General features: G+C 37.7%; 2 protein-coding genes across 18 annotated transcripts in view; one reads left to right on the top strand and one right to left on the bottom strand.

Moving 5' to 3' along the window:
• The first annotated feature begins 18,790 nt into the window (after positions 1-18,790).
• Positions 18,791-53,412, top strand: LOC127882100 (von Willebrand factor D and EGF domain-containing protein-like). 2 transcript variants are annotated; one of them, XM_052430530.1, is made up of 25 exons: positions 18,791-18,923; positions 19,564-19,704; positions 19,911-20,089; positions 21,342-21,414; positions 21,797-21,859; positions 21,950-22,212; positions 22,380-22,469; positions 22,775-22,916; positions 33,257-33,465; positions 34,718-34,815; positions 34,923-34,986; positions 36,362-36,562; positions 36,701-36,921; positions 38,098-38,245; positions 40,861-41,011; positions 41,977-42,149; positions 42,296-42,555; positions 45,521-45,644; positions 45,926-46,034; positions 47,160-47,290; positions 47,911-48,016; positions 48,178-48,286; positions 48,657-48,793; positions 52,057-52,164; positions 53,227-53,412. In XM_052430530.1, exons 1-25 carry the CDS (start codon positions 18,881-18,883, stop codon positions 53,340-53,342), a joined length of 3,459 nt encoding a protein of 1,152 aa, XP_052286490.1. In that variant the 5' UTR covers positions 18,791-18,880; the 3' UTR covers positions 53,343-53,412. The 2 variants fall into 2 exon arrangements, with proteins under 2 accessions (XP_052286490.1, XP_052286491.1); XM_052430531.1 differs by having other exon boundaries at positions 18,865-18,961.
• Positions 53,413-61,580: 8,168 nt separating this feature from the next.
• LOC127882103 (arylsulfatase I-like) overlaps positions 61,581-72,089 on the bottom strand; it is a 147,414-nt gene continuing 136,905 nt past the window's right edge. For all 16 annotated transcript variants that reach the window (XM_052430543.1, XM_052430547.1, XM_052430549.1 and 13 more), the window contains 5 exons: positions 72,049-72,089; positions 70,798-70,921; positions 69,904-70,055; positions 67,372-67,460; positions 61,581-64,019 (listed from right to left, as the gene is read on the bottom strand). The exon at positions 72,049-72,089 is cut by the window's right edge and continues 18 nt beyond it. In XM_052430543.1, coding sequence (XP_052286503.1) covers positions 63,921-64,019; positions 67,372-67,460; positions 69,904-70,055; positions 70,798-70,921; positions 72,049-72,089 — 505 coding nt within the window. In that variant the 3' untranslated portion in view covers positions 61,581-63,920. The remainder of the gene's footprint in view (positions 64,020-67,371; positions 67,461-69,903; positions 70,056-70,797; positions 70,922-72,048) is intronic.

The raw sequence follows: 72,089 nt of genomic DNA, 5'->3' as shown, positions 1-72,089 counted from the left end.
TAAAAACAGATTAAAAAAGGTTATTGATATGTAGGCTCAATAAGTTGACCGATGGTGATTGTTCTGTTTAAGCTCTTAAATGGCTTAAAGCAATACATTACTCAAACATACATATCAAGTTAGGCTTATCACAAGCAATACATTACTCAAACAAACATATCAAGTAAGGCTTATCACATAAACACGCTTCAAACTTGATATTATGAAAAAATTTGTTTTGCAATGTTATTGCCATTAGTCTTATTGGTGACAATTGTATAGTGTTAACGTGGTTTTCATACTAAATGCACCTATAGACATTTTACTGATAATAAAGTAAGAACACCTATATACAGGGTTCAGAGGATTACGCAAATTATATACATATTGAGTTAAAACAATGCAACTTTTATTGTTTATGATTTAAACGATATCTTTAAAAATTCAACAATTGTTTTAATAAAGGGCATTCCCAAATTTGTGTAACATATTGATATGTTTACCCGAAATTAAACGTTCACAGCGAAATCCGCTTTGTTAAAAAAGTGACAAGATCGCTGACCTGCACCAGTCCTATGACTATCTACGTGTCACTTTTGGCGACAGCAGGCACCGATGACCGCCTTGGATTTAGTATAGACCGTGTCAACGTTGGAAGCAATATGCATTGGGCGCAAAAGTTATTATCAAATAATAAGGTACTTTTGTTTATGAAACTTTTATAAAACAAATAGAAAATAAGATGATGTAACGTTTATTATATAGAAAGTTGTAATTCAGATTAAACAAAACTGCAAAAATCTTTCATGCTTTTATCGATCGAACAATTAAGAATGCATATACATGTGGACGAAGTTATTCCTTGTTGTAGTTACTTATTGGTTTAATTCCTACTCTGAATGTTTAATTTCAAAACATACAAAATACTGTTATTAAGTGTCAAATGTATGCACACATTTGATTTTATAATGATTTTTTCGTATATTACGTTTTTAATGAAGATACATTACCAATCCATAATGAAATACATTCTCGTTTGTCTCATTTTTTTATATGTCGTTCTTTTGACCCTAGTGGCATATAGAGAATTTTACATTATAATTATGGCCTCCTGTTAAAATGTATGACCATCGTTGTATGGCTTGAATATTTGAAATCCAGGTTATAACATAAACAACAGTATGTACATTTCATTAAGTAATACACATGCATTCTTCTACATTTCGATGTGTTTTTTGATAGAAAAATAGACTATATAGAAACATATATAGGACCATGAATTAGGGTATTTGGAAGCTACTATGGTCGCATTCAGTATAAGATCCGTGTTTAAATGGCGAGGTTTATCTCATAATGGCATCCATGATAAAAAATGAGAGTCTTAACATAGGAATAAGCGTACTAAATGTTAATGAAATACAATCAGGATGCGCATTAATTTATTGGAAGAAACGACCCTCAATACTATTTATGATTACAAGCACACATTGATATACACATACCTGATATTAATTGCAGCAAGAAACGTTAGCCTTAATTCAAAGACTTTCATCCCTTAAAGCCGTGTACACAACGTGAATGTTTAGTGTACTGGATAATCAAAAATTGATCCATGTTATGTGCAGTATATTCGTGTTTGCGTGTAAAGGTAAGTTCACTCGACTGACAGCATCTTGCTAGATTAGATAGGTTGTAGCGTAGTTTGATGGAAAAACAGCGTACACTAAATTCGAAGAACTTGTTATTGAATTATTTTAATTGCTATCAAACACAAACGCTGTCGAAGGCCATAAAATATTCTAATCAGCTAAATACATGCGATACCCTATAGGGTTCTTGCCCGCGACAACATGAATTTTGAATCCTATATCTTGCGCTGTCCAGCGTCTACTAGCGTAACTAATTAAATAGGAAAAGTGACATACCCAAGAAACACTAGACAGTATTATGTAATTAACAGGAAGAGATGAGCCAATTTACCAGGATAGTATACACAGAATTACTTTAAGTTTAAGTCTATGGCATTGACAGTATATCGGGGAATCGTCTGGGTAAATGAATATATAACAATCTATCATTCGCCCTTCCACTGCCTCTTTTCTGCCATCCTGCATCGACACTGACATCAATCCCATTGTTAGGCCTGTCAAGATATATTAAAATCATAACACAAAACCAAACATCTACACAGCAAAGTGTTAAACAGTGAGTCATAGAAACATTACAGATACCTGTTCATCTTCATTCATCTAACTTCAAATCAGTTAAAGTTATTTGCATAATATTATCAAAATTGCCGTTGGTTTCACCAGATTACATTATTCTGATTGGCTAGAGTATATAACTTGACTGGGGTTTGTTTTTCGATGAAGCGAATCGCCTCAACAAGGCGCACAAGGGACTAATTAGATATATTATGCCATGTAAGACATGTACACGGTGAATATTGCGTATTGAAAAAGGAGGCGCTTTTTAAACTCTTACGCGAAATGATCCCTAAAATTTTGGGCATCTATTTTATTCATAAAGACTTCGACTTTATGCAAATTAGATGCCAAAACTTCCCTTCATACATCAATGAAGATAAGAAAAGAGTGTTTCAATTCTTAAGTACATAACTTAACTTAATTATAGACTATGGACACTGTATAATACTGAATATTTCAGGTCAACTGTGTATTATGTATTGTAATACATTAAATAATAGATAGATATAAAATGAAACTTTTAAGTAAACACTATACATACATTTCTTTCAAATGCACCTCTTCTTGCAAGAACATATCAGCACTTGATTTTGCCACCTCTTCGAAAGCCTGTCCAGCCTCGTTTTGTCTAATGGTAACAATTAATAGAAATGCATGTACAACTTGCAGTAGCTGACACACAAAGCAAATTTTAACAAAACAATTGTGTAAATATTTAAATTTAGAAAACAAAGAGCATTATTTGTGAAATAATAAGCATCGATTATTAAATTAAGATATTCATCAAATAGACACACCTTCTGATGAGCATCGTGTGGTTGACAGCGGGTATGTTTAAAGTTGACAGAATACTGTTGATTTGTCTGACCCCGACACCAGCATGAACCATGGCTAAAAAGATTAATTTCATATAAATAAACATAAAAAAAACAAAAAACATCTTGAGGTTTACTAGCGATATGTTGTGTGATGAATATTTAACTGAAGAGATATCGAATATAAGGGACACAAGGAGAACACATAAAATGTATTTTTTCTATAACAATTATTAAAAAAAAACAATTAAATCATTATATTATTCCATTCACACAAATAAAACATAATTGTATAAGGCCTAGTGATCTACATAAACACAAATAGTTTAAGCCCTTTTTTTCCAAAACCAAAACGTATTTGATAAATTGAGAACATTTATGTTTTGTAAAATTGTTAAATTTCATATGTATTAATAATACACAGGGCTGCAGGAAGAAAATTAATTTGTCACTTTCAAATATAACTAAGGACAACCATTCACATTCAACTGTAAGTGTAATTGTGTTTACTTGCAGTAAATCAGACACAATATGAAGGAAATTAATTGCAAGTAGAATATAAATAAAATGTAGACAGCACAGCAATTAATTATTCAGCATTAAATCCAAATTAGACATTTTAAATGAAAATAATTAAGCAAAATTAAATATGAAAATCACGTTTCTCATTGTTGACAAATTTTCGTTTGGTTATTAATAGACGCCTTTTATTCGCACTGAAAATAGGATCTACAGCGGTATCAAGCGTTTCATCGATGTAGATCATAAAGTGACGTCAAGCAATCGAATATTTGTTTTCATTGTCGTAAATCTCGAAAATATGTTAATGCCGAAAATTTATAGGCGCATAAGCAAAACAGTCAAACTAGAATTTTCACTCGTTAATTTCAACCTTATCTTTTGAAACCGTTATAATACATAAAGGTTTTTAAATATTACGATATAGTGAATCAATTACCGTAAAGTGGAAAGATCGAACATCCTGAACATAAGGCCACACTATGGCATCGTTGTTTGTAAACACAAGGCCGCACCATGAATTTTTTTTGTTTGAATATGAGATTCTATCAAATGTTAATTAGATTAGGTACTTTCGTAACAACGCATTGAAGAAAGTAAAAGTGATTGTATGAATCGTTTACTTTTTTTATTCCAAACTTATGCTTCCGGTACATTTTGCTAAATAGGTGTGTCAGGGTTGAAATTTAGACTTATCTTTAACAGTTTGATAGGCCCTATCAAAGACTCTCCCCTTGTTTTGTGAACCTGCGCCGACCCAAAAGTGTCTTAAAGTAGAGCATGAAGCGGAAAGTCAGCAGCTGAGATTGAATCAGTTCTTAATCAGCTGACAGAAAGATGGCAAAAAAAGATGAGATTATTTAAATTGGACCAAAACAAGGAGCGGAAACCATAGGGCGAAGCCTTATATTCTATAAAAAATACCCTCAATACACACACACGCACGTACACACGCACGCACGCACGCACGCACGCACACACACACATATATATTTACACATATAACGATCGAAGAGCTACAGAACTCGAGACTCGACGTCTTTAGGCGAAAAATTGTGTGCAATAAAGCCAGGCACGAGGTCAGCAGCTGACTTTCTACTGCACGAAGCCCGGATGTGAGACTTCAATCTGTACCGCGTGCACCGTCTGTGACCATGAGAGGTCCAAGGGTCATAAGATCATTAACGTTTAGGACCTGTATCTGCTGGAAAAAAATGAGCTGGAACAGTTTTTTTAAACATGGGATACAGACATGTCTTCAGTAAAGTTTGTACTCCAGCAAACAGAACAGGAATTGTTAAATATTGATATTAAAGAACTTGAAGTTGAAAAAGATATCGACGATGCGTTTGAAAGATGTCAGAAGATTTTATCTCAGCGGCAGCGGCAGTTGAAGGACCAGCTGGCGACTTTGTGCGAGCAGAAGAAAGGCCGGATCCAAGCGTACGTCGAGTCACTCGAGGGGTACCTGGACAGCGCCGCCAGCGCCAGGGACTTTTCTAACCATGTGATCAACCACACCGACCTCACGAAGTTCGTACCGCTACACTCTACTCTCATGCAGCGCCTCAAGAAAATGTCCGCTTTGAAGGTAGAATAAATGTTTCTTCTTACATTTTTAGTTTAATCCGTTTAAAATGGAGATCCATTTCTCTTCATAAGATGGATGAGATATTTAAGGAACAATTGGATACTATTCACGATGATTCACATGCATGTATGGTCTTGTTGTTTAAATAAAGGGAGATATATAGAATGTTATGTGAGTTTTGGATAAAGATCGATCAAGTTTAGCATGCAAGGCTTGCTACCATGGTTCGAGCCGAGCATGATAAACTTGATCTTTATCCCAAAACTCACATACTATTATATTTATCCTATTATTTCCTTCCATTTTTCATTTATAAACATCAAATATCGCAGTTTTTGACAATTTTGTTATTCCGCAGTTAGCAAACCCGAATGAGTCATTCCGCGTAGATTTTATAACAAAGTAGTCCATGAAATAACAGACGTTTTATTGAACAAACAACCTTTGAAACCTATGCCACTCATATTTTTGGTGCTGAAAACGAGACAACGCTCATTTATATCAATAACAATAAAACAATAACGATAGCTCTATATTATTATCGGGGCACTGGAATTCACGCGCAAGGTTCATCGTAGTCAGTCGGTTAGCGAAATTTTGACACGTGCTCGTGAGAGAATTTGAAATTAAATACTTATTTATTTAGAACTGTGAGTGATTCTGTACTCGAGGAGTTAATGATATTGAAGTTTTGGATGTTAAAGGTTGCCCCATAAAACTGTGATGTTAAAAGCCTTGCTGTTGAAACATTGAATTCCGTGTTTACAGTGGAAGTTGTGTGGTGGGTGGGGAACAAGAAATCTGAATTCAAAGTATATTCCGGAATTGTGACAGACACGAGATTTGTTTGGAAGGTTAGTGTTGCTGTACATGTTGTGTTTGTTTTCTGATGGTGTGTTCAGACTTCGACTGTGCTTTTGTGGAAGTTGACAAAATGGCTGAATATCTTTGAAGTTGCTTTTCAGTCACTGAAGAATAGTTAAAGCTGGACTGAACATTCTTATGACCAGTAATAGCCATAATTTTTGTAGGAGGAACATCATGGCCTCGCAGCTTCTGGACAATATGTTTTCGCGCAGAGTGATTATTGTAACGTTTGCCCTCTTGACGATTTGCTGCCACCGCCATGGTTTTAAGCATCTTTCCTAATTTGACCTCTTTAAGGCGTTGTCTCAAAAACCACTGACTGGAGCAACCCTCTCTGGTGCGCGGCGCTATGTAAAATGGATCATCATCGTTTGAGAATCCATCTGGTCGCTTTGCCGAATAAGCCTTGTACATGGCGATTGGGTCACGAGGAGAATTTACACCAAACATCTTGGGGTTGACCTTCCTGTAGTCACCCAGATTCTCACCAGTGCGTGTTTGTGTCTGCCTCTCATGAAACTCTCAGAATTCATCACCCTCGTCAGTTGTTCGCAGCTTAAGATCTCCCCATCTAAATAAAAAGGTATGCTATGTTTTTGTTTTGTTTGTTTTTTATGATATTTTTTTTCTACTATTGCTTTTTTTTACACCAATACAATTAATAAATAAATACACAAAAAAACACAAACAAATGAAAAAATAAAAAGGCTTTTTTCCTGTTTTGTGAAGCGGTCTTGGCCACCCCAATTTTTGAAAAAATGAGTCGCGAACTGTTCAAAATTGTGAAAAATGAGTAGAGAATTTTCTAATATTGTGAAACTTTGAGTCGCAAACTTTCTATAATCGTGAAAATTGGAATTGCGAATTTCTTGACATTGTGAAAATTTGAGTAGCGATTTTCCCAAATTTGTGAAAAACGGCCATTCTCAAAGACGGAAAAAAGCCCTGAACAGTGCAATTTGAATAGTTATGGCTTCCATAACTTAAAATGGTGCTTTTTATTATTTTGAATGGCGCGCCTTTTAACAAGTCTGTCAGTACTATATCAACTGTTTGCTAAGCTACCATTTTAATACTGTATTGATAATATTTGTAATACATTTAGATGTTGTCTTCAAAAATGAATTAAAAAAGTGTTGCCACTTACACAATTTTGTCAAATTTGGTGACATTGGACTCTGGCAGTGGATAGCGAAACCCCTGTAAATCATTTGTCACACTAACAGTATCATTCATCAATAATTTTATTTGAAACAAGCTTTTCTGCATTAAATGTGGTATTAAAAATTGTAGTAGTTTAAACAAAATTTGTTTAAGTTGGTTTTCAATAAAAACAACCCATGTAATTTGAGCTATCACTAATGATTGAAAGAATTCATTTTGATAAAACAGAGTTAACCACCTCATATTGCGTTGTTCAGTTGTCCTTCTTAAGCCAAAGTGGAGAGCCACATTGTGTTTAACAGGGAACATGGAGTGTGTGGACAAAGGACAGCAGTTTCCCACATCTGATCTATGTCCTCATCAGTTAGAGGTTCAGCATCCCTTGGCGGTTGACTTGGCCCTGTATAGAGCAATGTTCAACTGTTCGATAATGTCAAGGTATGCATTTTAGTGGATGTGTTCTGCTTTACATGACAGACATCCATCGGACAACTCAAATAGCTTAAATTGTTTGTATTAAAGCGAGATTATACGATTTTTCATATGTGTTTACTTGGAATATATTGATAAAATATGTTACAATAACACACAATAGACAAGAAAAAAAATTCGTTGACGACGAATTTTATAAAAATCGGCAAATACAAATTAGCGTCCCGAGCCGATTGGGACGAAGATATATCGTACATATTTTCCTACAATAACCGAAGCAATCGTCTTTTTATAAGGATCAGAGTTAATGTTCGTGTGTCGTATGAATATATATCGTTGCAGGAATTTCAAATGAACCGTCAAACTTAATTTAGATTCACATCGTACATGCATGATACATGTATACATGCTGGCGAATTCGACTGTACAGACATTTTCGATTTCAGAATTAAATATCTGGCTAATTTCGCATTGTTCAACATATGTTCTTCTTAACTTTTATTTTAATTTATATTGAAATATATGTCAATTAAGTTTTTTACACATTTTATATAAATTTATAAATATTTGACAAAATCGTATAATCTCAATTAAACATTTTAATTAAATAATCCAGTCAAATGTACTTACTTGTGTTATTTACATTAAAAACAACACAACTACAAGTGCAGATTATATACTAGTTATACGAAATGCTATGAATAATTTCAATAATTTATGCATTTATTTCGATATTGATATACTATGCATTTATTTGGATAGACTTCTTTTCATTTTTTATATATATGAAGAACAGAAATAAACCTTTTTCTTTAGGCTCTTGTTTTTTGCATTGAAAGTTTCACTTCACGAGTCAACGCAAAGTCTGTTCCGGAACCGGACATAATTCGGTGTGGAAAACGATGACGACGGAAATACCGATCCAACGAAGTTAAAATCATCTCGATGAACTTGGTTCATAGTCCGACCCATCCGGTATAGTTAGAGAGTGGATGATTCATGCCACATAGTGGTCTTATTGATCAACGGGAATTTCATGTATTTGCTTTGTTTCGCCTTGTTGTGCAAGATATCTGCAAAATTTATTGATATCAGCAAATGTTTTTTTGCTGTATTTTTATTTTCTTGGTCAGTGATAAATTAATTGAGATGTTCAATGTTAAAGTCCTTAAACTCATTGCTTTTTTAAGTTTCTTGCCTGATTGAATCCTTATTTTGATCATTTATAGGAATGTTCTCAGAAGCTAGATTGTTAGTAGCAGATTGTTCCAGTTATTTGTCAAAATCAAACAACACTCTGGCATCAAACCCAAACTTTATCTGAAAGTCTTCATATGATTGTTCAACAACATCTTGTGTATTTGCAATTTGCTCATTGAGTTCAGTTTTAAAGTCACTATCCTCTAGTATTAAATTAAAATATGGATATTCAATAAGATAAGACATTTTTGTAGAATTTTGTTCTGTTGCATACAGCAATTTTAGTGCAAAATATTTACAGCATAAATAAATGAAAATAAATATATAACAAGAAAACAAATGTTTTGTTTTATTATTTATTTCTTTATTTTATATAATTTAATATAAATAACAAATCCTTTATTTATTTAGGCTTTTGAGATCGTTTAAAAGATTAGTTTCACATGAACTTAATGACTGAGGTCAAAAAGGGAGTTCCGTTTATAAATAGCAATTGGAAAAAACCCTTATATTAAAAAAGCTTTAGTGTAAAGGTCATGTTTATACGATCGTTGTTATTCTTTCGATGTTCATCTGGTAATAGGATAAAACACGCTCTGTGCTAATAATTATTGATTTGCTTGTATATGCTCATCTTGATATGCGTTCGTAGGTCATACACATATTTGTTATGTATATGGATCAAGATGTGTTTGCAATGCACGCATTAATTCATTAATGCAATAATTCATTGTGAGCCAGATAATTTGTTATACATCGTAACATGCATGAAATACATTTCATAAACGTTTACTGAAACGCGTTTGATTGCCATCGATTTATACCCACGTCTTCTGCTATTATGGACGGCGGCCGCAGCAACCACCACTAAAGACACTTTCTAAATAAATACGGGTTGACCGGGAAACAATGCATATCGAGAGTCCAGTGTTCGACAACACACGACTGGAGGCCGAGTTGCAGGTTTAATTTAGTTTATTTTACATCGAATAAATGTAATAGTAGTACATGTGCATCCTATATGAATATAAACTCATATGTTCTATCCACGTTGTCCCGTGCACGTGCAGGTGTTCTGTCGCTCCATGAGGGACATCTCTACGGTGATGCAGAAGAAGTGATCGTCCTTCTCACGAGGTCACACCTAGATTGGCCTCTCCTCCGCCTCAACCAACCGTCGCCATGACAATGACAGGGGATACGGGGAGATCTTCTCTACGTTGAATATTATGCCAGCTTTGACCGCGTGTGTTCTTTTTGTGTTTTTTTAGATTTGATGGAGAAATTCGTTTAATATATATTTTTTCTTTTAAACAATATGTAATGAAATGTTTTACAACCGAAAGATATGAATAATATATGTTTACCATGAATGTGTTCTCTATTTTAGGCCCATAATTTACGCTCGACAAGAACACGGTTCGCCAGTACCGCGAGATCAGCGAGAACGATCAGGTACTCCGCAACTAATCCACGATCCAGAAGCAGGGCGTGGTACCGGGGCAGCGCCGTCTCAAGAAGTACCGCGGCGTCATTGGAAACAGGGCGTTCCATGCTCCGGGAAAATTTAACTTTGAAGTTCAGATGAAGTTAAATATTGTTCGACCTCTAGACAATATAAACTTTGTGTTCGAGGTTGTTGTAAGTCGTCGCGGCGACATTGGCCATTATTATTATGTGTACGATCAGCCGAACGCCTGGCAATTTTGCGGCCAGCACTGTGACGACAAAAAACAGGTATGCGTGTGGTGTCGTCAAAACGGATACAATTACGCGCACTTGCCACTGTCATTACACACTCCCTGGACTGTACTAGATCGGACTTTCGGATTTTTGCTCGACGCGGACCGACATGCCTTCAGCACGTCTGATGTCACACGTTACCGCGCCCTGCACACGGTCACCGAAGTGAACTACAGTGCGGGTCTGTGGCCGGTGTTCGGGTGTCACAAGCCGAGCAAGGTGAAACTGGAAAAGGCACTTCTCACCGGATAGGACATCAGCCAGCTGAGAGAGGTGGTTCAGCAGAACGGTGCGTGACCATAGTGGTCCAGCAAAACACAACGTTACCAGAGTGGTCCAGCAAAACACAACGTTACCAGAGTGGTCCAGCAAAACACAACGCTACCAGAGGTGGTCCAGCAGAACGGTGCTTTACCAGAGTGGTCCAGCAGAACACAACGTTATAAGAGTGGTCCAGCAAAACACAATGTTACCAGAGTGGTCCAGCAGAACACAACGTTACCAGAGTGGTCCAGCAAAACACAACGTTACCAGCGTGGTCCAACAAAACACAATGTTACCAGAGTGGTCAAGCAAAACACAACGTTACCAGAGTGGTCCAGCAAAACACAACGTTATCAGAGTGGTCCAGCAAAACACAACTTTATCGGAGTGGTCCAGCAAAACATAACGTTACCAGAGTGGTCCAGCAAAACACAACGTTATCAGAGTGGTCCAGCAAAACACAACGTTATCAGAGTGGTCCAGCAAAACACAACGTTACCAGAGTGGTCCAGCAAAACACAACGTTATCAGAGTGGTCCAGCAAAACACAACGTTATCGGAGTGGTCCAGCAAAACACAACGTTATCGGAGTGGTCCAGCAAAACACAACGTTATCGGAGTGGTCCAGCAAAACACAACGTTATCGGAGTATTCCAGCAAAACACAACGTTATCGGAGTGGTCCAGCAAAACACAACGTTACCAGAGTGGTCCAGCAAAACACAATGTTACCAGAGTGGTCCAGCAAAACACAACGTTACCAGAGTGGTCCAGCAAAACACAACGTTACCAGAGTTTTCCAGCAAAACACAATGTTACCAGAGTATTCCAGCAAAACACAACGTTACCAGAGTGGTCCAGCAAAACACAACGTTACCAGAGTATTCCAGCAAAACACAACGTTACCAGAGTGGTCCATCAAAACACAATGTTACCAGAGTGGTCCAGCAAAACACAATGCTACCAGAGTGGTCAAGCAAAACACAACGTTACCAGAGTGGTCCAGCAAAACACAATTTTACCAGAGTGGTCCAGCAAAACACAATGCTACCGGAGTGGTCCAGCAAAACACAATGTTACCAGAGTGGTCCAGCAAAACACAACGTTACCAGAGTGGTCCAGCAGAACGGTGCTTTACCAGAGTGGTCCAGCAGAACACAACGTTATAAGAGTGGTCCAGCAAAACACAATGTTACCAGAGTGGTCCAGCAAAACACAACGTTACCAGAGTGGTCCAACAAAACACAACGTTACCAACGTGGTCCAGCAAAACACAATGCTACCAGAGTGGTCAAGCAAAACACAACGTTGCCAGAGTGGTCCAGCAAAACACAACGTTACCAGCGTGGTCCATCAAAACACAATGTTACCAGAGTGGTCCAGCAAAACACAACGTTACCAGAGTGGTCCAGCAAAACACAACGTTACCAGCGTGGTCCAGCAAAACACAACGTTACCAGAGTGGTCCAGCAAAACACAACGTTACCAGAGTGGTCCAACAAAACACAACGTTACCAGAGTGGTCTAGCAAAACACAACGTTACCAGAGTATTCCAACAAAACACAACGTTACCATCATGAGTGGTCCAAATCACAACGTTACCAGAGTTGTCCAGCAAAACACAACGTTTTCAGAATCGTCCAGCAAATCACAACGTTACCAGAGTGGTCCACCAAAACACAACGTTATAAGAGTGGTCCAGCAAAACACAACGTTACCAGAGTGGTCCAGCAAAACAAAACGTTATCGGAGCGGTCCAGCAAGCAAAACGTTATCACAGTGGTTCAGCAAAATACAACGTTATCAGAGTGGTCCAGCAAAACACAACGTTACCAGAGCGGTCCAGCACAACACGTTACACCATCGGTACAGCTAAATGTAAAGTGACCAGATAATTTTAATTTATTACATCCCTTGTTTGCTTTACAAAACTAATATCAACGAAGAATGTGCGTAAAGAAAACACAAAAAAACACAATAAAACATCAAAACAATATGTGAGTTGAAATGAACACAACCCGTTCAAATTTAAAAGGGTGTATTTTAACGAACATGTCGAAATGTGTGTGCACTGTTTATCATCATATTTATGTTATAGAAATATCTTAGACAAAACATGTCACTTGTTTGACGTTCTGAAAGCATAGAAAATATAATGAAAATGGTATTACAAGAACCAGTTAATATAAAATAAATTCGCAATCACCATCATAGTAAATGAAAATGATTGGAATATCGAATATCTATCCCACTGTAAATATAATTTCATGATGGAAATGCCCTTTACGAAACTTTAGTTTTTTGACACCATATACAAATTCAAAATATACAATAAGATAATAATGAAAATAAGAAATAAATACATCTGCGAGCTCTACTTTACTCACGAATAGGAAGTCACAGCGCTGTTCACCGGTATTTTGTCGTTGATGCATTTCTGGTTATCCTAGCAGTTCACACGGTGGTTGTCAACCAGTGACTGATCTTAACATCGGTATAGAGCACTAATGTGCTTTTTCGGCGTTACTGTTTTACCCAGCTTTTCACATTAAATGACCTTAACATAACGCAAGCAGACACGAATGAATACATTCGAATATTTCACAGACTGATTGGAGAAAAATCCCCTGAAATTTGGCCCCATCACTTCGTCCATGCACAACGTAAAGGATGTAACACTGCTCAGTATAAGGAATTCCGGACTTCACTCTTACATGTTCATACGACATATATACACAACTTGTGGCCCAGTTACAATTACGCACTAATATCCATCTTGTAGAATTTCAGGGTTGGTACTCGGTCACATAATAGTCAGGTGAAGATATGCTATCGATATGCACAGTTTTGCTTTAAAGATGAGCGAACAAACACTACCGAAATAGTATAGTGTCACGATAAGTCACGAAAATCGCGTTAAATAATCTAACCACAAATGTTTGCCGTACTCGGTCAGCACGTCTGGATATCCTTCCTGAACCCTTTTTGCCAATTTGTTATATTTGCTAATTGAATTCAATTTATATCGAACAACATTTGTGCTAAAATGTGCAATTTTCAATTCGCAATGGATTTTTTGTTACCCGAGTCATGTGAAAATGGATCTTCCGCCATATGCACCCATCATAGCTGTAGCCTACCCAGCTTGTGCATCTCTCAGTCTGGTCAGGGGGTACACAATTAAACCATTACACCTTGATTGATGTTATAGCGAACAGCATTGGTTCTGACCAGACTGCGCAAATGCACAGGCTGGGCATGAGCTACGCTGGCCGAAACGCTATAATATCTTTTTTCGCATGACGCGGATATGAACGTGTGATTTGAATGTGTCGAAAAAAACTGCGTGCTCAACAAATATTAACATATTAACGCTCATTGGGTCATTGTCGACCTGAAATGGCCCACGCTAGTCACGTCGGGGTGACTAGAATCGGCTTCATGTCACCCAAGGCCCAGGATGATATGAATAGACTTGAAGTCGCCCAAGGGTTACATAAATCGGCTTCTAGTCACCCCGGTTGACTTCAAGCCATTTCAGGTCGACAATGACCAGGGTGACATGAATCGGCTTGAAGTCACCCTAGGGTGACAATAATCGGAATCTAGTCGACCCGGATGACTTGTGGGCCATTTCAGGTTGACAATGACCCAATGAGCAATATTAAAATATGACATATTTCGATGGAAAAGAAACTCATAATAAACCATGTGAGGACATATATGATGTGAACTCCCGTAATATAATTTTTATCTTCTAACACTAACGTGTCGTTTGGCTATAATAACGCACATTGCATACGGTTAATATGCGACTAGCGAGTGAAAAACAAATCAATAGTTAATCTTTTGTTTCAATTTAACTATTTCGAAACGTAAATTTTTACACTCAATCTTTAAGTAAGCATTTACGCCAAATATCTTTTTAAAGAGATTTCTTGTTATATTTAGTGTTTTTTTTTCATATTTGGTTTTAGCGATAATAAAGCATTTAGTTGTCTATAGTATACTGTAGTTCTTGGTGAACACGATATTAAACTTGATGCAAAGCAAAGTTAAATGAATACTATCATTAGTAATCTATCTTATGTACTATGTGACAGGGGTATACAGTCACCTTGCTTTGGCGGCCAACGAATACAGTTGATTGAACGATCTGGTTTATAAGTGGTTCACTGAGGCTATGTGTCGTATAGTAAATTATAATAACGTGACACGAAACGATAACAATTTGTATTGGTTGCATTCATAACGTTATACCGTAAGTGCATGACAAAATATAAAGCTGATAACGTATCACAAACAACACTTCGCTTTGAAGTGATGTTGTTATCAGGCTATAAAAGGATTAGTGATCGTTAAAGACATTGTCGGGCATCATAATCAAACTTAAACCGAATTGCAACTTTTATAACAAACTTTCGACATGTGTGCAAGTAATTGTTTACTTGAAAAACTCTTGTAATACAAAGTTCATTTTAAAGTTTTCAGGGAAGAAGCATACAAAATTTGGTATCGACTAATCCCGGACACCGAGATTCTTTTTTCTAATCTGACCATACATAAAAAATGGTCACCTGCCTACAACGATCAATATGGCCAATTGCCTTGACCGGCCGATGAACACAGGTTGCACTGTATTTAGTTTTGTCCTCAGATCCGATAAATCTATTTGAAGTTCGACCCAGATAGATATGACATAGCCATATTAGGCTAAGAATTAAGAATAAAATCATCGAACACTCAGTGTAAATTACGGGTTTTCAGGACAGTGCAAACACTCTTTATCTTATGTCTTATCTGAAAAACACAGCGCTTGTTGAATGCCACGAGGTGTAACCATATCGAATCGTGAACTTTAAAGGTTGTTTGCCCATATCCCATTCCGCCAGTAATCATTCAGCCAGTGTCGCAACCAAGTGAATTTCCAAACATGTATACTGCGTACTGCTCTAATTAAATGTAAAGCAGTTTTTGTATCCAACAATAAATCCTTTCCTTAAAACGGTATCTTATAAGTTTTATATGTATCACAATTATTTAAATTATTTTTTTGCAAAAAGCAAACAAAACAAAACGAGCGCTTACAATCTTTACATACTTGCGTTTATTTTCCTTTTTGCCCTATTGCTCCTGTGTGCATGGCGCATGCGCACAACCGAACAACCCAATCCGCTTTAGTTCGTTAATAAAATGTTAGTATAGTGAAAGAACGTGTGGTGTTTGTAGAAAATTATGAAAATTCATATTGACAGCAATTTATATATAATATAAATAATGTTCGTATAACAATAAGAAAACACCCAAAACAGCTGACATAAAAAAAGGGACGAGCCCAATAGGCGAGTGCAATGAACATGCTAGCAGATCGGCAATATGTGATAGTTTAAACAGCATGTAGATTCTATCGAGTTTTCTTTAACAATACCTTTGGAGTACAATCCGAAATATTCGCTTAAAATCACGCTGTTCGATTGACGACAGCTGATTGAATGATATAACATATGTATATATAACAACTTTGTATCATTGGTGGACGGAGCGAGCCCTTTCAGAGCGAGAAAATTTATCAACCTGCACCCGATTGTATAAACGCTGGTTAAAGTTACCGCTCGGTAACATTCAAACCTTGGTAAGTTTGCGGTTATTCAGGTATAGTAACCTTCAAGGTAACTCGATTGTATAAACACGATATACCGCAAAGTAACCTAACCGCGCATAGTGGAAATTAACCACCAGTAACTTTAACCAAAACATTCCCACAATGTTTCGTATGACGTAATTTTCGCGCGAAGTGACACGCTTATAAACAGCGACATGTATATTTTTTTGTCAATTTAATTTACACATGAATTCACAATAAAATAAAGTGCAGATTTTAACTATGAGTTCATCAAAATGACCAGGGACAAATTGATAATGATGTCGGGCTTTGCATCATTTAGCGGAATCCCTGGTGCTTCCAAACTGCAAGAGAGTGCTTACAAAGACGTCTATTCTTCTAGTTGTTCTAGATGTAACATAAAAATTATACATGGCCGTCGTAACATGCTAGACTATTCTTCTAATTTGTCTTATGTTTACAATAAACTTACTTTCTTTCTTCTACAATAAGGGAATTTACCATAGATAAATAAAACATTGTTCAAGTTTAAATATATCTTTGTATGCAGAAATCTGCAAATGCAACCGAGTTCACCAACGGCTATTATTTGTGTCGTGTTCTGAGAAAACTGGGCATAATGCATGTGCGTAAAGTGTCGTCCCAGATTAGCTTGTTAAGTTCGCACAGGCTAATCAGGGACGACACTTTCCGCCAAAAATTGATTTTTGCTAAGAAGGTACTTCAGTTTTACAAAAATGTCATAAAAGCGGAAAGTGTCGTCCCTGATTAGCCTGTGCGAACTGCACAGGCTAATATGGGAAGACACTTTAAGCACATGCATTATGCCCATTTTTCTCAGAACACGACACATTTGATAAACTGCTCCGGTTCATTTTAACAGCAGTAATGTACATAGAGTACATGGCGTAGCGTGTGACGAAGAAGAAAGTGTATTGAGATCTCATTTGAATATAATGATATGATGGCATAAGGGTCTTTATTTAACTATGCTAAAATAATTATCAAAGACCCTAGATGCAAACTCGTCAATTATTGAATTAAATGGATTATTTATGGATTTTAAAGGATTATTAAAGGTAAGATACTAGTTCGAACGTGTTTTGTTTTTTGTTTGTACTTTTGTTGTTCCCTGTTCTCGAGAAATGATTTAAACATGGGCGCCATTGATGCATCGGATCACACACGGCATACCCATAACAGAATATAAGAAACACGTTCTGTGCGTCCTAAAATTTGTCGTACGAAGTTGGAAATCGTATTGCCCTGTAAATTAAGTCAAATAAAGTGTCAGTCGCTGCAATTTGTTGTTTACTCGTCGAAATTGTGAAGGTCATCGACGATTAGCTTTTATAATGTCGCGCGCCGCGGCCATTTTGTGTAAGTTACCTCTCGGTTACTTGTACTTACCCACCTAGGGAAGCAGGGTATGTTTTAACTGGGTTTTAACCGATCGGTATAACTAACCAAATTTTATACAAACGCTTACCGACCAGTAACCAACATGTTACCGACTTTTAACCGCCGGTATGTGGTTAACCGCCGGTTTGACTGTTTATACAATCGGGTGCTGAACGCCAATATACCACATGCTTAAAATGGTAATACGCTTAATTCGCTAAAACACCCCAAAATATTTTTTCTCAATACATCTTTGTATTGCGACGATCCGTGGCTATTTGTCAATTTGTCTTAAAGTCCTAGTGAAAAACTAAAGAAACTGAAAAGATACGTAGTGCTTGTCAAATACAAGTGCAATTATTTAGATTTTCATATACGCCACAAAACGTGATGTCGGTTCATGCAACTCACCCTGCTAGACTACTTGTGTAGATGTTAGTACAGGCAACTTATCCTGCTTGACTACTTGTGTAGGTGTCGGTACGTGCAACTCACCCTGCTTAACTACTTGTGTAATGTCGGTACATGTAACTCACCCTGCTTGAATACTTGTGTAGATGTCGGTACATGTAACCTACCCTGCTTGAATACTTGTGTAGATGTCGGTACATGCAACTCACCCTGCTTGACTACTTGTATAGATGTCGGTACAGGCAACTCACCCTGCTTGACTACTTGTGTAGATGTAGGTACATGCAAATCACCCTGCTTGACTACTTGTGTAGTTGTCGGTACAGGCATCTCACCTTGCTTGACTACTTGTGTAAATGTTAGTACAGGCAACTCACCCTGCTTGACTACTTGTGTAGATGTCGGTACAGGCAACTCACCCTGCTTGACTTCTTGTGTTAATGTTAGTACAGGCAACTCACCCTGCTTGATTACTTGTATAGATGTCGAAACAGGCAACTCATCCTGAATGACTACTTGTGTAGATGTCGGTTCAGGCAACTCATCATGCATGACTATTAGTCCAAACCCGCGACCCAGCCTTTGAGCCAAGGATAGAATCTATCATGTCTGTAATGTCACGACTATTGCTCGTCTACTACTGGGACAAAGCGGATGTGACACGATGTTGGTATTCATTGCGTTTTTTCTGACACTATCAGCGACAGGTAGTGTTCCACTCTTACTGTAATAGACTTGATAACGGGTGATTAATGAGCTAATTATTTTAGTTACATTATGATGATTCACTTTTTGTTTTAGATAAAACTATCACATTTACATAAACTAGTCAAACGACATGAGCTGTCGAACGAGCGTTAACACAGTCTCACAACGATACGTGAGAGATAATCAATGCTGCAAATGAGAAGACATTTACATTAGTTACTGTTCTTAAGTCTGATTTGAATATCTCTTTGCCATACATGCATTTAAATGAAGTGAATATTGTCATTAACTAATTCAAATTAACTAGCAGTTTTCCTCATGCAAAGTTTATAGCATTTGATGGTGTGTGTATAGGGTGTTTTATTATCTATTTATTTTTTAGTAATCATAAACAGTCACAAGTATGGTTGAAGTTAATTGATTTCACATCTCAATATTGTTAAGGAAATTAGTTCACTAGTGAAAGTTATAGGTTATTTCACTCTCAGAATGTTAAAATTATTCCATGTTGAAGGAATTTTAAATGCAACTGATTGCACACTTTATGTTCATTGAAAGGCAATGTTAGTTTGTATTAATAATAGCTTAATATCCATGTGTTCGCTGTCCCGGATGAGCGGATAAGTCTCCTCTCTTCAGGCCAAGCCGCGGATCCGTGTCAGTCTGCGCAACTGATCGACGAGCCGAGGCGCAGCACCAACTTTACCTCGGCGTACACAGACTATAATCAACTCTACTGCGATGACACGCTCAAGGTTGGATGGTACAGGTTCAATGGAGGTGAGTATTGCTACATCAATTGTTTTTGTATCCGACATATGAATAATAAGTTCCGATTTGAAATATTTGAAATTGAACATGCATATTGATTCTAGGTTTTGCATCTACAAGGTCAATGAGTGTACACTTTTCTATTCGTATTATTCGGTAGTGCAAAAGAATGACAATTACATAGTATATTGTAAATACTAACGTGCTTACTGTAGGAAGCAAGCTGGCCACATCATGTCAGCCGTTCTATCACTGTAACACCCACGTGCCTGTATGGATGCGGGGGAGCCATCCCACCACCCTCGGACAGACCGTGTCCGCAGAAGTGTGCGCACCCATCTCAACCAAGGCCGGATGTGCGCAGGACGACTGCTTCACAAAGGACACAATTCAAGTACTATTGAACATCTTGTTTATTAACGTAACACAGATAATAAAAAAGATTTATGCAGAAGACTTAATTGCTTTCAAATGGTTTACTATAAATAAAACGACACCATCAATTATTAATGTTAAATACGGATCATAATCATTTAACTTACAGTATAGAGACTGTACATGAGCAGTTTCAAGACCAGAATAATGTACTTGACGCATACTCGTCACTCCGTCATGGCACACATTAAAGTGTACCCTTCCATACTCGTCACTCCGTCACGGCACGCATTAATGTGTACCCTTCCATACTCGTCATTCCGTCACTCAACGCATTAATGTGTACATTTCCATACTCGTCACTCCGTCACGGCACGCATTAATGTGTACCCTTCCATACTCGTCACTCCGTCACTGCACGCATTAATGTGTACCCTTACATTCTCGTCACTCCGTCACTGCACGCATTTATGTGTACCCTTCCATACTCGTCACTCCGTCACGGCACGCATTAATGTGTACCCTTCCATACTCGTCACTCCGTCACGGCACGTATTAATGTGTACCCTTCCATACTCTTCACTCCGTCACTTAACGCATTAATGTGTACATTTTGATACTCCGTCACGGCACGAATTAAGGTGTACCCTTCCATACTCGTCACTCCGTCACTGCACGCATTAATGTGTACCCTTCCATACTCGTCACTCCGTCACTCAACGTATTAATGTGTACCCTTACATACTGGTCGCTCCGTAACGGCACGCATTTATGTGAACCCTTCCATACTCGTCACTCCGTCACTGCACGAATTTATGTGTACCCTTACATACTCGTCATTCCGTCACGGCACGTATGAATGTGTACCTTCCATACTCGTCACTCCGTCACGGCACGCATTAACGTGTACACTTCAATACTCGTCACTCCGTCACTGAACACATTTATGTGTACCCTTAACAACTGGTCACTCCGTCACGGCGCACGCATTGATGTGTACCTTTCCATACTCGTCACTCCGTCACTGCACTCATTAATGTGTACCCTTCCATACTCGTCACTCCGTAACGGCATGCATTAATGTGTACCCTTCCATTCTCGTCACTCTGTCACGGCACGCATTTATGTGTACCCTTACACACTGGTCACGCCGTCACGGCATGCATTAATGTGTATCGTTTCATACTCGTCACTCCGTCACGGCACGCATTAATGTGTACCCTTACATACTGGTTTCTCCGTCACGGCATGCATCAATGTGTACCCTTCAGGTGAAGATGTGTCCGAACTTCTATGCATATGAGCTCAAACCAACTCAAGGATGTCACCTGGCCTATTGCGCAGGTATGTTCCTCCGTGATGTGGACACGGGAAAAACCGCATAGCTTGGCTGAAACTTGCAATTTGATTTGTGTTGTTATTGATGATTATTGCCTCCTTAATTAATAAACCGATTACAACAAGAAAATTTTAGTTATATTTAGATACGAAACTTGACTGAATGATTTTTATAACTTTTATAACACGTCAATACAACATATAATAATATAAAGCATCATATAATTCATTGTATAAAAAATATTATAACAATAAAATATAATACATTATATAACACACAAATTCATTTTGCTGAAACCTTAAGATTAGATCAGTTCGTGTTTAATTTTACAATGGACAAAACAATCGCATGTATGTAACAGTTTCAACCATGTATCATTTTGTTTAGGCGATGGAACGCCATGTGAAGCCCATCAAACATCACCGACAGGTTTTACTCCAGGATGTGTTGGTGCGTATGTTCTCTTGCTAAAACGTTTCATTTCTTAGTTCAATACATATGCATGATTTTGTTCATAAACGTCTACATGTATTGTTGTAGACAAATATCCATTGATGTTGAACGGCCCACACTTGTCTGACCCATTACTGACGTACGTAAATTCGACAACCGGAAAACCGACATCGTTCGAGTTCCAGTGTCAGATTAGCTTTGATCCGGCTCGCACTGACGTCGGTTTTGATGTCAGGTTTCTATTTGACGGCAAAAGGGACATGCGAGTTCCAATTATGTCGATCTCTGGTGCTCAGCAGCGTACGATCTCCCTTGATCAAAAATATTTGATTGGACATATGGGTCAAAATGTAAGCCGACGGATTCGGATTAAATTGCATTCTGTTTAATCGATCTCCTTCGTGAGGAGAAATTACCAATACATACACACGTGACGCGCATGATGTATTGTATAAACATTATGACAGAAATGAATGTTGTTATCGGTGGTTACTGATTGTGGCTCTTTTTGTGCTAGGTGAGTTGCGCTGTCAGTTCGTACTTCACCGCTCCTGGAGCCATCAAGGGACCCTCCATAACAAGCAACGGGTACTGGGCTGGGATTAAGGTATGCTCATTTGTAAACATGGTATCGTCATGTTTTTAATAAAAATCATAAACATTCAATAGGTGTTCGCGCAGACACGATTTGCTTTTACTTCATTCCATTCGATAATGTTTATATCAAGATAATTTTACGATGTATACCTATAATCAATAAGTAAAAGTCAACTCAGATTTCCCCTCTGACAAAATTACATTTGAATACCATAGCTTTTTTTTCTGAATAGAGTTAATATTGTCCGCCGTTTAAGATTATTTTTTTAATTCTTTAGATCTGTTCACTGCAATGTGTTCTGTGTTGTCGGCCAGGTGGAGCAAAATCGTCTGGAGGTGGGAGAGAAGGATAAGCCCCGCACGCTGGTTATGTACTCTACCGTACCTGTCGTCTGCGAGCCCCCGCACGACGTCACGTGCCACCTTGACATCGACCTCGACCCTATCAACAACAACAGTAAGTATTCTTAAAGCGAGATTATACGATTTTTCATATGTGTTAAATTGTAATATATTGATAAAATATGTTACAATAACACACAATAGGCAAGAAAAAATATTCGTTAAAGACGAATTTTATGAAATGCAGCAAATACAAATTAGCGTCCCGAGCCGATTGGGTAGAAGATATATCGTACTTATTTTCCTACAATAACCGAAGCATTCGTATTTTTTATAAGGATCAGAGTTAGTGTTCGTGTGTCGTATGAATATATATCGTTTCAGGCATTTCAAATGAACCGTTAAACTTAATTAAGATTCACATCGTACATGCATGATATACATGCTGGCGAAATCGACTGCACAGACATTTTCGATTTCAGAATTTAATACCTGGCTTATTTCGCATTTTTCGACATATGTTCTTCTTAACTTTTATTTTAATTTAGATTGAAATATATGTATAATAATTTTTTTTTACACATTTTATATAAATTCATAAATATTTGACAAAATCGTATAATCTCGCTTTAAATGCATGATGTCGTCGAGAACACCCATTCTGTTTATTATTTTGTTTGTTAAAGGTTCTGTGGATTTTATCAAAATGTTATTATGCATACAATATGCTGTTGACAAAGCCTTTTATCATACCACCACATTGATATCTGCCTGATATAATGTTGCCTTATATATTTTTTTATATCATGGTCAAAAGGAAATTCTTGTATCAGTCATGTGTCGAGGACGGCCATATTAATCGGAATCAACTATAAAGTCAACATTTTTAGTAAAATCAAATCAGATTCAACAAAACATGCAATTCGATACCAAGATGTAATGTATTTTAAACACAAAATGCAACACAATCAACATAAAACATTTTTTACAAATATTCAGCGCGCGTGCTCATGACGTCATTATTAACACGTAAAACGACAAAAGTCATATTCTTTCCCGGCAAAAAATGCAGTTTTTTTGCGATTTATTCATAATTATTTAAAATCGGGGACTCAAAGGTATGATAACAGAAGACACGTTACTGCCTTACCTTTTTGTAATATATCAGGCAAGGCTTAGAATAATATAACTGCGAGGCTTGCCTGATATATGTTTTTATATCATGGTCAACAGGAAGTTCTTATATCAGTCATGTGTGGAGGATGGTCATATTACTAGGAATCAACCATAAAGTAATATTTTTTTGTAAAATCGAATCAGATTCAACAAAACAAACAATTTGATACCAAGATGTAATATATTTTAAACACAAACCGCAACAGAAACAGCTAAAACAACATTTTTTTTAATATTAAGCGCGCGTGCTCATGACGTCATTATAAACACGTCAAACGATAAAAGCCATATTCTTTCCCGCTAAAACTGCGTTTTTAAGTGATTTTTTTCTTCTTCTTTAAAATCGGGGACGTAGAGGTATGATAAACAGAAAAACAGGCTCGGCAAGCCTCGCCGGAATATTAATCTAAGCCTTGCCTTATATATTACAAAAAGATCAGGCAGTTACCTGTTATTCTCTATATATCAGTCATGTGTGGATGATGGTCATACTACTTCGATTCAACTATAAAGTAATCATTTTTAGTAAAATCGAGTCAGATTCAACAAAATAATCAATTTGATACGAAGATGTAATATATTTTAAACCCAAAATTCATCAAAAACGGTGAAACACATTTTACATATATTTAGCGCGCGTGCTCGTGACGTCATTATCAACACGTCAACCGACGAAAGTCATATTCTTTCCCGCTTAAACTGCAGCTTATTAGCGATTTGTTAATTATTTCTTTATAAGCGGGAACGTAGAGATATGATAAACAGAAAAACAGGTTACTGCCTGAACTTTTTGTATAAATCAGGCTCGGCACGAATAAAATAACGGCTCGAAAAGCCTCGCCGTTATATTATTCTAAAATATTACAAAAATATCAGACAGTAACATGTTATTCTCTATACATGTATATTCACGCGTATTGATAAAGAGGACGCTTAAATGTTACCAATACACCCTTTTTATAAACTTAAAGAGGACACCTGTAAATTATACATGTATATGTTCGTATGCAAGTATGCTTCTAAACACAGCACTTACAACTATACTTACAAAAGCATCTTTCTATAGTCGCCCTGTCTAATTACGCTGATACACGAATTTGTCAATGGACATCAAATTGAAATAATGCACGTATACTCGTAGTAACGCAGTTAACTTATACCGATGTACGTATATTCATATAAACTTGACTTACTTTGAGCATAGCACCACGGCAACAGTCCTCAAACGCACTCTGTTTTGGGCTGCTTTCATTAGCTCTTACCATGAAATGTTACAGTTATTCATGTCTTCATGTCTTCTTCGCATGATCGCCTCCTGGTGGTCTTAGTGCATCTGAACCGTCTCTTGCCCTGATGTTTCTACTGTAACACTGTAACACCGTGTGATGTCTTCTTGAGAATTTCGCAAGGTGTGACCAATCCACCTCCATTTCCCCCATGCGATCTGCTTTCCGATGGGATCTTGGTTAGCATCATTCCATAAGTCGGTGTTCTTGACTTTGTCCGTTAATCTGATCTTTATGATTTTTCGGAGGCACCTGTTCATGAAGACGATGAGCTTGTTGGTCAGAGTGTTGGTGACTATCCAGGTCTCAGATCCGTAGAGGACAGACCCGACTTTGCTGTAGAAAATCCACAATTTAGTGGATAGATACTATGAGATAGGGATGCTGCTTTCCTGACTGGTCTTGGAGTACTGAAGACAAATCTGGCTTCCCCTTGTCGGCGATCGTATTGTTAATGCAAATGCACTTCGGTTGTATAAAAGAAACTTAATTAAATCCAGGTTCGACCTATTTTATTTTACGTTCAAAAGCAACAATAACAAAACAATAGTAGTGACGTCTATAAAGTGTTACAGTTCGTGCGGCAACGTCATGAGACGTCTCGCAAAATTTACGACATTCTCGCGGAAGCGCAGACAAAACAAAGTGAATACATACATAATTATTCACATAACATCAACACTGTGTTATAGGACAAGTCAATGTTGATTAGATATCACACCACAATATCCAATGTCTATCGTATCACACTATTTTCACTAATACTGCTTGTCAACTCGCTCACTTCAAGTGGATATAGTTTTGTTATAGGTCTATTTGTGGATAGACCATTGCTTGTGCGCACATGTGCAGCGCGAATAAGTCCATCATTTCCGGTCAACACGTCAGTCACCACAGCTATTTTCTAATCACATTTCGATGTCTCGTCATGTATCTGGACGCCATCAACGACCCGAATCGTCTGGGCGTTGGATCTGTATACTGCATTTCACTCACGAAGGGCCGTCAGGTACTCTTTTTTCCAGCGACCCCAGAACTGTTGGATGATGTGGGCTGCCTTTTCTTAGCCATAGCGTGTAAAGTATCATGGCTCGCTGGTTTCCAGAGTCCATCAGTGACGCCAGAAGACTCACCATGCGGAAGTGACGTAATGCGGCAACCGTTAAGTAGATGTGCAGGCGTCAAAGGAACCGGATCATCGATAGCGGAAGACGTGTGTGACAAAGGACGATCATTAAAGACAGCCTCGATTTCCGTAACGATCGTCTGTTATAACTTCAGGTAGATGTAGGCACGTCGAGTATCGTATTTAGGGTGGTCGTAGTAAGTCCAATAAGACGCTCCCACAACCCACCGTACTAACGGGCTCACTGGGGAATGAATCGCCATTCGACTCCTAGGTTGCTCGTTGTGTCTTGAACTGAGGTTGAATAGCTCTCTAGAAGCTGCGATGAATGTTGTGGCGTTGTCAGAAATCATAATTTTAGGCATAGACTTCCGACTTGTAAATCTTCTAAACGCCTGAAGAAATGATTCTGTAGGCAGACTGGTAACAACTTCTAGGTGAACAGCCCTCGTTGAAGCACATGTTAACAGACATATGTAGGCTTTCATGTCACTTCCGGTAGGCTTTTTAATGTGAATAGCGCCAGTGAAATCCACTCACGTCACTGTAAATGGCGCCGAATCTTCACTTGTTGCGTTGACATAGGATTGATCATTACTGTGTTGCCATGCGTATACATGGATATTCATGTCGGCCAACGACCTTTATCACTAAGCCATCGAGGACCTTCTTGCCACAACATGTAGTGTAAAATGTTTTCAGCGCACATCCCGCGTGTCAAGAGGTCAGCAGGATTGTCTTTCGTAGGGCAATATCTCCATTTATTAGGTTTAGTCAGTAGTTTAATTTCACACACCACTCGATTTGCGACAAATCGTTTCAGCACCTATATACTTGATAACTATTGAAAAACAATTTGGCTATCGGACCAGTACGTTATCTTGAGCGCCATCACTGCCTGCTGAACATGTGCAGCTAACATTGTCCCTACTAAGGCAGCCATCCGTTCCAATTGTGGTAATATCAACGATTTTAGCGGTGCAACCCGGTTTTCGCAATCACTAGGCATGTACTTGTCCCATTGGATACGTATGTTGCCGCATCATATGACTTTATGCTAGCGTTAACAAAACCATGAAGCTCTTTTGGTGACTACATTTTTTTGCCATCATCCGTGCTGGGTACGAACTGGCGTTTGAATGTCATCTCCGTTGCTGTGTTGAGATCAGCAGCAATGTTGGACCACGATGTTTGAATAGCAGATGGCATCGACGTATCCCAATCATAGTGTCCTTTCCAAATAATCCTGCAGCAGAATCTTAGCCCTCACTGTAACAGGACGGTGTTCGCCAAGAAGATCGTAGATCTGAGACGAAAACTTCATTCTCTTCGTGACATCACATACTTCTGGAATGTTCCTTATGACAAACTGCATTGTATCACTTTCCCTCTTCCAATGTAGACCGACAACCTTGGTGACGTCTTCTTAATCTAGGACGTTTTCCCGTAAAGCTACTTTCTGAAGTGCTTCGCTGTTTGACGACCACGGTCTAAGGTTCATGCCAGCTGTTGACATAAACGTTCTAGATTCATGAAAATACTTCAACACTTCCGTTTCAGACTCAAAACTCGAAATGACGTTATCGACGTAAAGATCACTCTCAATCACGTTAACAGCGTTACAGTCTTTGTTCTGGCTTAGGTGCTTTAAATGTGTGGCGTTCAAAATGAAAGGTGAACATGTCGCGCTGAACTTCACAGCTTTGAAGCGATACACTACGACTTTACTCTGTGTATCGTAGGGATCTTCGAACCAAACAAATCTGGCCATGTCTCGGCGATTTTCGTGGAGGCCGTCGTGCAGAAATGCCTATTCTATGTCTGTAGTAACGGCATACATTTGCATTCGAAATCGTTCAAGCTGCTCTGTCAAGTCATTCAGCTGAGGCGGGGCGGACTCCAAGCAATCAGTTACACTAGGGTGACTTGCAGACTTCTGGCAGCTTCAGGCACAGACTACACGAACAGGGGTTGTAGATGAGACTTTCCGTACTGGATGGTGTGAAATGTAGTGAACTGTTTAGACGGGCATTCCTTGTCGACACAAACTTTTTATATAAAACCACGTCTTTCCTGTTCCTTGATGATTTCATGAAACTTTTGAACCTTTTCTGGTTCAAGACGGAGTCTATAAATAGTGCCCTTTGTCCGCTTCAGTGCAATTTCAAAGTTCGTGGATAATGGTGCGTGGTCTTGTTTCCATGGTACTTTGACTTCATAACGTCCGTCAAGAAATGCAATGCACCTGTATTGATTCTTTTGTATGTAGTCAAGCTCTTTCCGGTCCTGACGATCTGACGTGACACCCATGCTTTCAAGTTTCCAAAATCGCTCAAGTATTGAATAGTTCGGCGGGCTTTTTGCGATAACGTTCATCATGTGACTCTCGCCTGTGTTTTTTGATAAAGTCCCCGTATGAACAGGACCCGACATTAGGTAGCCTAGCATGTACTTCACAGCTGTAGGACCGTTCCCGCGAATAAGAGTGTCTTCAACCAAGTCTCAGTAGTGGTCTACGCCAATCAGAACGACCATGTCTAGCATTGAATCGACAGAGACTGGTTGGGCTAACTTCAAACGTCGGAGAAGGGAAATGTGGCTGCAACTGACATGAGGCTTGTGTCGATGGGTTTCGCTATTGTTAGAACAACCAGGACGCTCAGTTGGACAATTTCGTTGTCTGTTTTCACGTAGATTGTACTGCGATCAACGCGTCGGACTCTCGCTGTGTTTCCACCGAATAACGCAATGTTCAACATATCCGTACCATCAACCGGAAGTTGTAGTTGGTCTGCCAGCTGCTGCATAATAAAAGACTTATCAGAGCCCTCGTCGAACAGGATAGCTGCCTCAACGGCCGCCTCCTTGATACCTACAGTAGACATTGCCGTCTTTAGAAGAACACCAGAGTGTAGTTGTGTATTAGCAGAGTGAAAAACAGCAGCTTCCGGTTTCAAAGACGATGTTTCCGGTGTGTTTTCATGTGTTGTTTTGTCATCGCTGCTTGCGTTGCAGAGACTCGTATGGTATTTCCGGTGACACTGCTGACAACAACCACGCGATCTGCAGAGTGAAACTTGATGCTTACCGAGACAATTTTAACACAGCTTTTCTTTTTTCACTTTATATTCGCATGGAAGGGCTGCAATACTTCTAATATTCTGTAGGTTTGTGTTTCTCGTGACAGAATGGACATGAAAATGTTAGTTTCTCCAAATTCAATGTTTCGCTTTTGTCGCATTAAGCCTTCTTAGCGTGGTTCGTCCCGGTGTAGATTTTTCATGACCTTGGCGACTTCCGGATACTTTGCACTTCCGGCTTCCATGATGAGTCCATAATATGTCCTCGTTGAGAAACGAAACTTGCCTGACTTTCTTCTCCAGAGTGTCGAATGTGGCGATGAATTCCGTGAGCGATTGCGTATTGGCACTGCCAGAGTCTCCAAATATCGCTGAATAACCCGTGTATAGCCATCTCGGAGCGATTGTAATATTTGCAAATTTATTCTCGTATTGTTTTTCTCATGGCACCAATGTCGGCGATCGTATTTCTAATGCAAATGTACTTCGGTTGTGAGAAAGAAACATATTTAAATCCAGGTTCGAGCTATCAAATTTTATGTTCAAAAGCAACAATAACAAAACAATAGTTGTGACGTCTATAAAGTGTTACAGATCGCGCGGAGACGTCATGCGACGTCGCGTCAAATTTACGACACCCCTAGTCTGGCCTCGATGTTGCTGACACGACACTGCCATGTAAGGTGAAGGAGTCCCCCTCTTTGAGCTCCATGCCATCCGTGATGATAGACTTCTGCTTTGTTTCTTGTTCATAGCCATGGTCTCTGTATTTTCTCGGTTTATTTGGAGCCCGGAGCTGCTGTTTCTTTGGCACGGTTGTTTGTTTTTTCTGCATGTGTTTGAAGCATTGGGGCATGAGGCATAAGTCATCCGAAAAGTCCAGGTCATCAAATGTCTGTGTCAGGGTCCACTGGATTCCGGTCTTACCTGTTTTGGTTGTCTCTCTCATGACCCTGTCCAAAATGAGCACGAAGATCATCGGTGAAAGCATGCATCCTTGACGAAAGCATGTATTAACCTCAAAATCATTAGTCACTTTGCCGTTGTTGACTACCTGGAATGTTGCTACCTCATGCAAGTGCTGCATCATGTTAATACATCTTTGCGAGATTACATAGTGATATAAAAATCCCTAAATGGTCTCTCTGTCAACCATATCGAAAGCTTGGAGGAAGTCAACGAAGGTAAGGTACAGCGTTAACTGCCACTCCAATGACTGTTCTATTTAACTCTGAGCTTGGCGATCTGATCCGTGCACGTCTTGTTTCCCTGGAGCCGGCTTATTCAGATTGGATTCTTTCTTCGACTGCATCTTTAAGTCGTTTCAGGATGAAGCGTATTTTGCTTGGCACTGACAGTAGCATGATGGCTCGCCAAATTCTTTGCAGAGAGCAAAGTCTCCTTTCTTTGGAAGATTCACCAGGTGTCCTTTTTATGTCCCCAAGTCTATACTGGGGACATATTGTTTTGCCCTGTTTTGCCCTGTCTGTTTGTTTGTTTGTGTGTTGGTTTGTTGGTTTGTTTGCGCCGAACTTAAACATTGGAAATCACTTTTGCAATATTGAAAATAACAACTTGATATTTGGCATGCAAGTGTATCTCGTGGAGCTGCACATTTTTAGTGGTAAAAGGTCAATGTCAAGGTCATACTTTTAGGTCAAAGGTCAAATATATTGGGGGAAAAAGTGTTTCACAAACACATCTTGTTTAAATCAGCTAGGACTTTTCCTTCTACCCAGTAGGGGCAGCAGCATGGTTTCCGTGGTAGAAAAGTCTGTCTTAAGTGCTTCTGGTGGATGTCCTTCGATTCCGGCTGCTTTTTTGGTGTTCTTCAGCACGTTCAATACATTCTGGATCTAAGCCTTTGTTGGAGGGTTTGTATAGACTCTTGTTGGAGTGTCTGCAGGAGGAATGTCCGGTCTATCTGAGGTTTGTGGTCGGTTAAAAAAAAACTTGACATGTTGTGTCGCTTACTTTGGCTAGTATGTTTTGGTTAAACTTGTTGGTAGAGAGGGCTCTGATGATCTTATACAGAGTGCTGGGGTATCTCCTTTGAGCTTCCCGGTTTGCTGCTGTTGTCGGAGAAAACCGTCTTGTGTGTCCGGGACATTTTCTTGAATTCTTGCTGTATAATTCTTCCTCGAGCAGTTTCTTTTCATCTTAATTCTTTGTTAATTTTCTGCTTGATGTTTCGCCTTTTATGTATCAGGTACCAGGTTTTGCCGGAGAGACATTCTTTTATTGTATTGTCTCTTTTCCCATGGACTTCTTGGCACGTGTCCTTCCATGATCCCTGAGGAAGCCCCGATGTTTTTTCAGTGGCATTTCTTTCCAGACCATACCTAAGGTCTCAAATCTATATTTATAAGAGACTGAGAATGTGTCAGTGAAGCCTGTTTCTTTCAGTCGTTGGATGTTGAATCTAGCCTGAGGTCTATCCGCCGTGTCTCTAAAAACTCGTAACTTGATTTTGATGACTCACATCACTTGTTGATAGTCTGAAGATACGTCGACTCCTCTTTTGAATACAGTGGCATGCAACCTCCGTCTTCATTTGTTTGAGATCGTGATGTAGTCTTTTTTGGTCCTTGTCTTGCAATAGGGTACGATTCAGGTTACTTCGTAGTTTTTGTGTTGATACGTGCTGCCGCCAATGACTAGGCCATTGAAGGCGCAAACGTCAGCTCGCCATTTTCGTTCATATCTCCTAGGGCCTAGGTACCCATACTAACAACTTTCTCTGTGTTGTTTGGCATTCATGTCACTCATCAGTAGCTTGATGGCTGTCTTGGGAAGTTCGTTGACAACTGTTTACAGTATACTGTATAAACTTTCCTTTGTCTGTTCAACTGCATTGTTAGTGAGGGCATAGCACTGGATGGCGGTAACATTCCTCCCTTTAGAAAAGAACATGCTGTCATGATTCAGGTTGAAACTGGCTGCCACAACGTAAGTGTTTTAGCAGCTGCATGAGACACAAACTGGCGTCATAGGTCACTCTGTGGGGGCATCTTTTATTATCGAGCGCTGGTTTTTCTTTACTGTTGCTTCGGTTTCTGTAGCGGGGAGCTTTTACGAGGCGTGGTTGCTAGCATCACGCCCAACCTTTCTCCTTTCGTTAACATGCTTTGGACCGTCTCAGGCGGAGTTATGTTCATAAAGATTAAATTATTTTAAAACACGCATGTAAATAAAGACTACAATTTTAATTATGCTGATAAAACGTATGTTCCTATATAAAACCATAACGTTCTTACAAAAAGAAGCGTGAAATTAAACTTATACACGTATGTTTCTATACACGACAATTTAAATTTTAGTTATTCACGCACTAATCTTTAAAAGGCACTGAAACTTTAAACGTCGCTGAACTTATACCGATCTACTGAAGTTCCTAAACACAAAAGAGGTAATCACTCTTTAAAATAGACTGCTGGGTGTTTATGTTGACATCACGTTAATTATGTGATGAAAGCATGGTCTTACAGACGCAACTTTAAATTGTAATAATAAAAGTGTGTTTGTATAGGCGACTAGCTTAATTACACTAACCTGATGGATTAACATTTCCGTAAACCGTACTTAACTTATTACTATTTGCGAATGGTTCTATGTTTCTGAAGACGACACTTTCAATTATTCTGATACGCTTGTTATCCTATAGACGATACGTGGAATTATATTGATAAACATATGCTTCAACAGATGACATTTAAATCTAGAGTATTGCATGTATGATCCTATACACAGCATTATACATTATCCTGGTGCATGTATGTATCTATAGACGACATCGACTTTGTGAAAGCGTGCCGGGTGACCTTCACCCCGGGGATGTGGAACAGCACCACGCATAGGGCGGAGACGACGTTCCAGGTGTCGGCGACACGTGACGGCAAGGCAGACAAGGACAAGGAGATATACGTGCACTTCAAGCCAATCTTTACGGGGGATGGCCCGCCAGCCTTCAACAACTACCAGGTCCCCTTTGTACAGGTGAGTGCTTCCTAGAACGAATGAAGTGCTTTACTATAATCCGATATTTTAATCCGAACTCTGAGACATGAAAGCTTTTATATGTCAAAACAGTCCATGTCCAGACGTATTAAAGTTATTTTTATTGCAATGTATGTTTGACTTACTATTTCATTATTTACAAGCACTTAAACAATCTCATGAATGAAAAGTATCTCCAGTTGGATGCATCTATCCCATGCGCTGACTGGATCTGATGACATCCCAATAAAGGTCAGATCACCATTCGATAACAAATCAAATCGTCGCCTCAAAAGGTCTTTGAAAAGTTTTCTTCTACTCGGAACACACACATACACAGTTTTACTTGTTGAAAAAAGACAACCTGCGATTGAAGTGAAATGTCACTTAATCTTGACCACTTATAAAATTTCGTCAGATCCTAACAGTAATAAATAATTAAGCGACAGTTAGGATTTGATTGACATAATCTTACAATAAGTTTAATCAAACTAAGACGGGTCGAGAATAAAGTATGAATTAAATGTTTATGCAATAAATATGGCCGACTTTACATCTAGGCGAGTGTTTTATTGTTCAATATATGCAATTTGAATGTATGAGTATATGTTTTCGGTAGCTTATATACATAATTATGAACTCATTATATAAAGTTTTAATATACGAAGCCGACAACACGCACAGAAAAACATACTATTTCGAGTATTGTTGGTTGTTGAATGTTACTAAAATTCGCTACAAGCATTTTAAATTATTGAATATTGTGTTATTACCTTTAATACCGATTACTGTAATAAATATATATAAATATATCAGTTAGTGTTTACCACGTACAAAAGACACAAATATTAAATAATTAATTATCGGAATGCCAATCGAGAAAATGAATACATTTGTTCATTACAACTAAGTTTTTTACAGTAACCTTTTTTCAAGCGTATGCTGAAAAATTTCTATTGAATAATTTCATTGGTGCTTTTCTCTTTAAAGCATTGTATTCCATGCAAATGATGGGTGTATGAATATAATCGTCGTATTCAAAATTAATAAAATTTGACAAAGAGTCATTAAATGATGCATATGATCCCTCGAATTTATTATTGTTAAATGTGGCTTAAATGCAAATTTAGCGAAACAAATTGTCTTCGCAACAAGTTGAAAACAAACGGCTTTAAAACAACCTCGCCTCGCAATTCGCTGGCGTGCGCTTACAGATCATGTCTATGCTAACAGATCATATCTTTGCTTACAGATCATGGCAAAAAACACGAACACCGCCACCTGCTGGTGTACGAGTGACCCCCACTGCAAGACGCTCGACATGGACCCGACCACGTCTAGTTGGAAAAAGTACGTGTTTTCTGATACATTGATATGGTAGTGAAGTAAATAATTTTAAATACATATACAATCGCATTTTATAACCACTGCGTAACAATTTATGTTTTCTTGGACAGCGTCTTGGACTATTACTTGATTGGGGAATTCGTCATGTATAAGAGCACGAACAGGAATTTTGAGGTAAACTACACTGTCATTCATTAACATTTGTATTTGAGTGCAAACCATTTTCGGTGTTAACGCAGTTTGTTTACAAGTGCCTGCTTTAACATTTTATAATGTTATATGCATGTATTGGATGAAAAGTATTTTCTTTGGGTATATTTTTGTATAAATGCCATTTTTGCTTTAGCGGTGTAAGTTTGACATGTATTTCTTGCTATTTCTACCAACGAAAAGCTTCAACAGTTGTGCGATTTATCTATCTCTCAGAACATAATTTACTGATCTGCCAATGTTTCATTGAAAGGAGACGAAAAGTTTCATTCAAAATGCTTTACAATCCTTACTTAAAAACAGATTTGCAAAGTTGAAAACGAGAATTAAATAAAATAGTTGGCTTATATTCATCAGCTAGTTTATTTACATGTTGTCATATAACTAATTAAATGAAATAAAAACATTTGGCTATAAATCAGTAAAAAAAACACTGTTTAATTAACGGACATAATGTTTATGCTTTTTTTTTTTTTTAACTAGAAAAGTTTATGCATGCATTTCTAAAACACTAGCTTATTGTTTAGATCTGCTCTACAGTAATGATAGATATTGAAAATTAATTAAATAACTATTATGTTTTTCATATATGCAGTTACAAAAAACAACATCAACGAAAAGCAAAGCAAAACTATGAACGTGTATCATGCAAATAACAATGTGATTTTCTGAAAGACAAATGTATTGGAAGTAAATATACAACTTATTTGACGTATCTATTCCATGTGTTTAATAGTGAATTTTGGGCTTTTGTTGAGACCTTTCTGTTGTGTAGTTTATTTGACAGTTGTTTCCCTTGTATACATTTACACAACCGGTATTTATAGTTTCTATTTATTAACTTAATATATTATTTATTAAAATGTAAAAGTGTTATAAATTCTTGTTAGTTTAATACTTTTTCACAGAAAATGAAACGTCAAAACTCACACAGTGAATGATACGTCATATGTATGATAATACCAAACAAGTATTAAGTAATATAAGAATTGAATTGCTGTGTGTGGCCTTTTTTAAAACACATTTTACAGTTCTGTTGAATCTTAATCTTCCAAGTATTGCTTACTAATCACCTAATACTGCACGGGGGCAGCGGAAAACATATTTGTCTATATTTGATTTTGTATAAAGTCACATTTACAATGTGAGACGGTGTCCACTTTGTGCTGCCTCAACTGTTGTATTATACTGCCATGTAAGGTCATATTGGCATTGTTATATTATGTTGTCAAAATATATGTTTTTCTGTCGGATTGTTAATATCAATATTTAAAAAACAACAACAATGAATCAAAGCAACTATTTAATTATACAAGTTTATTTTTATTTTTTTTACCAGGTGCAAGTGCGGACCTGGTCCTGTAGCCAAGTGTCGTGCAACTGTGCAGTGGCCATGAAAGAGAACAATGACTTGGTAATCCTGGACATGTGCGACATTAAACAGTTCGGCCAGGCGTACCCTAAGCTCACTGTCCCGGGCAAGGGGAACATGTCACACGGCACCGTGATCAGTCAGGACAGGTCGGGCAATAACTATCTGGTATGCGGACAAACTTGCCTTAATAATCATGATATATTATAAGTAATATTTTTGTTTTAAAGATACGCTTATTTAAATGAAAAGTAAATCTTCATATATCAATAGTCCACTTTTAATGTAGTTGTATTGAACGGGCAGGTGAGTTTCCCGTCTGGAGCACAGGTTCGGATCCATAACGACGGCAGGATTGGCTTGACCGTGACCATCACCGCACCGGAAGACGACTTCCAGGGCACGGAGGGGATCTGTGGTTATTTTGACGGCAATCCCTATAACGATCTGAAGCACTCGAGCGGGAAAGTGTCCAATTATAGGCCCAATACCAGCTTCCAAGACAATGAGTTCGTTAACAGTTGGAGGTAAATTTAAGAATGACCAAGATACTGATAAATTGCTGCCGTAGAAAAGACATCGGGGTTTTACAAGCATGTTGCATAAATTTTAACTAGAGCTATAACAGAAAAACATTTATGCGCATACATACCGTCATGACGCATCTCTTTCCTCGCGTGGCTCGCACAAGACAAAGAAACGGTTTCAGTTTCCAGATCAATCAATGTATTTGCAATACACGGCTAGGATAAACCAAGTTAATTAAAAAACATTTACGATAGCATCATTCAGTTGTTAAGTGCGACACGCAGTAACGTCTCAGGTTTTGTCATTTTTCTATGCAGAAACATGCATTTGACTTATCTGAATGTGTCCTTGCCCTTTTAGAAAGACGCATTGATTGTGTAAAAATTGTCGTATTGTCAGGTCATGCATTATGTGATAAATATCTCATGATATAAGGTAATATAACATTTTGTCGATTAATTATAAAGCTGTGTAACAGAAACAAATACAAAATTTGATACAATGATCTTTAATTATGACATTCATAATTGACAGACACGTAAACACAATGTTGGCAAATGGGGAGTGATAGTGAGACAAATTATCAATTAATAATTTTACACATTACAAAATCGAAATATCGAAATAAAATGTAATTATTTGAAATAGAACCTTCATTTGTGACATTGACCATTGCAGAACGAGGGTTGCCATGCACTTGACACATCTTCCGCTCATATGGAATGATCTTTATTTATTTTTAAAATATTTTATTCTCTATCAAAGTATGGACCGGAAACGGAAATAAAAAATAAACGAAGCATTTGGCATATGGAATTTAACTCATGATTTCGTTAAAATATTATTATTCACAACATGTGTAATACATATCCTGACATATAAAGGCTTGCAATGGTCTAAATGGAGACTTATGATAGCCATCTCCATATGCAGGTAAATCAAACTTATGTTGAAAAATGTTGTGCCTTATATATACACCAGTCAATGTAGACAGGTTTGATTCCGCAAATAACCATGTAGCTCTTCATTGGTGTTCATGGTTATCCCGTAGACATGCGGTTATGTGTGACATTTAATGTTTGTATTTACATTGCTAGTCGCAGTATCATGACATAGAACGTCAGTTTTCCGTCGGTTGTAGGGTCTTTGTTAATTGAGTTGAATGTGTTTACCAGGATCAAACCTGTAGGTAGCTCGTTCTTCGACAAAACTCCTCCATCCGACCCATCCCTGGACCACGACATGTACTTTTGTAAATGCGACAACAAGTCTAAACAGATCGACTGCACTCTTGACGGAAACGTGGCCAAACCAAACGTTCAGGTATAATCATAATATATATCCATGGCTCTGTTCATTAGTAGGAACAGCTATGAATCCAAATTACAATTGTAATCATTCTTGCTCTATCGTTGTTTTCAAACCTTTTAAGCATGAATATCAACACTGTGTTCTCAGCAGGTTGTCTTTATTGCTTGGTTTTTAACGGAACGTCTTCATACAAATATTCAGCTGCACTCAAACGTGTATCACATAGCTGTACGTCTGCACTGTATCACTCAACAGTTAGTCAAACATGTTTTACTCAGCTGCATGTCTACACTGTATTACTCAGCTGCATGCCTTTCCTGTATTATTGAGTTATAATGGTTTAGTCAGCCGCATGTCTACACTGTATTATTCAGCTACATTTCTACACTGTATTACTCGTCTACACGTATACACTGTGTTACTTATCTACATGTTTACTCTGTATTACTCAGCTGCATGTTTTCACTGTATTACTCATATTTATGTCTTCTCTGTATTACTCAGCTACACGTATACACTGTATTACTCAGCTGCATGCCTACATTGTATTACTCATCCATATGTTTACTCTGTATTACTCAGCTACATGTTTACACCGTATTACTAAGCTGCACGTCTATCCTGTATAACGCAGCTGCATGTCTACACTATATTACGCAACTGCAGGGATACACACTGTATTACTCAGCTGCATGTCTACACTGTATTACTCAGCTACATGTCTACAATGTTCTACTTTGCTGCATATCTACACTGTTTTAGTCAGCCGCATGTCTACACTGTATAACTAAGCCATACCTCTACACTGTATTTCTCAGCAACATGGGCAACATGTCCACACTGAATTACTCAGCTACACGTATACATTGTATAACGCATCTATATGTTTACTATGTATAACTTAGCTGCACGTCAACACTGTTAATTCTTCTACAAGACTACTCTGTATTGCTCAGTTTCATGTATACACTGTTTTGCACAGCTTCGTGTATACACTCTATTACTCAGCTGCATGTCTACACAGTATTACTCATCTACATGTCTACCCTGTTTTTCTCAGCTTAATGTATACACTGTATTGCTCAGCTTTATGTATACACTAATTTAACCAGCTGCATGTCTACACCGTATTACCCAGCTGCACGTTTACACTGTATTACTCAGCTGTATGTTTTCACTGTATTACTCAGCTACATGTCTACACTGTATTATTCAGCAACACGTCTACACTTTATCAATTAGCTACACGTCTACACAGCTTAATGTCTACTGCGTTTTACTCAGCTGCACGTGTACCCTGTATTTCTCAGCTACATGTCTACACTTTATTACTCAGCTACATGTCTACACTGTATTTCGCAGCATCATTTATACACTGTATTACGCCACTACATGTCTACATTGTATACGCAGCTCTATATCTGCTCTATATTACGCAGCTGGATGTCTACACTGTATACATCAGCTACATGTCTACATTGTATTACTCAGCTGCATGTTTACACTGTATTATTCAGGTACATGTATACACTGCATTACTCAGCTTCACTTCTGTAATGTATAACTCGGCTACATGTCTACACTGTATTATTTAGGCGCATGTGTACACTGTATTACACCGCTGCATGTCTAGACTGTATTTTTCAGCTATATGTCAACACTGAATTGCTCAGCTATATGCCTACATTGTAATACGACGCTGCATGTCTACACTGTAATACGCAGCTGCATGTCTACACTTCATTACTCAGCTACATGAATACACTGTATTACTCAGCTACACGTCTGCGCTGTATTACTCAGCTACATGTCTACATTGTATTACTCAGCTACATGTCTTCACGGTATTACTCAGCTACTTGTATCCTCTGTTTTACTTAGCTACACGTCTTCGCTGAATTACTCATCTACATGTCTACATTATGTAACTCAGCTACATGTCTACATTGTATTACTCTGCTACATGTCTAGACTGTGTTGTTCAGCTACATGTCTACACTGTATTACTCAGCTACATATCTGCACTGTATTACTCAGTTACATGTCTGCACTGTATTACTTAGCTACATGAGTCCTCTGTTTTACTTAGCTGCACGTCTTCGCTGAATTACTCAGCTACATATCTACATTATATAACTCAGCAACATGTCTACACTGAATTACTTTGCTACACGTCTACACTGTATTGCTCAGCTATATTTTTTCTCTGTATTACTTAGCTGCACGTATTCGCTGTATTACTCTTCTACATGTCTACATTATATTACTCAGCTACATGTCTTCATTTTATTACTCAGCTACATGTCTACATTTTATATCTCAGCTACATGTCAGCAATGTATTACTCTGCTACATGTCTACACTGTATTACTCAGCAACATGTCTACACCGTGTTACTCAGTTATACGTCTATATTGTATTACTTAGCTACATGTCTACATTGTATTACTCAGCTACACGTCTAAATTGTATTACTCAGTTACATGTCTACATTGTATTACTCGGCTACATGTCTACACTGTATTACGCAGCTACATGTCTATACTGTGTTACTTAGCTCCATGTCTACATTGTATTTCTCAGCTACATGTCTTCACTGTTATGTTCAGATTTGCTCTCTTCCTAAGGCGCTACTACCGGGACGACCTGCAGTTACACACCAGATTCAAAACGGCCACCTCACGACTGGACAGATCAGTGCTGGCCGACGCCGACGTGCAGCCAGTTCCATCCGTCCTGACGATTATCCAGCCGGTTATGTTTACGATTATGGTCTAAGTACGTACGTGAAGCTTATGCATGAAAGATGCATAGTTAATGATAAAAATATGTGTTCGGGTATGTTTTCTAATTAAGCATCGTACTTATCGTTTTTAGAATGCCCGTCCTTTAAGATTTATATTCACTTAAACTGATTCAGTCTTAATCGTTCGGCCTAGATAAGTTAATTTTCAAATATATTCAATGACAATGATACACAATTTCCAAGCATGTTTATGTGGCATTGCACGACATACCGAGGCCACTAAAACTTCTGCAACAAAGGAAAATGACGGCCTGTTAAAAATGTTGAAAGTATATGCTTATTCCACTACCGAATATTATACGGATCGTTTCATGTATTACTTGGATATCAATAACACTTATTGAATGTCATTACATTTTAAAGATGGCAAAACTGATCGGATATGATATGCGTCTTGTGATTTACCAGAAAAAAAAATAGACTTGCGCATTCTGAGTAGTGTATTACGTATTTTAAGATGTAAATTATACTATTTTTTAAATACTTAAAAAACTGAAAACATTTTGGACAACGATTGTATAGTTGCCCGCTAAGGATAACAAATGAAACATCATTGCACACAGTTTTGTTTTGTACTATGTTGATATGTTGTATTTAATCTGAAGTTTTCTGATATTGTTTCTCATTCGTATCATTCTTTGACCATGGCGTGCATGGACCATGTTTGCCTTATGTCTTTTTGTAAATCCAGTATCGCACAATTCTGGAATAACTATCGATAATTATGCATAATTGCAACTATGGTTATTTATACAAAAGCACATTTTTTGGCAATTGGTGATGCAGGCAAACTACTGGCATACAAGCAAACTATCGGACTTTATCCTCGATTACACAAGACTGAGTCGGAATGTCGTCAGTGCAAAAAAGCGTTTTTCATTCAACGAATATAAAAGTGTATTTTAATGATTATTCCGGAAAGTGCATCCATTTGCAGACTTCGTGCCCGTTTTGAAGGCAGATTTTCCGAGCGTTCACGGAAAGAGCCGAGCTGAAGCGGATGCTGCGTGCAGCGCCGCGATCGACCAGAACCCTACCGTGCAACAGTGTGTCCAGAAGACAGGTCTGAATTTTGCAACGCAGAAGAGGAACTGTGTCGAGGACTTCAAGGTACTACACTCTCTGAATTACTTGTAAGACTTTACATGTGTTTATCACATTTGCAATATGTGAACACTGACATTCATTTTGTGTTATTAACTCGATAGAGAAAATTTCGCTGACTAAAATGGTCTTACATGTATTCAAAATTTCAGTACTTTGACGACGGTGCCTTTGTACGCAGTCATATGTTGAATGCAATTACGACATGTGTCGATCACGTTTTGAAAAACGAGTCATTTTACGACGCAAATGGAAACCTGCCTGCGTTTATGTCGACCGACTTATGTCCCTCTTACGACTGCAACAAGCACGGTACCTGCACGCGTGGACGGTGTGTGTGCGACGCGGGCTTTATCGGCGACGCGTGTGAAATCCAGGCGACGAAGCCTCCTGTCTTGTATGGAGTTGTTAAGTACGTTAAATATACATTAAGTGGGACTTATATGAAATAGAAACGCTGACATTTAACTAGCACGGATTATTCTGAAGGAAACACAAACAGTTACGGTAATTTTTCTTGAAACATGCGATGTATTTATGCTTCTGGAAAAGTGGTAAAGTTTTTTTTACTGAATCCCGTTAGTGCCATCGCATATGCATGGGTAATTTAAATTTATAGTCGATACTCGACAGTACGATGACGATGAGGTGAAATCACGACAAAGGCACGATACGACGATGACGGCGTAATCGACGTCATTGCGGTATAGGCATACTATTGTAGCCTCTCTGTCTGAATGCGCATACGTGCATAAACACAACGGTCACGTGGTGGAGTTATGTTTACTCTGCAAAAACAAACAGAAGCCATGTTCTCTGTTTGTCCAAGTTACTTTTTTTCATAAGAGACCGCTTGTAAAGCGGCATTCGCATTTTAAATTCCCTAATTTAAGTTAGAAGTAAAAAATTAAACTCGCAGTTAAATGTGTGTAAGTTGTTTCATTCGGGGAGCAACTGCTAAAAACTACACACATATCGTATTTATTAACAGCGGCAATCTTTCAAAGTTTACGTAAACGACCACGTCGATATAAATTAATGTATATATATAGGATCTGGCACGAGTTGTCATATCATACCATATTTTATTAAACGAGTTTAGGAATTTTGTTAGTAAGCCTTTGGCGAGCTTACTAACGAATTTCCTGGATGAGTTTAATAACATATGGTATAATATGACAACGAGTGTCAGATCTTTTTTATCACATGCTTTTAAATGAGCAAATTAAATAAATATTTACGGAAACATAATGATAAATCCCGAATGTTGTTTACATTTCGTGACGTCATTTGACGTTGCAAAGTCATTTCATCAAAATAACAAAATACGATTGGTCAATAAACGAAAACTAAGCCAATGAAACGCTTAAAAATGTTGTTTTACACATGTTTAATAAAAAAAAATATGTAATGGTTATAGGGTATGGCATGTGATAAATATACATAAGAACCGCTGGCCATAATAATAAACACGCAGTGACAATATTCATACTAGCGCTTGAAGTTCCCGCTGTTTTCATACACGCAACCATATCGCGATCTCTTGCTGGTTTCATACAACTACATACACAAATTGAAACATGCGGCATCAAACAAAATTTGGTGTTACGCATAAACTGACCGACCTCAGCGACCCTTGACTATTTTATACATGTATATCCTATACTGCGTTTCGGACTTAAAGGGATCTTTTCACGCTTTGGTAAATTGACAAAATTGAAAAAAGTTGTTTCAGATTCGCAAATTTTCGTTTTATTTATGATATTTGTGAGGAAACAGTAATACTGAACATTTACCATGGTCTAATATAGCCATTATATGCATCTTTTGACGATTTTAAAACCTAAAAATTATAAAGCGTTGCAACGCGAAACGATTGAATAATTTGGAGAGTTCTGTTTTTGTCGTTAAATTTTCTGAAACTACGAAGATTGCTTATATAAGGTATAAAATACTTCAAGTATATGTATTCGGCGGAATAGCTCAGTTGGCTAAAGCGTTTTTACTTCAGAACTCTGGCAGGACTCTAGGGGTCACTGGTTCGAAACCTGGTCCGGGCAATGTTCTTTTCCTTTTTTAAATTTTATTCTTGATTTTTTACTGGAGCTTTTACGATCCAATGTTTACATTTATCAATATAAAGCATTTAATGAAAAGTTAAAAAATGCAAAAATCTGTGAAAAGGCCCCTTTAAATTCGATCACATTCGCGAAATCACAAACAAATACAGTGCGCACGTAAAGAGTCTTAACGACTTAAAGGGGCCTTTTCACAGATTTTGGCATTTTTTAACTTATTCATTAAATGCTTTATATTGATAAATGTAAACATTGGATCGTAAAAGCTCCAGTAAAAAATCAAGAATAAAATTAAAAAAAGGAAAAGAACATTGCCCGGAGCAGGTTTCGAACCAGTGACCCCTGGAGTCCTGCCAGAGTCCTGAAGTAAAAACGCTATAGCTTACTGAGCTATTCCGCCGAGTACACATACTTGGCGTATTTTATACCTTATATAAGCAATCTTCGTAGTTTCACAAAATTTAACGACAAAAACAGAACTCTCCAAATTATTCAATCGTTTCGCGTTGCAACGCTTTATAATTTTTAGGTTTTAAAATCGTCAAAAGATGCATATAATGGCTATATTAGACCATGGTAAATGTTCAGTATTACTGTTTCCTCACAAATATCATAACTAAAACGAAAATTTGCAAATCTGAAACAACTTTTTTCAATTTTGTCAATTTACCAAAGCGTGAAAAGATCCCTTTAAGACGCTCAAGTACACACTGCAAGATGCTCGACTGTGTGTGCGAACGTGAATACCTTAAAGGGATTAAAATAAATGTAATGCTCGAATGTGCTTTTAAAGGCGTTCACGTGTTCACATTATAAAGTTCACACGCGCACGTAAATATATGCACATGCGTGAATGATCACTTTTGTTACATTAAATATAATGTTGAAATGATATCCGTTCATTTATGAGGGTGAAACTACCTCCTATGGAAGAAAAACAACTTACATGTGCATGGGAACCGAACAAACGATCCAACAATGATCATAACGCGACAGTAAGATGACAATAGCACTACAGCGAACCAGTACGATTACGATTACGCAACAGCAAGATGGTGAAATTGTATATTGTTGTCATCATCGCTCAGTCGTCGCATAGTGTCTTTGCCATCATGGTATCTTGTCTCGGTCACCGTACTATCGTGCAGACGTCCTAATACTGTCGTGATTTCGCGTTATCATCATCTTGATGCAAAGTGTCCACTTTAAAATATATGCATATACTATTACACTAACTGGATTAGAAGTATGTAACATGATGAACATACACTGACACTGTTTTCGTGTTTGCATGTGCAGGACCACGTGGATTGAAGGGTCCGTCCTGTGTGACGTCACGGAGCGCGAGTGCGAGACCGCCTACGTGTTCGGGACCAACGTGTTCGACAACACGAGACTCTCCTGTAGGGTGGAGGTGCTCGAAGTATGACGGAGGCTTTTTGTCGTCATCTAGTGCTAGAAACTTAAGCATGCTTTAACGTTCAAGTATTATGATCAAATAACCACTATTTATTATTTGAGTTGAAAACAGTCTATCTGAGTTTCTGTTTTATGAATCTTTTTTTCTTGCGATGTCGTGGTTCTCTAAGGCGATGTAATGGTTCTCTGAGGCGATGTCGTTGTTCTCTAAGGCTATGTCGCTGTTCTCTTAGGCATTTCAGATGTAATGCTATCGTGTAAAACTCTTCGAGATTTTCTGTTCAGTTTGACGGTCACTCCTTCGTGCCTACCGGTAGTGAGTTTACCACCGCGGCTATTTATAGATCCATGTATGACGTCGGATGTAAGCTCCCGATGAAATCAACAATCGGAGGTAAGCATTATTTGCAGACGATTCTGAATGCGTTATATGACATGATCAGATCACAATGCGCACTTCTTTTGTGGTCACCGTTTGTCAAGGTCCTCTGAAGTGCGTCGTGTATCGTGCGTCGTCAACTTTATCTCTATATCACTCTATATGAGATATTTGTTCAACCAATATTGACGAAACTTGGTCAGAAGGTTAATCTTGACTATACTACGCCAAGTTTGAATCCGGGTCACGTAATTTTAACACCTAGTTGACTTGTTAACATTTTTGAAAATCAATGGGAGCACTCCAGATGCAGCATTGGAGACTAAATCTTGATTAAACTTGATTAAAACGTTTTTCTTGACAATATATAGACCAATGTCGAAACTGTGTTACAAAACTTTTTTTTTGAAATAAAACAACATTATTTCCATTCTAGAGGCTACGTTGATTACTCAATAATGATCAAATGTATCAGAATGTTTAGATTGAGAATAGCTAGTTTAAATCTGGGTAACGTGCGTCCTAAAATTAGGTCACAAGGTCACATCTAGAAAAAAGCTTACCGCTCTAGAAGCCTCATTTAGGGCTCTTTCTCAATAAAGCTTGAAGAGGATGTTTGTCTTGACAATAACTAGACCGAGTTTTAATCTGGGTGTCGTGCGTTTAAAAACTAAGTCACATGTTAGATCTAAGAAAACCCGTGTTACCACTCTAGAAGCCACAATAGGGACTCGTCTAAAAAGTTCAAACGCTCATAATTATACAAAGAAAATCCTAGTTATGAACTCAGTATTTATGATTCATCATGTAAATATTAAACATGTGTCAAGCGTCTAGGTAAAAGCTGTTTATCCATATCACATACATGTGTATAACCATATTTCTATTCAACATAGAATAGCAAAAGTCGCACATATTCATTAAAATGCTTATGAATCACCGTTACATGTCGCTCAGATATGCCTTGTGACTATTAAATGAATTGGAATAGCATCCGCTAATATATTCATCTATTATATGTTTAAAGTGCTGGGATTTCGTTAATCGTGCATCTTTATGGGATGTTTTGAAGTAAATGTTTAATATTAGACTGGCGGTTGTTAGTGAAATATGCAGTGTAGTTTCGTCAAATGATTTCAGGGCTAACAGTGGTTGCGTTCAACATTTCTGTGACGAACGATGCGAGCACGTACAGTAATGAGGTGACGTATGTACGAACGGACGGACGGTGCGCGAAATGCGTCAAGACTGGCGAGTCATGCTCGGTGAAGGTAACGCTCATTCCGCTTATCTGGTAGTGGGTATTGACTTTCCAAATTCATTTTGTACATTTATTCATTTATTTAAAAGGGGCATATAGACGGTATTAACGCATTAAAAAAATTCATCTTACCATTGTTCCACATTTTATATTTTTTTATTTAACAAACATATTATTTCGAGTATCGTTAAAAAGATAACCAACATATTGGCGATACACGTTTCAAGAGAGATTCGACCTCACGTCTTAACATTTTCACACAATGACAACTGTTAACATCTACAGTACCGATATCAATAGTTTGCATCCGCGTAGAGGAACTTCCTGAGTATTTTGTTGAAACAATTTTACCACTACAACTGACTTATCCGGCGCCAGCGAATTGCCCCGTGTACAACTGTTTTACACTTGTTTAAAGGAATATACAAAGCGCATGATCATTTGATTAAGTGGACGGTTTTCAATAATAAACATATTTTTGAAAGTATGTTAAATTAATAGCCGTCAATGCGCCCTCTTATAGCAAAGACGAGAAAGTTATAATCACAGCTTATGGTTACTGTCATACATCTGTACGTTGGCGCCAAATATAAATTATTACATTTGATTAAAAAATTTTGCATGTTGCAGTCCCGTTCCTGTCTGATTGAAGGTAACTGTTGGTCCGCCAATGAGACCAACCCCGCCAACCACCAACAGATCTGCGACCCGAACAGAAACAACACCCAGTGGACAAGTATACAGTCATTAGCAAAACTGTGCACTCATTACTTCTTGCACCTCTTGTTATTATTACTTTTTCTATACTTCGATGATGCTGTTTGTAAAGCAACAAAATGCTCGTAGTCCGTCCAATGCATGCTACTGTCTTTTCACTGTTTAAACTCTCGATTGCAGGTCCGGTAACTCACAACCCTCTTACAACGGAGTCCTCTTACACCGTCACTACCCCTCCCACCGCTGCACTAGGCGGCGCGTACTTATCGCGTTTCGACATCTGGACATTGTAAGTGAACTCGTACATAGTTAATTCAGATTTCATTACGTACGGTAAAACTCTGAAACAGATCCTATACATGTAACTTTTTAGTCATACACATCAAGGTGCATTCTTAGTTCAGTACCATACATCAGCTTAATAATGTTATACCAAAGTAACTTAAGATATTAGTGTCTTCTGGAATTCAGGAACATGATCGGTATAATAACTGCGGTCCTGTAACATCATTAACTTAAGAAATAACATATGTGCAGTTCTAATTTAACGTCGGTTCTACAAAATCTTTAAATTAATTGTGTACTTGCATATGGTACAAGGTCTTTTGTTATATTTACTTCATATTCTATATTACAAATTACCGGTTTTCTCTACCCAGCTCCCAGAAAGGCTGTAAGTGTGCACACAACCCCAGTGACTACAGCTGCGCATGCTGTGACGCAGGCGGATGTCAGTGCCAAGCCCCTCACCACAACCAGTGCTCTCAATGTGGAAAATCCGAAAACTGTGGATCGCGTACGTTCCATGCAAACACCATTCAAAAGATAAACAATATACATGTAACATGTCTACATACTCCAACGTAATCTCAATTTATATAATCAGCATATTATTGTTTGCAGGTCATGCCACAGGTTTTAATAATGAAATAGCTATGCCTTGTTACTTCCGTGAGTTAAATATAGAAGAGATTACCAGTTATTGAAACGAGTGATAAAAAAGGACTGGCAATGAATTAAAACATGTTTAAGAAACAAGAATGATATCGTATTAAAACGTGTGTTTGAGAGAAGATGGTAACACATGTGTAAGACTCAGGACTGGCAGTATATTGCAACATGTGCTATAGTAAGGACTGTCAGTGCTCAACGTGCGAAACAGTTATGACTTACACTGTGTTGAAAGGAGTGCAAGAGAGAGGTCGGTCATTGTATAGAAGCGTGATTAAGAGAAGGGACTGACACTGTATTGAAACGTGTGTTAGAATAAAAACTGACAGTGTATTAAAACATGTGTTAGAGTAAAGACTCACACTGTATAAAAACATATGTTAGTGTAAGGACTGACAGTGTATTGAAACATATGTAAGAATTAAGATTGACAGGGTATTGAATCATGTGTAAGAGAAAGGACTGACAGTCTATTTAAGCATGTGAAAAAGAAAGGACTGACAGTTTGTTGAAGGATGTGTTAGAATAAGCACATACTGTGTATTGAAACATGTGTTAGAGTAAGGACTGTCAGTGTATTGAAACAAATGTTAATTAATGGCTGACAGTGTTATGAAACATGTGTAAGAGAAATGACTGACAGTGTATTGAAATATATTTTAGAGTTAGAACTGACAGTGTATTGAAACATGTGTTAGAGTCAGGACTGACAGTGTATTGAATAATGTGTTAGAGAAAGGAGTGACGGTGTATTAAACATATGTTAGAGTAAGGACTGGCAGTGTTTTAAAACATTTGTTAGAGTAAGGACTGAAAGTCTTTTGTAAAATATGTAAGAGAAAGGGCTGACAGTGTATTGAACCATGAGTAAGTGAAGGACTGACAGTGTAATGAAATTTGTGTTAGAGAAAGGACTGACAGTGTGTTGAAACATGTATTAGAGTAAGGACTGACAGTGTATTGAAACATGTGTTAGAGAAATGACTGACAGTGTATTGAAACATGTGTTAGATAAAGGACTGACAGTAAATTGAAACATGCGTTTCAGTAAGCCTTCAGTAAGGACGTGTGTTAGAGTCAGGACTAATAGTGTTTTGAATAATGTGTTAGAGAAAGGACTTATAGTGTATTGAAACATATGCTAGAGACAGCACTGACAGTGTATTGAACATGTATTAGAGTTGGGACTGACAGTGTATTGAAACATGTTTAATAGTGAGGACTGAAAATGAAGCGTAAGTGTAGCATTGTATTGAAACATTTGTTAGTGTAAAGACTGACAGTGTATTGAAACATGTGTTAGAGAAAGGACTGACATTATATTGAAATCTTGTTAGCGTAAGGACAGGCAGTGTATTGAAACATGTGTTAGAGAAATGACTTACCGTGTGTTGAAACATGTTAGAGTAAGGACTGACATTGTATTGAAACATGTGTTAGCGTAAGGACTGACAGTGCGTTGAAACATGTGTTAGCGTAAGGACTGACAGTGCGTTGAAACATGTGTTAGAGTCAGGATTTATAGTGTATTGAAACTTGTGTAAGCTTAAGGACTTAGAGTATATTGAAACATGTATTAGAGTCAGGACTGACACTGTATTGAAGCATGTGTTAGAGTCAGGACTGAAAGTGAATTGAAGTATGTGTTCGAGTAGAGACTTACATTGTATTGAAACATGTATAAGAGGAAGGACTGACATTGTATTGAAACATGTGTTAGAGTCAGGACTTACAGTGTATTGAAACATGTGTTAGAGTCAGGACTTACAATGTATTGAAACTTGTGTAAGCTTAAAGACTGACAGTGTTTTGAAATAAATGTTAGAGTCAGGGCTGATAGTGTATTGACACATGTGTTAGAGTTCGGACTGACAGTGTAGTGAAACCATTAAATAAGAGCCAGTGCTGACATTGTATTAAAACATTTGAACAAGTAAAGGGTTGGACCTGTTAGTGTATTGAAACATGTGTACGAGTAAGGACTGACATTGTATTGAAACATGTGTTAGAGTCAGGGCTGACAGTGAATTGAAGCATGTGTTCGAGTAGAGACTTGCATTGCATTGATACATGTGCAAGGGGAAGGACTGACATTGTATTGGAACATGTGTTTGAGTCAGGACGTATAGTGTATTGAACAATGTGTAAGCCTACGTAAGGACTGACAGTGTATTGAAGCAATAGTTAGAGTCAGGATTGACAGTGTACTAAGTATTTAACCATGTTTTAAAGTATGGACTTACAGTGTATTGAAACATGTGTTAGAGAAAAGACTGATCGTGTATTGCATAATGTGTAAGGACTGAGAGTGAATTAAAACATTTGTTTGAGTAAGGTCTGACGTTGTATTGAAACATGTATTAGAGAAAGGACTTACAGTTGTTGCAACGTGTGTTAGAGTAAGGACTTATATTGTATTGAAACGTGTGTTAGAGTAAGGACTGACAGTGTATTGGAACATGAGTTAGAATTAGGACTTACAGTGTCTTGAAACAATTGTTAGAGTCAGGACTGTCATTGTATTGAAACCTGTCCAGACTGACAGTGTATTGAAACAATTGTGAGAGTCGGGACTGACATTGTTTTGAAACAATTGTTAGAGTCAGGACTGACAGTGCATTAAAACATGTGTAAACGTACGTAAGGACTGACAGTGTACTGAAACAAGTGTTAGGGTCTGGACTGACAGTGTATTGAAACATGTGTTAGAGTAAGGACTGGCGTTGTATTGAAACATGTATTAGAAAAAGGACTGACAGTTGTTGCAAAATGTGAAATAGTGAGGACTGACATTGTATTGAAACATATGTTAGAGTAAGGACTGACAGTGTCTTGAAACAATTGTTAGAGTCAGGACTGGCATTGAATTGAAACTTGTGTTAGAGTCCGGACTGACAGTGTATTGAAACCGTTGTAAGAGTTAGGACTAACATTGTATTGAAACAATTGTTAGAGTCAGGACTGACAGTGCATTAAAACATGTGTAAGCGTACGTAAGGACTGATTGTGTATTGAATCAAGTGTTAGAGTAAGGACTGACAGTGTATTGAAAGATGTGTTAGAGAAAGGACTGACATTGTATTGAAACAAGTGCTTTGTGTTTTGCAGCCCAGCCAGCACCCGAAAATGGAGTGGACGGCTTCACAAACGTATTTAACGACTGCCCATGCAAGTACGACCCTACCAAGGCGGCGGTCTGCGCCTGCTGTAAAGAAGGTACGTTCAAGATGGCTTCTCTACCGTGTCACGTGACTATTGTAATTTTGTATAAAACCATGTGCTTTACATAACAAAAACAACAATCACTCCGTAAAATGGAGCCATAATGTTAGTTGCGTTGTACGTTATGAAACTAAAAATGTTTATAATGAACATGCCTATCAAGGAACTGTATTAATTTGTAGTTATTATTTGATATTGAGTAATTGTTATGTCGATGTATTTTGCTGTTGTAAACTGTTTTAATAATATGTTTTTGCGCACTATTGTGTAGCAATGCGTAACACACTTTATCACTGCGATCTGTTATAGTTACACACTTTATTTCATTATTTAAATGCCAATTGTAATACACAGAAAACAATTTGCGACAAAAAGTTCACATGTAAATGCACTTAAACATACAATGTACATTATGTAAAGTGTCATGATGATAAACAAAAAAGGAGGGACTAGTTCGCGACAAAAACATAAATGTTCAATTATGTAAGTATCCAAAAGTTGCCCTTATTCAAGACACACAACTATTTCAAGAATATTGCGACGTACACGAAATTAACACCTAGCTAGCTCTTCTTTATTGTATAAACAAAAATATCTATCTTTAAAGTGTAATGTTGATAAGCAGAAAACTGAGTGACTAGTTCACGACACAACGTATACATGTTCACAGATCCACATATCCCATTTCAAGGGCAAATAACTATGCAAATAATATCACTTCAAACACGAAGATTGCACATTTCACTTCTACATATTAGTACACACAAGATTCCTCTGAAGTGTCTCGTTTATAAGGCAAACAACTGAGCGACACACAGACGGTGATTTTAATATACCCCCTCCCCCAAATTTGCTAAGGTTCAATAACAAGTTTACGAGCAGAAAAATGGGATTGTGTTAATACAAACAAAACAGTAGCGAAGAACATTCCTACTAAAAGCGTGGTATTGCTGTCAGGGTGGTGGTGGGGGTGGGGAAATAGTTTATCGAACCGTTTTAACCCGTTTTTGCTGTGGGTCAGCAGTTACTGTCTACAGTTACGCGTGTCCTCTTCAGACGTGAACGCGTGCCAGTGCGGCCCGGAGCACCGGAACCAGTGTGTGGACTGCAGCCACAAGGAGCAGTGCGGCAACAAGCCCTGGATCTTTGGGCCCCCCTTCACCAGACAATAGGCGTATCATGAATGCATCCGGCACCCATACATCTTGTACTGTACAGTAGCAAATAAATTATGTAATGTGTGCTCATGTTTAATGTTAACAAGTACACGTTTGATAGGAATTATATTCGTATCACAGTGTTATCGCAAAACTGCTTTATAAACACGCTGCGCGTTGACATAGTACCACAAGTTAAGTCTTAACTGTCATAAAAAAACTGACAGTATATCTAAATGAATAGTTTATATTCTTCTTTTTACACAAAAAACCTGCTTTGCAATTATTATATAAAACATAATAATCAGATATCCAACAAATTATTGTGTTAAAACAAACAAACATTCAAACTGCAGGCGGAACTTAGCTTGTAAAATTATTATACATGTTTATCATTATTTACCAGGTTTAAAACGCGATAGAATGATTTAGATGTTGGCAGATGGACTGGATAAACGGTGTCAAACAGGTGGTTTCCGGTCAATGACTGTAATTTGCATAGGCCATCTTGATAAAACTGTTGATATACCAATTGTTGAGATCCAGCTTGGGATTGCAATTGCGACGGATCGAGTCAATGTCAACAAAATTTACAAACAGTTTCCGCTCAACAACTTAAATTTTTTATTGTATTTCGCATACAGTGTGTAGGTAGCGTAAGTTAACGACCTGGCATTGGATTCATTCGGAATCAGTCTGATCAAGGTCAAGTGTGGTGAAATAGCTTTTTTCATTTGCATATGTTTATTATTTATGACACCCTATGGCATTTGATTCAGATGCCGTCGAATGATGAAGACCTCAAAACAATATGGAAAGATTGAAGATAAACATACGGGACTTCAAACTGTGCATTCAAACTAACTTTTTGACTGGGCACCATTTGCACGTACGAGTGAGTGCGTGTGTGTGTGTACGTGTGCGTGTGTTAAGGGTATTTTTATAGGATATAAGGCTTTGCCCTATGGTTTCCGCTCCTCATTTTGGTCCAATTTAAATAATCTTATCTTTTTCTGCCATCTTTCTGTCAGCTGATTAAGAACTGATTCAATCTCAGCTGATGACTTTCCGCTTCATGCTCTACTTTAAGATCCTTTTGGGCCGGCGCGGGTTCACAAAACAAGGGGAGAGCCTTTGATAAGGCCTAACAAACTGTTAAAGATTTGTCTAAATTTTAACCCTGACACACCTATTTAGCAAAATGTACCGGAAGTATAAGTTTAAAATAAAAAAAAAGTAAACGATTTATACAATCACTTTTACTTTCTTCAATGCGTTGTTACGAAAGAACCTAATCTAATTACCATTTGACAGAATCTCATATTTGAACAACCAAAAATTTCATGGTGTGGCCTTGTGTTTACAAACAACGATGCCATAGTGTGGCCTTATGTTAAGTTAGAAATTCATTTACCCAGACGATTCCCCGATATACTGTCAATGCCATAGACTTAAACTTGGGTAATTCTGTGTTTACTATCCTGGTAAATTGGCTCATCTCTTCCTGTTTATTACGTTTTTCCGTCTAGTGTTCCTTGGGTATGTCTCTTTTCCTATTAAGTTAGTTAGGCTAGTAGACGCTAGACAGCGCAAGATATAGGAATCAAAATTCATGTTGTCGCGGGCAAGAATCCTAAAGTGTATCGCATGTATTTAGATAATTAGAATATTTTATGGACTTGGACAGCGTTTGTGTTAGAAAGCAATTACAATAATTCAATAACAAGTTCTTCGAATTTAGTGTACGTTGTTATTCCATCGAACAACGCTACAACCTATCTTAAGGTGGGTTCTCATGGCCGATCAGATCAACTCGATCAAGCCCGACCAAGTGGTCGGGTACTGGTCTGGTTCGGTCGGCATGAGTGGTTGGGGGCGGTCGGCCTTGGTCGGGTTTCCTACCCGATAATTTTTGATATGTCAAAAAATGTCGAGTAGCGGTCGAGTAGGAAATGGATCGAGAAGCGCGCGGTAAGTGGTCGTGTATTAGTCGAGTAGAAAATCGAGTTGATCGTGAAGCAATCGTGTGGCAATCGGATTGACATCTTTTACACGATCTGTACCCGATCCGCTCGACCTCTACCCAAGTTATTTTAGATCGCAACACGATCCACTCGACCTCTATTCGATTTGATGCACATATTAACTAGACTGCTACCAGACGGCTGCGCGGACGTACACGATCACTTCCCGATTGCTATTCGACCATACACGAGCTCATGTCACTAAAACAAAAATCACGTGCAAAACGACGTGCTTGTCTCTTATAACCTTCTTAAAATCGGACGAGTAAACATCCAAAGATGCCAAGAAACGGCAAAAAAGCGACTGATACTGCTAAAACTAGTAAAACTAGTGGTAAATGTACAGTCGTTGAGACTGAAGTAACTGTATCCTCACAGGAAGAGAGGAATGATCCACCTACACCTCCAATTGAGCTAGTGGAAGAACACCCGTATTTTCCCAACACTTGGTTCGAAAGTCATCGGCAATCTCCTGTCATTGTTCAGTTGTGACGATGGATGGTAGCACTTCCTCTGAGTAGTCATGTGTTATAGCTTCCAAGACTTCAGGAACGAATTTGCTTATAGTAGTTTTACCCACTCGGAATGAGTACACAATATCTGAATACGAGGCCCCAGTTGCGAGATGACGAAGAGTTACAGGTCAACTTCAATCCAGGCTCGAAGGGTTCCCTGAAATCGAGATTTTAGCAATTATAAGTAACAAATATCTGCTATAACATTTACATTGAATATTTTACCATCTTTCCATAAATAGACTTGTAAGTTCAGCAAGCCGAGCGGTGCGTCATAGGATGGCACAATTAAATCAAAGTACTGACAGTACTGGTGTGACGATGCTTTTGAGAGGATGGATATAATAGCATCAAGTTAAGTTTATCTACATCACCACAATCACCACAATTGTGTATGTTGGTACGAAAAAGAATTGGTACAAAAATTTTGCGAAAAAATTTTGGGTATGAAAACAAATTTGGGTACGTAAAAATATTTGGGAACAAAAAAATTGGGACCGAAAAATTTTTTAGTACGAACAAAAAATTGGGGATGAAAAAAAAATTGCGTACGAAAAAAAAATTGGGAACGAACAATTTTAGGTACGGAAAAAAAATTGGGGGAACGGGAAAGTAGTACCTGTGGGGAACTTGACCCACACTCGCACATTTTCGGCCCTTTCCGTCAAACATCAGATAAGTTCCTCGAAGGCAATAGTATGAATACACATTTCGGAAGTGGTAATGCGGTCCTACCTACGCTCGTCAAAATGTAAGCGAAATATGTACACATGTCTGTCAGGAATGATTGAATTAACGAAGAAAATCGTGTATTGATGACAGTTTTTTGAAGAAATGTGCAGAAAATATATTAAACAAGAGCTGTGTTTGTGAAACACAATGCCCCCTGCTGCGCAGCTTTGAACCCATATATTTTACCTTTGACCTTGAAGGATGACCTTGACCTTTCACCACTCAAAATGTGCAGCTCCATGACATACACATGCATGCCGAATATGAAGTTGCTTTCTTCAATATTGCAAAATTTGACCTTTGACATTGACCTTGAAGGATGACATTGACCTTTCACCAATCAATATGTGCAGCTCTATGAGATACGCATGCACGCCAATATTGAAAAAGTTATGGTTAAAGTTAAAGTTTTCGGACAGACAGACAGACGCTTTATATTTGACATTTGACCTTGAAGGATGACCTTCACCTTCAGCATTCACAACTGAAAATGTGCAGCTCCATGAGATGCATATGTATGCCAAATATCAAGTTGCTATGTTCAATAATAAAAAAGTTATGGCCATTCAAGTTTTCGGACGGACGGACAGACTGACACACTGACTGACTGACTGACAATTCAACTGATATAGGCCACCCTACCGGGAGCATAAAAAGCAATGGCGATATTTTTCTCAGCCACATAATTGTTAATAGTTTGATATCACAAAATGAAAGTGAAAGTATAACTGTCAAAAATGACAACATGTCAACGTGTTGTTTTTGCTGGCACAAGAGGGCGATTACACTCAATGTGTTCACATTTTGACCATAGGCTTTGTCAATGACCTTTATAGTATGGGTAGCTTTGATATTATTTATTGCTATCATGTAACTGCATTATTGTGTATATGTTTACAATACACAAAGCATAAATAATGATATAAATATACTGATTGAGCTTATAATAATCTGAGAACTATAGCCAGGTCAATTAAGGACTTAAAATACAATTTTGTGTCCTGATTTCATGAAGAAATGACCATGCAAATCCTAGATTTCAAATTCAAGGCCCTGGTGTGACACATTGGTAGCATTACCGTTAAACTTTTACCAGGCTTATGAAATTAGTTTTTATTGAACTATCTAAGGAAATCTAAATCAGGCACTGATTTTTCTTGTTTTAATACAGTCATAGATCAGTTGTGGCCTCTGGGTAATGACCAATTTTTGCTTACTTGTCACACCCTTAAAACTTTCCACACGTCTATAATAGCAAATCTGGATTAAGGCGATCTTCAATGGTACATTTAAACTTTAGCTCTGTTACAAGAGTGCTGGTAAAGTCCAGTCACATATTTAAATCTATGCCATGTCAAAATCAAAGTGTCAAAGACAAATGAAAGATGCGTTCATTAATTATGGTCCAGTTGTTTACTACTGCTCTAAGTTTTTATTTAATATGACTGATGAACATCATGTGAGAGAAAATTTACATTATCATTGTATATCAGGTTTAGCAACCTTTTAGATAACAAAGTATGCTAGTTTTCAATGTCGCTTCTGGGGATCAAACCCGTATGGCTTTTATGAAGATTCTGAAATTTTCGATCCTTCGAGAGCAACCAAACTAAAAATTAAGTCAAATATTGCCGACTCGGTTTTTTGAGTCGGTTCATGAGGGATAATGGAGCTTGATTGGTCATTGTCGGCTCTGGTACTACTTACATGTACCCCGGGTACTCTTAAGTATACTTGCATGTACCCTGGGTACTCTAAGTATACTTGCATGTACCCCGGGTACTCTTAAGTATACTTACATGTACCCCAGGTACGGTAAATAAACGTAATTGTACTCGGTCCATATTAGACTGTATCCGAGTTGTATTCGCGCCCAAAATCCGATGTCGTAAAACGCGCAACCGATTATCTTAAACACACTTCTATTCAAAAAACACTGCATCAACATGCTTTTTGAGTATGTGTTCCGTTAATATAGAGGCCATTCTACAGATAATTGACATAAATGTGTATATATAATTATTGCAAAAAAAAAAGTCGACAACGACTGATTTAGGGTTAAATTTCCCGGGTACATTTTAGTATATTTACCGTACCCGGGATACATGTAAGTATACTTAAGAGTACCCGGGGTACATGTACGTAGTACCCGAGCCGACAATGAACAATCGAGCGATACTGGAAGGTGCAACATCTCTCACGCCCCCTAGCATCGCCTTTAGCAGTATTCAATTCTCAACAGGAAAGTGCTGGAGTCATTGATCCCGAGGGAGAAGAAAAACAATTGATTAATGTTCGAAATAAATAATTTGATGAATGACAATTCTGTTATTTGAGCCAGGTCACAGGAAAAGCGCAGTCAAATCAGTATCCAATTAAATAATTTGTTATTGACAGAAAAACGCTTTTAAGCAAACAGCTTTCAAGCGACTGCTGGCTGATCTAGATCCAAACTGGCCACAATCGCCTTAATGTCTCTTTTACTGTGACACAGTTCATTTAACTTTAAAATGATAAAAAGTACTAACACTAAGAAAGAGTACTAACCAGTAAAGAGTTTGAAATCAATTTTGAATCTCAGGACAGCTTGGTGATCTGCAAATCCCCGATGAAATGTTGATATCGGGTATCATAGTCATTCAATAAGTCGCAAAATGCTCGAATACAATTTATAAAGCACAATGTGACTTATGTTGATAACTAAAATTACCAGTAATCAGTATGCCAGTTTTGCCGTGTCAAGCTGTTACGATCCAGAAAGTCCTTCATTCACATCGAGTATATATGCTTCGAATTCCAACTATTGTTGTCATAAGCGGAGATTTAGTGAATCAATAATTCATATATCCTAAATGACAGCTTTTAAATAGCGAAACAAGCCAATGTATGCAGTAAGAAAGTTTTGAATCGAGACTTTCATTAAGGCGGCCATTGTTGAATGTTGAAACACGAACGACAACTCTGCTAGGAGAATGTTATCTATGCTCCTACGCAGTGGCGTATGCAAAAGGGAAGTAACTGAAAAATCGAGTTATCACAATCGGACTGGCTCGGTCTTTTACATAGGCCGCCATTGTGAAACTTTTTAGGATGGTTATCAAACCTTGGACGATGCTGTTCGCATCGTCAAAAATACGTAGTGTACGTTTTAAGTGAAAAGGCGGACTTACCTATAGGTGGTGATCTGTTTCCTAATCCTCGGAGATACGCGATCAACAAGCTCCCAAAACAGATCGGCATCCACTCTGATGAAGTTCTTGTATCCCTTTGGGTCTTCTCTGTTGAGCTCCTGTAGTAGTTGCCCATATTGTCTATATAAATGCCGTCGCGTAAGCCACTGCTTAACCCACACTTCCCTGCGTCGTGGCCGCCTACGCCTGCGCACCTGGGTGGCTTCCTCCTCCTCTTACTCTTATACAGCCTGTCTCTCTGGAACTCTAACCATCTGGCACAAAACTGTAATACTTCAATCTCCGTGATGCTCAAGGTGATTAGTGAACAACACTGAAGTTTTTATTCTCAAAGTTTTAATACACGACCGTTTGCGACTTTGTACGACTGTAGTACGACTATCACGATCTGGTCGTGTGAAGATCCGGTGGCTATCGAGCTGAAACCGTATAGGGCTCGCGTAAAGGTCTAGATGATCGAGCGGAAATCGGAAAGATGGTTGAGTGGACGTCGTGAATGAGTCGTGTTGGGGTCGTGTGTTATCGACAAGAGGTCGAGAAGAAGTCGTGTATAACCTTTTTAGTCGAGCTTGGTCGGGTTTGGTGTTGGTTGAAGTTATCTTACAAACATCAAGAATCATTAAAAAAAAAAACATGTCTAGGTATATAAACAATTACAGTTTAGTTTTTGAAAAACAAGGTAGGGTGAATGGTCCACGCAATTTACACAGAGTGCCATTCCATTTCTAGACGTAACGCACACGGAGCTTTCAAGCTTAAGTAGTAGCAGCAAAAGGTATATTAAAAAACAGTAGACAGATCGTTTTTATTTAGTTTTTTATATACGTTCACTATGTCTTTTTGCTTGTATCGATGAGCTTGGGAGTTGGAAACGTCATTTTGTCTGGTAATAGGGAGGAAATGTCAACATTAAAACAAATAACTTGTTTATAGGTTTGCCAAAGTTTGAAAAAAAAAATCAATTTGCAATAGCTAACGCGCTACCATCCGACCATTCAGTCTTTGCAAATTAGCGGCGTAATGTATAAGCTATAAAAGTAACAGACATACTTTCTTAATTATCTATGAAAAAGGTTCCAAACGCTTGATTAATTTCCAATTGTGTACTGATTATCAACCACATATTAAAACATTCGTTGAACAGCAATTTTGTATCGCTTATTTTAATATCATATCTTTTGAATGTATGACATTGATACAAAAGTTCAATATGCGGCTAGTCATGTTTATATAGTATTAGACAATAGCCAATCACTGGACATAACACACACTGGATGGAAAGCCCAACTAACTATGCATACAAATTAAAACACATAACCCAATAATTGCCAATCCACTCACGGACGGATGGCGTGACGAATGAATGCCGCTCTTTGGGGTAATAGTATAATATTTTGATTGTTCATACTGACTTATAGAAGCACATGCTAATCAGGGGCGTGGCGTCTCATCAGGATCCAAACTGTTTGCTATTCTGAAAGTTTTCTTTGAACAAAATCGAAGAAAATGGTAATTTTAGAAATTCTGCAGACGACATTTTAGCAGACGACAAATTTCCCAGCATGCAAAGGGTTAAACTCCCTTTTCACAGAGCACGACTCCAATATATCTACTAATAATCTTACTTATTATAAAAGTACTATATTTTGTTTTTGTTTACTAATGTGTCATACATTTTTGAAGCTGTTTTAAAATTGCAATTAAATATGCGCTTTTATGTCATTTTGCTAAATATGTTTACCTTAAGATTATGTTTAGGTTTGCAAAAAAGTCAATTATTTAATTTAACAGAACAGTACATAATAGTTTATTTCGACTAAAGCATATATTATACAGCTCATCTTCATCAACATACATATGCAATAACAGCAAGCATTTATATAAAATACAAAATATACATCATTTCGAAGATAGATACATTTAAAAACGAATGAAATACAACATGTTTTCGTAAGAAAATCACATGGATTAGGTTAATACATAGTAACCCCATCATGTAAAAACGTAGTTTAATAATTGTAACAAGTATTACCTTATTCTAAGCTTATTGTGACGTCTTTGATAAGTTTGTTTAGGATTTCATTCTTCTTCACAGCTGCATTCACATCAAGAACGAACGTACAATTAAAACAAGGCCTATACATATTTTTGAAACAACTCAGACAATACTTGCATTGACAATAAAAAGAGTAAAGTACTACAATTAACGATCTTAAAAGAGTATATTTGTAGTTCAATTTATTAATCGACTGGCAAATAGTTGGTTTGGTGGATTAATGGAATGGCCATTACATTTGTGTACTGTTAGCTATGAAAAATTGCTGGTAATTGGGTTCATTTGTAGCACCATTGGTTTTAGGGAGTTAAAGCAGCTTTTCCTCAGCTATTCCTCGTTGTCAGTGCGTGGTTATGCTTTGTTCACATCGAAGAGATGCTGGTGAGTATTTTTCGTGAGGTTTCTTTTGGGTACATTTTCCTGATTGCTGTAGAACGGCTTTCTTTTTGTTTTCTTTACTTTTAAAACTTGTGTAAGCCAGCATAGTAACACGCAAATGTTTATCACAAGCGCAGATAAATATTTATTAGTAACAAGAGGGCCAAGATGGCCCTTGTTCGCTCACCTAAGAGGAGTCGGTTCATTCAATCTTTACCAAACGTCAAACTTGACCTAGATATTGTCCAGACAAACATCCTGGTCAAGTTTCATCATAATTGAACCAAAACTCTGGCATATGGAGTGATTTTGTTTTTGTAAGATTTGACCTGGTGACCTATATTTGAGTTGACCCCTCTTACAAAACATCAAACTTTGCTATCAAAAATAAATATTATGACCAAGATTCATAAAATCTGAAACAAAATTGTGACCTCTAGAGTGTTTTCAAGGATTTTGTCTAATATAATGAAAGTTTGGACAATCTAAAGGCAATAATTATGGCATTAATTATGTGATATATATAAAACCAATCTTTTCACCAAGTTTCATGATAATTGGGCAAAAAGTGTGACTTCTAGAGTGTTCACAAGCTTTTTTTACTATATAAATATGAGAAAACTGCCCCCCCCCCCCCGGCAGCCATGTTATTCAACTGACCGGAACCATTTTCAAACTCAACTCTCATATCAAGGAAACAAATGTTCTGACCAAATTTCATGAAAATTGGGCCAAAAATGTGACTTCTAGAGTGTTCACATGTTTTCACTATATACATATAGAGAAAAATGCCCCGCCCACTGGCGGCCATGTCTTTTCCCCGATCTGGACCATTTTCAACCTCGTCCGAGATATCAATAAAACCAATGTTTTGACCAACTTTCATGGTGATTGGGCAAAAATTGTGACTTCTAGAGTGTTTACAAGGTTTCTCTATAGCCAAATAAGGAAAACTGCCCCGCCCACTGGTGGCCATATTTTTCAATGGACCCGAACCACTTTTGAAGTCAACCAACATATCATAAAGACAAACATTTTGACAAAGTTACATGAAGATTGGGCATAAAATGTGACTTCTACAGTGTTTACAAGTTTTTTCTTTTTTTGACCTAGTGACCTAGTTTTTGACCCGGCACAACCCAGTTTCGAACTCGACCGAGATTTCATTGGGACAAAGCTTCTGACCAAGTTTCATGAAGATCGGACAATAAATGTGGCCTCTAGAGTGTTTACGAACAAATGTGGATGGACGGACGGACGGACAAAGACCGGTCACAAAAGTTCACCTGAGCAATCAGATGAGCTAAAAACTAAAAACAATACAACACAAAAATAAATGAATAACAAAATTTCATGAACACATGCAGTAAAATAGTACACATGTATGATTTGAAATTTAGTATTTTTAACATGGTCGTATACTTAATTAATAATTCTTTTAAAAAAATCAAACCAAATGAATACAAAAGGAAATGAGGTAAACATAAGGTATTTGCTATTAGCAAGTACAAAACTTCAAAGAAAACTAACGCACGGATGTACACAAAACAGCAATGTTCCACTATTTAATCGGCTATAATTTACACCACCAGGTGGATTATATGTTTTCGAAGTATTTAGGGCTTGCCCCATGAAGAGCTGGCGAAGAATTTTTAAGAAAACCAACGCACGCCTGTACACAAAACAATAACTCTCCTTTACGTCATCGGTTCTTTACACCAGCCGGGGGACCATACGTTTCCGAAGTATTTAGGGTTTGCCCCGGGTGAAGATGGAGGATTCTTCGCAGGAACCATCTACATGGAAATTTTAACAAAATATAACTGAGAATGAAATCAAAAAACAAACTTAGATTCGCTATATGTAATTTGATTTCCAAGCATATGAACTTCATAAAAATTACCAACACATATAACTTTTTATTATTATGCTATTAAAATCAAGTAAAAACATAAGTTGCGTAAATAACAGAAGGATACTGATCTCTGAATAACTGAATGATTTCGTGTTGTATGTATTTGTAATTTCGATAAAGACCTATTACATGAGAGTGAATTATATGGTGCAAGAACAACAAACAAGAGGGCCTGAAAGGCCCAAAGTTGCTCACCTGAGATAACAAGATATTATTGGGAAAAATCTTCTGACCAAGTTTCATGAAGATCGGAAAATAAATGTGGCCTCTAGAGTGTAAACAAGGTTTTACTATAGCCATATAGGGAAAAATGCCCCGCACCCTGGCATTTTGAACACTTCCAAGATATTATCGGGATGAACCTTCTGACCAAGTTTCATGAAGATCGGACAGTAAATGTGGCTTCTAGAGTGTTAACAAGATTTTACTATAGCCATATAAGGAAAAATGCCCCACCCCTTGGAAGCCATGTTTTTCAAGCAAACATAATTATTTTCGAACTCATCCAAGATATCATTGAGACCAATCTTCTGACCAAATTTCATGAAGATTGGAAATAAATGTGGCCTCTAGAGTGTTAACCAGGTTTTACTAAAGCCATATATAGCCATATAAGGAAAAATGCCCCGCCCCTGGTGGCCATGTTTTTAAAGCAACCAAAACCATTTTCGAACTCTTCCAAGATATCATTGGGACAAATCTTCTGACCAAGTTTCATGATGATCGGAAAATAAATGTGACCTCTAGAGTGTTAACAAAGTTTTACAATAGCCATACAAAGAACAATGCTCTGCCCCCAAGGTGGCCATGTTTTTCAACCAACCAGCATCATTTTTTAAATCGTCCAAGATATTGGGACAAATCTTCTGACCGAGTTTCATGAAGATCAGACTAAAAATGTCCCTTGGCAGCCATGTTTTTCAAGCAAGCGTTACCATTTTCGAACTCATCCATGATATCAATAAGACAAATCTTCTGACTATATTTCATGAAGATTGGACAATAAATGTGGCCTCTAGAGTGTTAACAAGGTTTTACTATAGACATATAAGGAAAAATGCCCCGCCCCCTGGCGGCCATGTTTTTCAACCAAAGGGAATCATTTCTAAACTCGTCCAAGATATTACTTGGGATGAATCTTCTGACCAAGTTTCATGAAGATTGGACAATAAATGTGGCGTCTAGAGTGTTAACAAGATTTTACTTTAGCAATATATAGCCATATAAGGAAAAATGCCCCGCCCCTTGGCAGCCATGTTTTTCAAGCAAAGGTTACCATTTTCCAACTCATCCAAGATATCATTAGGACACATCTTTTGACTAAGTTTCATGAAGATCGAAAAATAAATGTGACCTCTATAGTGTTAAACAGGTTTTACTATAGCCATATAAGGAAAAATGCCCCGCCCCCTGGCGGCCATGTTTTTCAACCAACCAGCATCATTTTCGAACTCGTCCATGATATTATTGGGATGAATCTTCTGACCAAGTTTCATGAAGATTGGACAATAAATGTGGCCTCTAGAGTGTTAACAAGATTTTACTATAGCCATATATAGCCACATAAGCAAAAATGCCCCGCCCCTTGGCAGCCATGTTTTTCAAGCAAAGGTTACCATTTCTGAACTCATCCAAGATATCATTGGGACAAATCTTTGGAGCAAGTTTCATGAAGATCGGAATATAAATGTGGCCTCTAGAGTGTTAACAAGGTTTTACTATAGCCATATTAGGAAAAATGCCCCGCCCCCTGGCGGCCATGTTTTTCAACCAACCGGCATCATTCGAACTCGTCCAAGATATTATTGGGATGAATCTTCTGACCAAGTTTCATGAAGATCAGACAATAAATGTGGTCTCTAGAGTGTTAACAAGATTTTACTATAGCCATATAAGGGAAAATGCCCCGCCCCTTGGCAGCCATGTTTTTCAAGCAAACAAAACCATTTTCGAACTTATCCAAGAAATCATTGAGACCAATCTTTTGACCAAATTTCATGAAGATTGGACAATAAATGTGGCCTCTAGAGAGTTTACAAGGCAAATGTTGACGCCGTAGGATGGACAACAGACGACGCCCGACGGACAAAAAGCGATCACAAAAGCTCACCATGAGCACGTTGTGCTCAGGTGAGCTAAAAACATATACGTGGACATCGGGTATGTAATGTAATATCCAGTCACTAAATAAAATCTAATCAACGTTAAATTCTTACACACGTATTTGCACATTGTTGTTGTGGTATCCAATTTGTTCATTCTACGGTTTACATGTTGAGTGCGCTATGAAACTATTTTTTTTTTCCAAGGTCAATGCAGAGATGATGTGATATGCCTGCGCATATGCGACCGGAAAGAGAGATTACAAATTATAATCGCGACTTCGACCAATGCTCAGTCGAGATCACGAAGATACGATGAGATAATGCGAAAGTATTATTGCGAACTCGCATCATAGTTTCACTATCTTGAATCTTAAATTTGCAATCTACCATCGTAATCGCTAATTGACATTGCTTTTTCCCATTCTCACCCTTTGAAATTCAAAGGCAGAAATTTCGAAATCAAGATGCGTGGCTGCGGGATTACGATGCAAAGTTGCGAAAATACGATACGAAAGCGCGATATTAACACCGGCATCTCACATCGTCTTCTCCCATGTTCGACCTATTAAGAAAAAAACGGTGAGATGCTAAAATACATTGCGGAGACACGCGATTACGGTGCAAGATTACTATCACGATCTGGCATCTTGATCTAGTGTTCTTGCTTATTGATCTGGCGTTCTTGTATCGTGATCTTGTATTCTCTCATCATTACTTCGCTCCTTTGTTTCGTGTTCCCGCGTTATCGCTTTTGTTATTCATGTGTCGAATATTGCGAAACAACAATATTCCCTAAACGAACGCCGGGGTACCTGATGCAGATCCACATCAGTGCATTATTTATTTTTTGACAGAAACTTATAATCGAAATGTATATAAGATTGGTTCATGGAAAACCTTGCATAATGTATTATCGTTAAGTGTTCTCCAAAGATTAACATGTTTAGTCCACAAAGTCTAATCATGGGCGACACTTTCCACCTATATTGAATTTTCGTTTAGAAGAAAGTTCATGTAATCAAAAAATTATATAACGCGGTTGTCCCTGATTATCCTGTGCCGACAGCACAGGCTTATCTGAGAGATACTTAATGCAAATGTATCTTTTTATCAAAGGTTGCTTCATACCTGTGCATGATACTTCTCCATCCGTTCAACAAGTTCACGGACTTTGTCTGGCATGACGTCAGCAAGATTAGTGTACTCATATGGGTCGTCTAGAAATAATCCAATACTTACAAACAAAGTATAATTGTATAAAAGATAGTTTTCAAGAACTCATAAGGTTGTGTGATTAATTTGAAAATACACGTATCTTTTTGTTCATTTGATTATACCAAATCAATTTTTTTTCAAAAACAATATATTATAATATTAGATATAATATTTCCTAAAAACTGCACAGTTGAATCATCGCAAAGTCAAGCTTGATTAGATATTGCAATGTGGTATGTATCATTTTTAAACAAATAAATAAAATGAGCAACAAGCACAATAGATAGTTTTGCAAATAACTACTTAATACATAAATGAGAATACAAATTAAATCACTCGAATCGTATACAATAAAAAAATAGGCAAGCTTTAAACAATATCCACACTTTCAATCTACACTAGATTTTCACTTAAAAGAGACCTACTTTAACCCTTTGCATGCTGGGAAATTTGTTGTCTGCTAAAATGTCGTCTGCTGAATTTGTAAAATAAGCATTTTCTTCATTTTTTTTCAAAGAATACTATCAGAATAGCAAACAGTTTGGATCCAGATGAGACGCCACGTTCTGTGGCGTCTCATCTGGATCCAAACTGTTTGCAAAGGCCTTTAAAATTCGGTTCCCGCACTGAAAGGGTTAAACGAAAAAAAAAACATCACAGCAGCATTCTGTGCTTAATGCATGAGCGATAAGTGTTGTTCCAGATTCGCAAGTGCAGGCTGTTAAGTGACCTTTTTCAAAAAGTAGGAAGAAATAGGAACTCTTTTTGCACAAAAAGTAGGAAAATAGTAGGAAAAGTAGGAACTTTTCCCTCAAAAGTAGGAATACATAATACAAAATCTTTAGACACAGGTCCAGGAAACATAGCTTGAAACAGAGCAGGCGTGCCATCACATGTTCTGAATGGACACTCACTTGAAGATTCCTTAAGGGCCCAGAGAATTTCAGCCTTGTGTACCTGTTCCTTGTGTGATGGATGTACTTGCATACAGATAGATTTATCCCCACCACCCTGAGAGCGGCTTGGCTTTATAGCACTTCCAAAAAAACGCTTTTGTGAATTATCATGCATGTATTTCATGTTTTCCTTGTGTTTTTGTCCATCTGTAAAGATGACTTATCAGTTGATTAGCACCAGAATTACTACACGAGATGGACATCATGCAGACAGTACCATATTCGGTGGTGCGGTGGTCGAGTGGTAACACTCTGGTCTACCATTCCAGATGTCCCCGGTTCAAATCCCGGCCGGGGCACTGGAAATTTCAGAAATGCTTCAAGTGTTTCCCACCCAACTAGAGATGTACTGGTATGATACCCAGGTAATTCTCGCGTGTATCGGTGCTATACACTGAGCACGTAAAAGAACCAAGGTATCTATTCGCAAAGAGCTAGGGTATCGCACCCGGATTCCTTGTATCCCAATACTGTCTCTTCTGCTTGCTGTCTCTTCAGCAAAACCAAAGGACCCCATTGGAAATAAGTGCTTGCACTTTCATGGGTTATCCTTGACCGCAAGGTCAAAATAAATACATACATCCTGCAAACTTATTGCCGGTATCTCTCTTGCACCACGATCCAAGTGTTTTTCCACTGGTGTCCAACTTCTCCATCCATGAAGGGTTAAACTTTGATTTCCCACTAGACATTTTAGTAAGCATTTTACTTTTAGTCATCCAATAAGTTGTTACAGGGCTTCTGTGTATTGATATAAAAATGGTTATATATTGTGCATGTTATATCCTTAAGCAGAAGACCAAATTTATTTAGTGATACACCAACTTGTTGTACGAGATTAATACTAGTTTACTAAATAAACTCTTAAAAAAATATTTTTGTCTCCATTGAAAATGAAAAAGTAGGCATAGTAGGAAGATTTGGTAACAAAATAGGAAAAAGTAGGATCTTGATGAAAAAGTAGGGAAAAGTATGACCGCTTGACAGACTGCAAGTGCAGTTAGCACAGGCTAATCAGGGAAGACACTAGACTTCCTCTTTTTATGATATTGTTTGTTTAAAGAAAGTCTCGTCATAGGGACAATCCAGTAAAGGCGGAAACTGTTGTTCCTTATTAACCTGTTCTGACTGCACAGTCTAATATTGGATGACACTTTACACACATGCATTAAACCCCATTGAGAACAATATTACAAATTGAAAGCATTCTTATTTTATCAAAAACATTCAATTCGAGAAACTCGGACCCCAAAGAAAGATAGTCTGCCGTGTGTGCGTGTGTGTGTTTTTGTGTAATTCATAAGTTTATATACAGGTCATTACTGAGTTTTCACGACTAACTAATGTGCAGACCGGCCCCTGTGACCTTTAAGAGGAAATTATGTAATTTTGACCCAAGAAAGTCAAATTAACCCCGGCTGCCCGGGTATTCACCATAGAAATAATTTTTACCAGTGCATGGTGATGAAAATGTAGTCTGCATCATTACCTTTCAGATTAAATAGTTTGTAATAAGACAGGTTCCCTGTATTCATATCCACATCCAATCTCTGTATATTCCCTTCTGTATAAACCTCATCAGGGGGGTACCAACCATTATACATCCCAACGTTTCCTGCGAGAAGTTTATAATCTCCGACCCTAAAGAGCAAGTAATAAACAAAATACATTCCATATAACACAAACACACACAACATAAACAAAAACAGGCTAACCGAAACAAAAAACTAATAAATGTGCACTCTTTTAATATATTGATTCATTAAAAAAAAGCATGTTCATGCAAATAATTTATTTTAGCAAAATCAACTAACACATACAGGACATCTCATGTCTTGCTTTGTTTGTGGAGCAGTTTCCTAGTAAACCTTCAAAAATCATACTAGAGCACAAAACGAAAACATAGTAGCTTTTCAATTACGCATACTCATTGATATACCGGTATTATTAGTTCAAATTAAGATTAGAACTATTTGCACTTTGCATGTATATACATTTGTTCAGCATAATACTTCTAAAGTTATGAATATGTGTGCAAAGTTTCAATTCTATACATACATAAACTCCTGTGCAATTCACCAAGCCCTTATATCATAGATCCCCTGGGATGTATTCACCAAACAATTCTTACACTTTAATCTTAGAATAAGGAATATTCTTTAAACAGTAGTCTTAAAAAATTATATTCTTTAGTATTTAAAAAAATTGGACATTTGAGACCTCAAATAACATTATTCTCCATATAGAAAAGTGTGATTAATACATTCCCACCATTAATAGCCAAAATCTATTCAAGCTCAAAAGTAAGATTTATTGGGTCTTATTCTATTTTTAAATTTAAGTCTAAGAAGGTGGGGTAGGTGAAAACGGGCCTTGTACTCACCTAATGCCTGCGTGTCCTTGCGTTGCTGGCTCAACATCGTCCAGATTATAAATGAACTCTGTTCTGGGACCTTCCTGTCCGTGTTGCATGGCCTCCCACTGGTCAATGCTATCCAAGTGTGGATCTAGTCAGGACAATGCAGGTTTTTACTTTATATCATTAATTTTATAAATGGTGCCTATAAATGGTTATTTTCCAGATGCCTGGAAACACACTGAATGTGACGCTTGCAGAATATGTATATTCCATATATGAGTCACGTTATGGGAAAACAGGGCTTAATGTATCCATGTAACGCGTTGTCCAAGATTATCCTATGTAGTCTGGGAGGACACTTTCCATCTTGAATATTCACTTGAAAGAGACCATCTTTAAACAAAAAAATCCATAACAGCGGAAAGTGCTGTCCCTCATTAGCCGGTGCGAACTTATCTAGGACGACACTACACACATACATTTTGCCTAGTTTTTTTCAGATAGAGGCTAAAATTATAGGGGCAGTCTGAATGGGAAGTGTACTATTATTGTATTTTATGCTTAAAACACACTATTAAGGTATAGTAAAAAAAACAACTGTAGCCTAAACCACCTTGGTGCAAACAAAACAGTGATATTTCTTTCAATACATTCATTGACATATATAATTATAGAAGCAGATATTTTATGTTCATATTTAATATTCATTGAGTTATATTATTACACTTGTAGTTATTTTATGTTCATATCAACTATTAATAACTACATATAATTATACATGAACTTTTTTATGTTAATATTAACTATTCACAAAAATACATAATGATACTTGTACATGTAGTTATTTTATGTTCATATTAACTTTTCATTTACATGTAGAATTGCATATACATAATAATAGATGTAGTTTTTTTTTCCGATTACCTATTAATTTACATATATGATATATTATTTATATTATATTAAGACCAAGTTACTTTATTTTAATATTTATAATGGATTGACATACCTAACAAAATGGTGTACAATACCATTTAACATGCATCATCCTTTTATCCATATATATACTCATACCAAGTTTCAATGAAATCCACCACAGCACTTTCAAGATATGGCCCTGGACGGACAGAAAGACGGAAAGATGGACAACGCCAAACAATATCCCTCCGCCTATTGCAGGGGACAACTATTCCAAGCTAGACAAATCACCAGTTATGAATATGCACAACCACACAATTACATGTACAATTTAAAGCAAATGTTAAGTACACACACCAGATTTCAAACCCGCTGCAGACAGTATTGTAGAGTGCCAA

This window comes from Dreissena polymorpha, chromosome 5, assembly GCF_020536995.1.
Source record: "Dreissena polymorpha isolate Duluth1 chromosome 5, UMN_Dpol_1.0, whole genome shotgun sequence".
In the NCBI taxonomy this organism is placed as follows: domain Eukaryota; kingdom Metazoa; phylum Mollusca; class Bivalvia; order Myida; family Dreissenidae; genus Dreissena; species Dreissena polymorpha.
Note: the sequence above shows the minus strand (reverse complement) of the source record. Positions and strands in the feature narration are given on the sequence as shown.

Coding starts and splice junctions, on each gene's coding strand:
- LOC127882100 (XM_052430530.1), top strand. CDS start 18,881: ATGTTGGTATTCATTGCGTTTTTTCTGACACTATCAGCGACAG. Junction 21,415..21,796: donor TCACCTGGCCTATTGCGCAG/GTATGTTCCTCC, acceptor CATTTTGTTTAG/GCGATGGAACGCCATGTGAA. Junction 33,466..34,717: donor ACCAGGTCCCCTTTGTACAG/GTGAGTGCTTCC, acceptor CTTTGCTTACAG/ATCATGGCAAAAAACACGAA.